The following is a 72,089-nucleotide window of genomic DNA, read 5'->3' on the forward strand; positions in this document are numbered from 1 at the left end:
GCTGCTGTAGGTAATGAGCTGACTGGTTGGGTGTCATGGTTGAACCCGCGAAATTGGTTTTCTGGTTTAGGAGAATGGGCTCAAGGAGTCATAATGGATGTTGGGAAGTTTCTCCTATGTATCTTAGGTGTTGTCATATCAATTGGTTTGATATTTAGATGCGGTCAGGCTTTAACGAAGTGCAAACGAAGTACCAGGGTGATGAGTTTAAGGAGTGAGGAAACTGTAATTCCAATGGATTTGATTTATGACCCAAATGTAGAAACAATGATGTGATGAAAATGCGATTTCTACGGTCCGTTTCTTTCACCTGTTTTTCCGTTTCCTCCAAGGTAAAAAGACCCACTTGGACGGGGAATTTGATGAGCCGATATACAGACAACAGATGGATTAAAGAAGAAGTTTTGACAACCTTATACACAGAGATTTGATGAACTTTGCCATAGATCCCCAGTTTCCCTAGAAATTTTAAAATTACGCTAGCCCAACATTCTTTTGTAAATCTATGGACATTGACAAAGCTTTTGCTCGCACCTTATGGGCAAAAGCACAAAGAAGACTGCATTCAACAGACACCGAACAAGACTTCAACCGACAAATGTTCATTTACCTGACATAGAATACCACTGCATTTACCGTAATTATGTCTTTTCTTCATCTCTACAACCTTCAGGTAATTACACACATAGTATAGGGAATACAGGCACAGATATCAGCAATCACATATTTCCCCATTCATGTATCATCAACTAAAATGTGCTCCCCATTTTGTTACAGCCAAAATCCGAAAAGAGCTCGGTAAAGTTTGACAGCCCATCCACAGACCCGTACCGCGGGATAAGAAGGAATTCAAATGTATACTTCGCAATACCTCGAAGCTTGATTTAAAACATGTACGGCACGATGATACATGACCCCCAAGCACGGATTCATACACACATGCTTCTGCTATCTCACTAGGTCATACCCTTTTCCTACCTTCTCCTCTCCTCCCCTACCCAACCATGTAAATGTATTAACCCCTGACATATATTTTTCTCTTTTTGAAATGTTTTAGGAAGTGGCAGTTATTGTTGACTGCCAAAGGGTGGACTGTCAAAGTCAGAAAAATATCTCTATGCACACTGCCATATTTGCACCTCACACAGGTCTGCGCTGCGCATGCGTGCGCTCTCCCGTGCGTGCGCATACTCGCTGTTGCGGGCACCCGCGGGCGCGCGGTATGTGCATTTACGGTAGAGTTCATGTGTTCGTAGCGTGCGACTCAATCGTTACATATTTTCACTATATAATGTATTTTGTAGACCATGGTCCCTTTGATAGATTCTGAAAGTTTGGTTAATATAGAATGTTCTTGAACAGAGAAATCCCCCTTTGTTTGATACGAAGGGTCAGACAGGAGTAATACAGTGGTGTTTAGTATCCATCGGAAGAGTATCTAATTAGCAATATTCCGGTGTTGGTTTGAAGCGGATTAATCGCTCGTGCGAATAATTATGGACATAAGAAGTTTATGTCCATTTACTATTATTTGCACTTAATTATCCATGCGGCGGGAAACCCAGTTTCCCTCCCACCTGAGCTGTTGGAAATAGTCACAGCCCACCTGTATGAATCAACCTATGACCTTTTGTTATAATGCGAGGAGGAATTCCTGTGTCCAATGAACAATGAGATTGTAGGGACCATTGAATTGTATTGTGTGTGGGGCATAAATAGACAAGCCGATCACATCCAGCTCTCACTCTTCAACGGTTATCATTGCTGAAAATCGGGAGCTGGATGTCCAGAGGCGCATGCGATCGTTTCCTTTGTGCGTAAGTTTTCTCCGCAATCATATTGTCTTTCCTTGTTGTTATGGGCCATATCTCTCTCTCTCTCTCTCTTCTCCTTTTTTCTCTCGTAATCCCTTGAACGTAATAGTATTGTATTGTATTTTATGTATAGTTATCTGGTTAGGTAGTCTATGTTATATTGTAGTGTATGACTTGTATTGTATTAATTCTTTTGCAAGTATAACATTCATAATATATATATTAGGCGTTGGACCCTAAGCACGGTATCTGTGTATTTCTTATAGTGTTAAGTATTCTCAGAGCGTCGGTGACGCTCAAACAGCTTTTAAGTTAATCAGGTTACACTGTGTTGCATCTACACCCTATCTCTACACAAAGGTTTTACAGCATAGTACATTGTTTATGGTTTAGATATAAAGGTTTAACATTGTGAGCGACTGCGCCGCTCGTGATCTCCTCGTGGTCTCGAGCGTCCGCTACGCTGATAGCGTAGCATTACGGTAGTCGCTCACCTATAAGTGTGCCCGATACCAACAGCGTATTCTCGTGAGCGTCTGTATCGCTCGAGCAGCCCGCTCCCGATACAGCGTCCGTTACGCTATAGTGAACCATTACGTTAGTCAGCAGCCAATAGCGTGCCTGCCTGTGATCTCTTGGCCGTGAGCGAACGTGACGCCTGAGCGTCTCGACCACGGCTAAGCGATTGTCACGCAACGAGCGTACCCTTACGGTACTCCATACGTAAATAGCGTACAGTGTTCTTAGACCTCATAAAGGGTTTTATATAAGATAAATATTTAGCTTTATCAGTAGCACTGCACAGCAAAGACGTCAGCATGTTCCCTTCCTTCACAACTCGTTATGGAACTCGGCAGAGGCCACTGCCCAGCCTGGATCTTCTACGGCTACAGGAGTGGTCTGCGACAGCAGGAGAGTTTTGACCAACTGCGAGCTGCTTTTGGGGAGGAAGCGCCGTCCTGAACCAGTGTTTGAGTGATTTGCAGAATTTCGGTGCTAGAGACGGTCCCTGGAAGACGAGGAGCACTGCGGCCGACCTGTGTCCACCATCATAGAGGAAAACACTGCTGCCATGCGAGCCATAATTGAGGTGGATGCCAGGGTGACTGTGGCCCAGTTGAGAAGAAGTAGACAGGCATCTCATCGGCATCCATCCACTTGAGACTCCGTGAAAAGCTAGGCCTGAGCAAGGTTTCTGCACGTTGAGGGCCCCATCAGCTGACCCAACAGCAGAAAGAGGCTTAAGTGGCATAGTGGCGCAACATGCTGGCCAGGTTTGATGGCAGTCGCTCAAACTCTGCCTAGGAAATCATTAGTGGCGATGAATCCTGGATCTACAGTTTCGACCCTCAAGACCAAACAGTCTGCTCCGTGTGGACCCCAGTTGGCGGTGCACTGACACAGAAGTTCCAACGTGAGCGCAGCGTGGCTAAGCAGATGGTGGCTGTTTCGGTGGCCAAGACTGGTTACTGTAGCACTCATTCAGCAGCGCACCGGCATGGAAAACTGGTACGCCAACCAATGCCTGACGCAAGTGCTGGAAGCCATTTCCAAGCGGTCTCTAAGTACTCACGCACATGGTGTCCTTTTCCTTCACGATCATGCACCTGCCCAGAAGTCCAGTATAGTGGTGAATCTTCAGGCCCATTAACGTATTCAGGAGCTTAGTCAACCACCATACAGTCCAGACCTGGGCCCCTGCGACTTTTTGTGTCCCCACAAATCAAGCGCAAGATGCGTGGGATTGGTTTTGAATCACTGGAAGCTGCAGTGGGGACCTCCATCCAGCATGTAGAAGACATATACCTGCTTCGGACTGGTCCAGCTGCTTCACCAAGTGGTTTGAGCGCACGCAACGTTGTACAGACGTCTCTGGCGAATATTTTGAAAAATATCATACTTTTTGTGCATCCGGAAACTTATTGCACACCTCTCGTATGTTGACATTTCTTGTGTCAACATTATAACCATGTAGACATTATGTCAACCATTTGTTGGTAACCTGACTACATCCCTCTCCCCCCCACCCCCACCTACCCCCAGCACTTGTTGCATTCCCCCCTCATGAAGTCCATTGCCTATACTGCATTTCATGGGACGTAGCACCAAAGCGGATTGATCACCAGCAGATTGGGAGTCCTCAACATGAATCCGCCAGTCTAATCCTTGGTCAGTGTGGAACAGATAGAAGCAAATAACACAACAGTTATACTGGGGACATGTGACAACGCACCACACTGGGGGATGTTTATTGTTACTTGGGCGCAGGGAAATAGTGGTTGTACTTTAGATCATTTTTCCCAGAGCAGGTTAGATGATCAGAGCAATGTGCTGCTTTGGAGAACACCAGTTTTATTAACGGGCTTCATATCACTGTGATGTCCCTGAACACTCCACAGGCTTCTATACGCCATGCAATATAGCGAGAGATCTACACGTACAGACCTATAGATCCCGCAAGCACAGATTATCAGTATAGCAGAGATATTGCAGGCAACAGACTCTTCTTCAGGCACTAGTAAAAGGGTCAGGGGTTAGTGTGTGTGGATGGCAAAAGCCGTGGCCCAATCAGTCACTGCAGCCCTGGAAAACCCAAGATCCCTGTAGGTGACCGCTTGGCCACAATGGCGGAAACTAGACGCGGAGCTCTGAACTGACCGCTCAGAACATGAAAGACTGTATTCTGCAATGAAAGGGTGCCCTACTTGTACTGACAGTCTTACATGCCACCTACAGAACATTCACCAGCCTTGCCACCGTAACTACAACACACCTTATAGATCACATGGGGCTTATTCTGGAACGTTATATTATCACTAGAGTGTAAAGCTCCCCCCTCCACCCCTATAAATATGCACAGAAGCAGATCGTGACCCACAACCGCCAATCCCACGTGCGTTATCATTTCCTAACCTGCTACATATTAGGCGTTTTGGCAGTTAGTGGTGCCCGGATCACGAGCGACCTGCACGGTCTGGGCCTCAGTGAGTAAGTGATCCTCAGCTATACAGGGAGCAGACAGCCCGGCCAGATATTTAGAACCAGTTTATTGTTAGTACAGGAAGGCTCATATAGAAGACTTAAAGCTTTACAAAAAATATATATATAACAAAACAAAAAAAGAAAAGAAAAAAAAAATACCCTAAGCATTCCCAGACGTTCACCAAAAAATAAAAATAAAAAACGGGCAAAAGAGTCAGGGACAGAGGGATCCGATAATCAAAATATCAAGTCTTTTCTTCCAATTAAGGACCCATCTAATCTCCGACAGGAGGCAGCCGATGCTGGCGCAGTGGGGGTTAATCAGTATGTGCAGTATAGAAGGGAACACGGGGGGGCCAGGCAGGGGTTCGGGAAGGGGAATGGGTTAGCACAAAAAAGTGAGGCGAGGGCAGGAGGGGGTGATGCTGGAGTAAAAGACCCCCCCCCCCCCCCCCCCCAGACTGTGAAAGATTCAGACAGCTTTATTTAATAGGAGCGGGCCGCGTTGAATGGCTATGTACGTGATGCAGACGGACTTAAACAAAAACAAAAAAGAAATAAAAAAAATGGGGCAATGACCAACAGGGACTGGGGGGGTGAAACCTTGTAAGAAATGAAAAGGGGGTGCGGGATCGGGGAGGGGGGGATAACATCTAACTTTGCTGCTTTCTCTTCAGAGCCTCCACTAAGTCATTCTTCAAAGCCTCCTGTTTTGATTTGTCTGCAAATGTCTGAACGGACCTGGATAGAGAGAAAATGACACAGTGAGCAAGTGTACCACGGGAGACGTGTCCTCCGTGTACCCCATGCCTTGGGGACGTACAGAAAATGGGCTCCATTACACACAAACACAGAGGAAAATAAACCAAAACACTTTATCAGATATGTAAAACATTCTTCCCCTAGGACATGCATGTCCAAACTGCGGCCCTCCAGCTGTTGAGAAACTATACATCCCAGCATGCCCTGAAACAGCCTTAGCATTCTCTGACAGCAAAACGGTGTCAGGGCTTGCTGGGATATGTAGTTTCACAACAGCTGGAGGGCCGCAGTTTGGACATGCCTGTCATAGGAGGACTGCCCCAGTGTCTTGTTTCCACCCTACTGACCTAACATACTACTGCCAGGGCCCAGCCAGAGTCTCCCCACTTCATTCCGGGAGACACTGGCACCCGGAGAGCCCTCTATACAGGTGACCGCCGATCCAAGATGTGATGTCATCGTATGACGCCGTCAGAGATCCACATGAAAAATCCTCCTTCCTTACGACTGGTCGCACAGTATCCGCACTTGCTGGATAGCCGCGGGCACGGCATATAATAGGACAATGTGCAAAAAGGCTTTCCTCCCAGATCTCTGGAATTCCAGAAACCTTGTGACTTTCCTCCACGGATCATCTACTGGCTCCATATTACTGAGGAATTGCAGCAATGTGAGTACACGGAGGAGATAACCACACGTGTGCCTACAGGGGATAATTACCCTCTAGGGGGCCTGGGACTGGGCTGTGTTATCATAATGAGAACCACACTAGTCTCCAGCAGTGCAGACCCCCCCCCCCCCCCCGAGTCCACCGGGATAAATATTGGCTGGTGTGTGATTCGTCCGCATTACAGTGCGGAACCTCCAGCTGATCACCTATGGGGTCCCACGTCATTACTCCCCACCCAATGCGTATTGCAGAGAAGGAGGGTGGTGCAGCGTTACCTGTAACTGGGTATAGGTGGATAATGAAGCCTAGTCATTGTTACTGGTTTAGTATGCAGAGAGACAGCATCGGGATTCAGCGATAAATGGTGGGGCGGGTAATGTCCCTCACTCAGGCATCATGGGATCTCTATAGACTATACAGTGTCAGGTCCCTCAATTCATGTATGTAGCCCAATGCCACACACACACACACACACACACACACACACACACACACACCACCAGAGATCATCTTCTGACTGCTGACACCAACATGTCCGTAAATGATCCAACCAATTTCAGATTATTGGTAGGATTACCATACGGTCCCTTTAAATCAGGAAAGTCATGAATCTCACAGGTTCTGTGGCAGATTAAAACCAGGTGACACGCAGGCTTGAAGTCAGCCAGCCACAGAACCTGTGTAATTCATAAGTGTCCCAGTTTAAAGGGACAGTACGGAAAGCCTAATTATTGGTCATGTTTGGAGACCATATCATTGCAGTGTCTGGGCAGCACGATACCGTACGGAGCTGTATAATACATTCACTGATGCAGCACGGTCGAGATACAAATCTCGGTGATTACATCAAAACTATCTAGTCTCCAATATAGACTACTGCTTGATTATACGAGAGATTTACTTACACAACCACCTGGCACTGCAGGCTGCAAACTCTGGCCCACACTTCTGTCCCTTTCTGTTAGTTGATCTCCCCTTTATATTAATCACAAAACGTGTAATTCTTCCCGTACAAGTGGTTAGATTGCATGCTGTTCAGTAAACTCCACGGTGGGATTAGTCATTCCATGCAGCCATCACCCGAGCCCTCGCACGTTTCCAGTCCATCCAACGCGCCGGCTCTACACCGGCCGAGAAAACAATGCAGGGAGTTTGGGCTATATTTACGAAGCGGCGGTTTATAACTTCTCAGTGGGTTTCGGATGAAAATTTAGAGCGCACTAGTACTAAGTGTAAAGCGCGGCAGTTTTATGCTCCGTGCTGCTTTATATTTTCAGATGAAACCCGCCGTTTCTGGGCAGCTTCCATAGTCCGTCGCTACGTAAATATAGCTCTGTGTGCATCACTTGGCAGGGAGGAGAGCCAGCAGCTGCCGCTGAAAGGCATATAGCAGATCCTGCAAGCTGCAACACTGGGAAGCTGAAAACGGCCTCATAGTGTTTAAAACTTGTGCGGACGAACCCAGGACATTCACCTACCGGCCTAGGACGTGGATAGGTTACCTCTCATTCTTCTAAGTCACGGCTTGCACCTAGCAGCTAGTGATGTGGAAACCGGCATGCACCACACAGAACGCCAGTGCTGCCCGAGCGGTACGGAGCCATGCAGTACGCAGCGCTGGCGTGAGGAGGGGGTGTGTCTCCCACGTGCACACCATGCAGACACCACGAGCCTGCATCAGGAGGGTAGTGGCGGCGAGCTGGCACTCAGTTTAAGTGGGTACCTGGACTAGTTATCTGGCTGCAGGTAGATTTGGCGTTGCGTCAGCACCTGAGACAGCTCCCTCTGGAGTTGCCTAAACTTAACGTTGTCTGGGATTGCGTCTATTGATCTACACAGAGGAGTCCGGAAAGGAGGAGAGAGAGGTGAGAAGAAGCCGGTATCAGACTAGGACAGAAGACAGGACGGGCGGAGGGAGACGCAACAGTGGATACAAGGGGCGAAGGAGACGGAGTACAGGATTCAGTCCAGGGCTTTCCCAGCTTAGACCGCGGACAGCACAGAAAATTACCTGAGTCCGTTGACTATGTCCTTGGTTTTCCCAAAGTAGATCTCATTAAGAGTGCTCCGGATTTTGTTCTCCATGTCCTTAAAAATAAAACAAAATTAATTACGCAGGAAATCAGGGCACGAACGCTGCAGCAACTCATCACAGAAATAATTGACAGAGTTTCATAATATCCGATGGGATTTGGTCCTGGAGAGAAAGACTAGCGCCGGGTAAAGATCAGAGCTACTGACGTTATTGTAGCCCCGTGCATTGTAAAGAAAGCATCTCTGACACCTGATAGGAGGTGTACCAGGTGGCGAGTCCCTACAAAGCGCACTCACCTCTACCAGCCGTCCAATATTTGCTATGTGCGGGGAAGAGTCGCTCACTGTCTCATCCTTCTCCATCTGAAACAGATCCCAATAAGAAGCAGGACTGAGAATGGAGGGGGTAGGAGCACATCGCTACATAACTATGACACTATTACACCAATAACTGCACCCACAGCCACAAGCCTTGGAGAGTAAAGGGGAAGAACATGACGGAGGTACCTGCCGGGTGAGACTTCCCCCTAGGTTCATCGTCCCCGATCCAGTCTTGTTTGTCTGCAGCCACAGCATCACAGTAGAGGTCAGTTTATAATGGGCAGTGCGGCCGCTTGACTTCTCCTGCAAAGAGACGCATGTTACCGGAACAGTGTTCGTTGAACCGTACTTAAAACTCACGTCAAGCACGTGCTAGAAGCTGTCCTCATTGCCTAATTATCCCTACATAATGAAGCATTAAACCACAGGGGTGGAGATGGCTGGACCTGTACTGACTTCATCAATATCCACTAACCTGCACAACCCCTGAGTGGCCAGGTGCTCTTACAGCTTGTAGCCTCAGGGGAGAAACCATTACCTGTACTACAGCTTGTGGCCTCAGGGGGGAGCTGTTACCTGTACTACAGCTTGTGACCTCAGGGGGGAGCCGTTACCTGTACTACAGCTTGTGGCCTCAGGGGGGAAACCATTACCTGTACTACAGCTTGTGACCTGAGGGGAGCCGTTACCTGTACTACAGCTTGTGGCCTCAGGGTAGAAACCATTACCTGTACTACAGCTTGTAGCCTCAGGGGGGAAACCATTACCTGTACTACAGCTTGTGGCCTCAGGAGGGAGCTGTTACCTGTACTACAGCTTGTGGCCTCAGGGGAGAAACCATTACCTGTACTACAGCTTGTAGCCTCAGGGGGGAAACCATTACCTGTACTACAGCTTGTGACCTCAGGGGGGAAACCATTACCTGTACTACAGCTTGTGACCTCAGGGGGAAAACCATTACATGTACTACAGCTTGTGGCCTCAGGGGGGAGCAGTTACCTGTACTACAGCTTGTGGCCTCAGGGGGGAAACCATTACCTGTACTACAGCTTGTGGCCTCAGGAGGGAGCTGTTACCTGTACTACAGCTTGTGGCCTCAGGGGGGAAACCATTACCTGTACTACAGCTTGTAGCCTCAGGGGGGAAACCATTACCTGTACTACAGCTTGTGACCTCAGGGGGGAAACCATTACCTGTACTACAGCTTGTGACCTCAGGGGGAAAACCATTACATGTACTACAGCTTGTGGCCTCAGGGGGGAGCAGTTACCTGTACTACAGCTTGTGGCCTCAGGGGGGAAACCATTACCTGTACTACAGCTTGTAGCCTCAGGGGGGAAACCATTACCTGTACTACAGCTTGTGGCCTCAGGGGAGAAACCATTACCTGTACTACAGCTTGTGACCTCAGGGGGGAGATGTTACCTGTACTACAGCTTGTGGCCTCAGGGGAGAGCAGTTACCTGTACTACAGCTTGTGGCCTCAAGGGGGAAACCATTTACCTTTACTACAGCTTGTGGCCTCAGGGGGGAAACCATTACCTGTACTACAGCTTGTGACCTCAGGGGGGAAACCATTACCAGTACTACAGCTTGTGACCTCAGGGTAGAAACCATTACTTGTACTACAGCTTGTAGCCTCAGGGGGGAAACCATTACCTGTACTACAGCTTGTGGCCTCAGGAGGGAGCTGTTACCTGTACTACAGGTTGTGGCCTCAGGGGGGAAACCATTACCTGTACTACAGCTTGTGGCCTCAGGAGGGAGCTGTTACCTGTACTACAGGTTGTGGCCTCAGGAGGGAAACCATTACCTGTACTACAGCTTGTGACCTCAGGGGGGAAACCATTACCTGTACTACAGCTTGTGACCTCAGGGGAGAAACCATTACCTGTACTACAGCTTGTGGCCTCAGGGGAGAAACCATTACATGTACTACAGCTTGTGGCCTCAGGGGGGAGCTGTTACCTGTACAACAGCTTGTGGCCTCAGGGGGGAGCTGTTACCTGTACTACAGCTTGTGGCCTCAGGGGAGAAACCATTACCTGTACTACAGCTTGTGACCTCAGGGGGGAAACCATTACATGTACTACAGCTTGTGGCCTCAGGGGGGAGCAGTTACCTGTACTACAGCTTGTGGCCTCAGGGGAGAAACCATTACCTGTACTACAGCTTGTGGCCTCAGGGGGGAGCTGTTACCTGTACAACAGCTTGTGGCCTCAGGGGGGAAACCATTACCTGTACTACAGCTTGTAGCCTCAGGGGGGAAACCATTACCTGTACTACAGCTTGTGGCCTCAGGGGAGAAACCATTACCTGTACTACAGCTTGTGACCTCAGGGGGGAAACCATTACATGTACTACAGCTTGTGGCCTCAGGGGGGAGATGTTACCTGTACTACAGCTTGTGGCCTCAGGGGAGAAACCATTACCTGTACTACAGCTTGTGACCTCAGGGGGGAAACCATTACATGTACTACAGCTTGTGGCCTCAGGGGGGAGATGTTACCTGTACTACAGCTTGTGGCCTCAGGGGAGAGCAGTTACCTGTACTACAGCTTGTGGCCTCAAGGGGGAAACCATTACCTTTACTACAGCTTGTGGCCTCAGGGGGGAAACCATTACCTGTACTACAGCTTGTGACCTCAGGGTAGAAACCATTACCTGTACTACAGCTTGTAGCCTCAGGGGGGAAACCATTACCTGTACTACAGCTTGTGGCCTCAGGAGGGAGCTGTTACCTGTACTACAGCTTGTGGCCTCAGGAGGGAGCTGTTACCTGTACTACAGCTTGTGGCCTCAGGAGGGAGCTGTTACCTGTACTACAGCTTGTGACCTCAGGGGGGAAACCATTACCTGTACTACAGCTTGTGGCCTCAGGAGGGAGCTGTTACCTGTACTACAGCTTGTGACCTCAGGGGGGAACCATTACCAGTACTACAGCTTGTGACCTCAGGGTAGAAACCATTACCTGTACTACAGCTTGTAGCCTCAGGGGGGAAACCATTACCTGTACTACAGCTTGTGGCCTCAGGAGGGAGCTGTTACCTGTACTACAGGTTGTGGCCTCAGGGGGGAAACCATTACCTGTACTACAGCTTGTGACCTCAGGGGGGAAACCATTACCTGTACTACAGCTTGTGACCTCAGGGGAGAAACCATTACCTGTACTACAGCTTGTGGCCTCAGGGGAGAAACCATTACATGTACTACAGCTTGTGGCCTCAGGGGGGAGCTGTTACCTGTACAACAGCTTGTGGCCTCAGGGGGGAGCTGTTACCTGTACTACAGCTTGTGGCCTCAGGGGGGAGCTGTTACCTGTACTACAGCTTGTGGCCTCAGGGGGGAGCTGTTACCTGTACTACAGCTTGTGGCCTCAGGGGGGAGCTGTTACCTGTACTACAGCTTGTGGCCTCAGGGGGGAGCTGTTACCTGTACTACAGCTTGTGGCCTCAGGAGGGAGCTGTTACCTGTACTACAGGTTGTGGCCTCAGGGGGGAAACCATTACCTGTACTACAGCTTGTGGCCTCAGGAGGGAGCTGTTACCTGTACTACAGGTTGTGGCCTCAGGGGGGAAACCATTACCTGTACTACAGCTTGTGACCTCAGGGGGGAAACCATTACCTGTACTACAGCTTGTGACCTCAGGGGAGAAACCATTACCTGTACTACAGCTTGTGGCCTCAGGGGAGAAACCATTACATGTATTACAGCTTGTGGCCTCAGGGGGGAGCTGTTACCTGTACAACAGCTTGTGGCCTCAGGGGGGAGCTGTTACCTGTACTACAGCTTGTGGCCTCAGGGGGGAGCTGTTACCTGTACTACAGCTTGTGGCCTCAGGGGGGAGCTGTTACCTGTACTACAGCTTGTGGCCTCAGGGGAGAAACCATTACCTGTACTACAGCTTGTGGCCTCAGGGGAGAAACCATTACCTGTACTACAGCTTGTGGCCTCAGGGGAGAAAAGATTACCTGTACTACAGCTTGTGGCCTCAGGGGGGAGCTGTTACCTGTACAACAGCTTGTGGCCTCAGGGGGGAGCTGTTACCTGTACAACAGCTTGTGGCCTCAGGGGAGAAACCATTACCTGTACTACAGCTTGTGGCCTCAGGGAGGAGCCATTACCTGTACTACAGCTTGTGACCTCAGGGGGGAGCCGTTACCTTTACTACAGCTTGTGGCCTCAGGGGAGAAACCATTACCTGTACAACAGCTTGTGGCCTCAGGGGGGGAGCTATTACCTGTACTACAGCTTGTGGCCTCAGGGGAGAGCCGTTACCTGTACTACAGCTTGTGACCTCAGGGGAGAGCCGTTACCTGTACTACAGCTTGTGGCCTCAGGGGGGAGCCGTTACCTGTACTACAGCTTGTGGCCTCAGGGGGGAGCAGTTACTTGTACTACAGCTTGTGGCCTCAGGGGGGAGCCGTTACCTGTACTACAGCTTGTGACCTCAGGAGGGAGCCGTTACCTGTACTACAGCTTGTGGCCTCAGGGGGGAGCCGTTACCTGTACTACAGCTTGTGGCCTCAGGGGGGAGCAGTTACCTGTACTACAGCTTGTGGCCTCAGGGGGGAGCCGTTACCTGTACTACAGCTTGTGGCCTCAGGGGGGAGCCGTTACCTGTACTACAGCTTGTGGCCTCAGGGGGGAGCCGTTACCTGTACTTCCACTACGTGGATGGAATCCCAGCAGCCTTTAATCTTCTTGGAGCCATCGCCAGCCTTTTTGATAAGGATCACTCCGGCAAAGCCGTGGTCCAGATCCCAGAGGTACACGGAGGACACACCGCCTTCAAAATACCTGGAGGCAAAACAGTTATATATAGTAAAAAATACAGAAATGCCAATCTATGACCACTAATAAGCCAGAAGTAGACTGACAAGTGCTCGGGATCACGGACTTGCTATGATCAGCCCAGCCATCCAATGGGGAGGATATAACGGGGGCTCCGCCCTCATGGACACTGACATACATGAATACTAGTGTGGCTGACCAGGAGCAGCGCCTGGGGTAACGGCGATTCTGAGCCGGGCACAGCAGACTGTCGCGTGGCGGGAAAATTATTTTCTAGCGTTTATGGGGTTGCTGGAAAGTGTATATTTACACATAATGTATACTATAATCGTCACTCAGTACTGCAGGCCCCATGACCATATACTATAATCGTCACTCAGTACTGCAGGCCCCATGACCGTATACTATAATCGTCACTCAGTACTGCAGGCCCCATGACCATATACTATAATCGTCACTCAGTATTGCAGGCCCCATGACCATATACTATAATCGTCACTCAGTATTGCAGGCCCCATGACCATATACTATAATCATCACTCAGTATTGCAGGCCCCATGACCATATACTATAATCGTCACTCAGTACTGCAGCCCCATGACCATATACTATAATCGTCACTCAGTACTGCAGGCCCCATGACCATATACTATAATCGTCACTCAGTACTGCAGGCCCCATTACCATATACTATAATCATCACTCAGTACTGCAGCCCCATGACAGTATACTATAATCGTCACTCAGTACTGCAGGCCCCATGACCATATACTATAATCGTCACTCAGTACTGCAGCCCCATGACCATATACTATAATCATCACTCAGTACTGCAGCCCCATGACAGTATACTATAATCGTCACTCAGTACTGCAGGCCCCATGACCATATACTATAATCGTCACTCAGTACTGCAGCCCCATGACCATATACTATAATCGTCACTCAGTACTGCAGCCCCATGACCATATACTATAATCGTCACTCAGTACTGCAGCCCCATGACAGTATACTATAATCGTCACTCAGTACTGCAGGCCCCATGACCATATACTATAATCGTCACTCAGTACTGCAGGCCCCATGACCATATACTATAATCGTCACTCAGTACTGCAGCCCCATGACAGTATACTATAATCGTCACTCAGTACTGCAGCCCCATGACCATATACTATAATCGTCACTCAGTACTGCAGCCCCATGACCATATACTATAATCGTCACTCAGTATTGCAGCCCCATGACCATATACTATAATCGTCACTCAGTACTGCAGCCCCATGACCATATACTATAATCGTCACTCAGTACTGCAGGCCCCATGATCATATACTATAATCGTCACTCAGTACTGCAGGCCCCATGATCATATACTATAATCGTCACTCAGTACTGCAGGCCCCATGACCATATACTATAATCGTCACTCAGTACTGCAGGCCCCATGACCATATACTATAATCGTCACTCAGTACTGCAGGCCCCATGACCATATACTATAATCGTCACTCAGTACTGCAGGCCCCATGACCATATACTATAATCGTCACTCAGTACTGCAGGCCCCATGACCATATACTATAATCGTCACTCAGTATTGCAGCCCCATGACCATATACTATAATCGTCACTCAGTACTGCAGCCCCATGACCATATACTATAATCGTCACTCAGTACTGCAGCCCCATGACAGTATACTATAATCGTCACTCAGTACTGCAGCCCCATGACCATATACTATAATCGTCACTCAGTACTGCAGCCCCATGACCATATACTATAATCGTCACTCAGTACTGCAGGCCCCATGACCATATACTATAATCATCACTCAGTACTGCAGGCCCCATGACCATATACTATAATCGTCACTCAGTACTGCAGGCCCCATGACCATATACTATAATCGTCACTCAGTACTGCAGCCCCATGACCATATACTATAATCGTCACTCAGTACTGCAGCCCCATGACCATATACTATAATCGTCACTCAGTACTGCAGCTCCATGATCATATACTATAATCGTCACTCAGTACTGCAGCCCCATGACCATATACTATAATCGTCACTCAGTATTGCAGCCCCATGACCATATACTATAATCGTCACTCAGTACTGCAGGCCCCATGACCATATATTATAATCGTCACTCAGTACTGCAGGCCCCATGACCGTATACTATAATCGTCACTCAGTACTGCAGCCCCATGACAGTATACTATAATCGTCACTCAGTACTGCAGGCCCCATGACCATATACTATAATCGTCACTCAGTACTGCAGCCCCATGACCATATACTATAATCGTCACTCAGTACTGCAGCTCCATGATCATATACTATAATCGTCACTCAGTACTGCAGCCCCATGACCATATACTATAATCGTCACTCAGTATTGCAGCCCCATGACCATATACTATAATCGTCACTCAGTACTGCAGGCCCCATGACCATATATTATAATCGTCACTCAGTACTGCAGGCCCCATGACCGTATACTATAATCGTCACTCAGTACTGCAGCCCCATGACAGTATACTATAATCGTCACTCAGTACTGCAGGCCCCATGACCATATACTATAATCGTCACTCAGAACTGCAGGCCCCATGACCGTATACTATAATCGTCACTCAGTACTGCAGCCCCATGATCATATATTATAAAGAGGAAGCACGTTATACACAGGACATGCACCTGAATCCCCTTTGCTGCCCAAAGGACCCACCTGCCATTACCGCTAAACCAACGAGGGATGAACGCACCCCAACGCGTGGGCGCAGGGCAGCCTCTTCCTCTGCCTGCCAGTGGCTGCACTACATGCTGCTCGCGGCAGGAATAGCTGCGGCCCTCGCTCTACCTGCAACAGCTTTTGATCCACTCGGAACATGAAACAAACAGGCTGGGCGCTCGCGGGGGGAGCGGGGACAGCGTCGCAGGTTTGATGTGGTGGAGCCTGATGAGTTTTTACATAACAGCTTTTGTGGGTATTTGAAGAATGTGCTAAAACAATGTTTGAAACCGCACAAAGCCCCTGGAGAGGAACAGGTCTGCCAGACCTAACCGTAACCACATGGCAAGCCTGGCTCGCTGGACCCCTTCAGGGCGGGAGGCTGCACTTCTGGCCCACGCCCAGCAAGGGGTTAATAGCCCAATCACTCTCCTATCAACTCTTTCTACAGCATTCTACAGGCGCATAGTAATTAACCATATCCCCCACAATCAGTAGTACATAATAACGCACTGGTTTGATAATAACACAGGTTATAAAATACCAGGCGGCCTGGCACAGCGCCCTTCCCCCGGTACCTGGTTATCTAACCATCACAGGTATAAAGGTGGAGCAGAGGCTTACAAATGGTGTCGCGTCTCACACATAACCACTAATCCGCTGCCTTTAAAAAAGTGTAACAGCACAAATAACGACTAATTAGACTAACGATGCTTATGTGGGCAGGCGATTGGCCGCTCACCCTACAGTAATTCCCTTTCTCTATTGTCCTGCAAACATTCTATTCTCCCCCCTCCTAGCTGAGCGACGGAACGCTTTGTGAATCCGTCTGAAGCCTGCGTTCAGCTACTGAACCTCACTACATCTGTTACGCATCTAGGAGTCCCGACTCTAACATACAAAGCCCGAGTTACTTGACTTTCTCCTACACAGCCCCCCCACTCACTGTGACCTCACTCAGCCGCAGCAAACGGTCTGTCCAGAATACGTCTGTAAATAGTAATATGACTAATGGTGAGGAATATGAGGATCAGCGCTGAGAGCCGCAGGAGAGGAAAGATTCCGTCACCACGACAAATAAATATCCGCACTAAGAAGCCAGCCCTTGTGAGCAGGTAACCTACTCTGTGTACTGAGCGAACTGTAAGCTCGCCAGTGGCACTAGAAGTCTCAGCATGCCATGCCACAAGCTGTAAAAACGCCATACTCCTAATACAGGCGCTGTGGCACAACAAATCCCAGCATGTTCTGACAGCTTTGGGTAAGCAGTGATTTTTAGTTTGACAGTAAGTGAAGACAGACAGGTTGATCTAGGTTCTGACGTGATCCCCAGCTATTAAATGCTTCCCAAGAGTAACTGGAGCTCCTGGAAGCCCCCCCGCCGCCCCGGGTGATCCAGGCACAGCTGTTACTAACCGAAGCATAGCTGGCACGCCCAAAAGGACGCTAGCCGGCTGCAAACAGGTATTTGGGAGAAACTGTATCCGGGCTGCACAGGTGCAATGTGCCTAAGCAGCATGCCAGGGTTCTCATGTCAGAACGGAGCCCGGGCCAGCTACATCTGCATATCCCAGCAAGGCTGGAAGAGTGAAAGACGAGCAGTATACAGTGACCCTAGCTCACACCCAGCCCAAACCTCGCACATCCCCTGCAATGTCTGCACTTCTTCACTGCCTGGGGAGAGGGGCTACGACACGTCTACCTACAGGTTATATACATCCTCCCGCACCCTCACACCTTCTCTCACTATGGGGCTCCACCCGAGAACCACTCTTACACACTAATGTACACACAGCACCTTCTGTACTGGGATGTCATTGGGGGAGGGGCTGAAAGACAGGACAGCAGTGTGCACCTGATGTCATGGGGGAGGGGCTGACAGAAGGTGCATGTCATCACTGGGGTAGGGGCCAACAGCGGTGTGCACATGATGTCATTGAGGGAGGGGCTGAAAGACAAGACAGCAGTGTGCACCTGATGTCACTGGGGGGAGGGTCTGACAGCAGTGCGCAAGTCATCACTGGGGGAGGGGCCAACAGTGGTATATGCACATGGTGTCACTGGGGGAGGGTCTGAAGACGTGAAAGGTAGCAGTGTGCACATTATGTCACTGGGGGAGGGGCTGTAAGACGGGACAGCAGTGCGCACGTCATCATTGGGGGAGGGGCCAACAGTGGTATATGCACATGTCACTGGGGGAGGGTCTGAAAGACGTGAAAGGTAGCAGTGTGCACATGATGTCATTGTGGGAGGGGCTGAAAGACGAGAAAGCAGTGTGCACATGATGTCACTGGGGGAGGGGCTGATAGATGTGACAGCAGTGTGCACATGATGTCATTGTGGGAGGGGCTGAAAGACGAGACAGCAGTGTGCACATGATGTCACTGTGGGAAGTACTGACAGGTGAGCCTGAGTGAACATGTCATCACTGGGGAGGAGCCAACAGTGGTATGCATTTGATGTCACTGGGGGAGGGGCTGACAGCAATAAGCACGTCACTGGGAGAGCGGCTGAAAGACATGAGCCTGAGTGAGCATGACGCCACTGAGGGAGGGGCCAACAGTGGTATGCACATGATGTCCGTGGGGGGAGGGGCTGACAGTGCCACATTTAAATTTAAACACTTACACGTAAGGCGATGTAAACTTACAAAATGTTTCCGCGTTCATTCCGTCAGAGGAGAGAACCTATTGCTGATTTTTGTTAAGTTAATAAATACTGCAGACCGTGAGATCCCAGTGCATTTTATTCCAAATACATATATTATCTGTCTAAGCCCAGATCTGTTGACTAATTCTACAAATTGTTTTGTTTTTGCAATGTGCATATTCGTGTTTGTAGGTGTCTGGGGGGCTATAGGGGGTCTCTGCAAATGTTAGGCCCCGTAAATGATAGCAGTGTTATTTGCCCTGAGCTGTAAGCAAGACATCTGCTTGTTTCAGCTGCTGTGTAATACAGACCCTGCTCCCGGGATCCCATGTAATGTGAAGCCAGACCTGGTGCGTTCTAAGTTATTACTGGGAATACAAACACGAGGCACCCAAATCTAAATCACAGGCTGACAGCCTATAGCTATTACAGCACTATATTCACCCACGTAACACGTGGAACAGGAGAACAGACAGAGCATGTGGCACCGAGATGGGAGCACATTGGCCGTACACCCTCTGCCCCACACACACGGCTTCATTATCACAGCCCGCCATGTGCGGATTCCTAACAACGGCTTGTGTTCACGTCTCCATAGGAAACAAAGGAAGAAGAAAAAATAGAAGCTGTCCCAAAACCCCCGGCCAGTTCCCTGGGGCTCAACTCTCTGCCCAGGCAGCTGGAGAAACGCTTGTCCAACGTTCAGGGGGATAAAAGGAGAATGATGCAGAAACCGCACTCACTGATGAGAGCCATGACCTCATCATTACATCACACTGTCTGCGCTGCATCCAAAGCCCATCGTTCTAGGTTGCCCTGGTGCAGAGGTCCAAAACAAAAGAATCTGGATTTAATCATCATCCCACACACTGAGATCCGCTTTTATAGAATGCAGACCTTACAGCTGCACTACGAGACCCCTCCTGGCTACAGCCCCTGCCCGAGAGAGAGAGAGAGGAGTATAACTCACAGGTCTCTGTACTGGTCGAAGGCATTGTTGGCTTCCACCTCCAGCTTACGCAGACGAGCTGACGGCATGGCTCCATCTTCCAATGGGGGATCGTACTTATTGCTCCACGGTGACCTGTTGTGATAGGGGGGAGAAGAGAGCAAGTTACTGAGAAATTGAAAGGACCTGGTCTAGCAACATATATCTCACTATGAAGGTCACATTTCCAATGTGTTTTGGCCTTGTCCCTCTTTAGTAAATAACTATCTTGGGAGCCGTTGGTCACTGGCACAATAAAACGGAATGCTATGGCGAATGTTTAATTCTGTAATGCTACGCAGGCGGTAGAACAATGTAAGGAAGTATAGTAACCAATGGTTTACAGGCGTGATTGATTTGTGGCTCACCTGTACGAATCGCCATCTCTGTTATAGTCACACAGCAAGTAGTCTTTCCCCACCACCTTGTCACGAGCGATCTTCAGAGGCTGGTCCACCGAGGACAGAAGGTCTTCACAGAGACTGGGGACCTGGACAAAACGAGACTCCCTCAGTCATACACGACCATTGCAGTGCTTTCCCAAGTGTCTAAAAGACTTTTGGGGGGGATGTATCAAGCCTTGGAGTCTTTGAAATGACCGTTAGTAACGGATAGGCTACTTTTGGGCAACTACTTCAGGCTTGATACATCTCCCCGTAAGACTCGGCAATTTGCAGATTTAGGATACCCAGTGAGAGGTGCCAGTGGTTTTACAGATAGACGATGGTTGGAGGTGCCCTGATAGCTGCAACAGTCCCTTTCCTATATAATAAGCAGATCGTTGTGTGTGATCAGAGAGATCGATCATCGGCATCTGGTTTCTTTACACGTGACACAATGGTGCGACCGGGTGAAAACCTGATCTTCTTCATGCCAACATTATACTAACATTTATACTTGCACACGTGTGTGGAAACAAACTGTCACAGCGCCGAGAAGGGAATGTCACAAGCATTTCCCTATGTGTTTAACCAAATAAACAGAGTAAAAGGGAGCTGGTTTATTTTATTTTGCAGCTAGGTCCGTGAGAAGATGGCCCTTTATAGCCCCTGCAGAAAGACCACCACGCACGCCCCTCTAATTTCCTCCTGCTCCAATAAAAGAGGAATGCTAAGAACTAAGCAAGAGCCCTTGATCACATTCCTCTCTTCTAGATGCCATCAAGGGCAGATACTTCATTAGCAGAGCCTGGAAAAGGAGGGCGGGAGGTTAACCCTTTAATACTAGTACTGCCACCTGTTCTTCATCACTGGGATTTAGAAGGCATGCAACTTAACAGAACTTGTCTTTAAATCTGTGGTTCTCAACCTCAACCCCCAAAAAGTCACCTGTGCATGATTAAAGAAATCCTTAAAACATGTCCTGTTTGTGGCACTTGGGACTGGAGTTGAGAACTCCTGATTTAATCAATCAAAAATGCCCAGAGTTCCGGTACCCAACTACCACACAGAGCACCACTGTGGGGTTTTCAAATATATGGTCTCTGTTTGCAATATTGAACTGTGTTGCCCAGTTACACGTGAAAACCATCAGGCCTCTGATGGAGTAAGTTGATTAAAGTGACCGCTGTGCCACATTGTCAGATCTTTTAGGGTTGACGGTGGTAGACAGGGCTCCCGGCTGCACACCGGACGGTAGCCAGGACTCAATCAGAACATGGTACCAACAGGAAATTCTCACACATCCCCTGACCGAGCAGGGAAAGGAGTGACGTTGGGCTGGCATTAATTCTCAGAGATGCAAAGGGATGATTTATCAGTAAAGGAAAAATTTCAGATGATTGATAAGGGCGTTTAGCTATCTTACACAGAGAGGCCACCATGATGGAGGAGTATTAATGGAGGACAGTGTTCTGGCTGTGATGCGTTGATCTCGTAGACCTCACGCTTGGGTGGGCCGCATGGCATGTATGGTGGGGTGTGTAGGAAGACCAGCTATCAGCACTGAGAGAGGATGGGTGGTAAGAGTACAGAAGTCTCCGGAAGATGTTGGGGAGGGGAGGGAGGGGAGTGGGGGGGATGCAACAATGAAACTTCAGAAAGTCTTTAGGGGACATTGAAGGAGGTTGAGCACAAAGAGAAGACAAATTGAAAGGAGTTAATGAGATTCTGATAAGCGTCTCTGGAACAAGGTTCCTCTTGTCATACCTGGGACCCTAGCCTCACTCAACCTGGTATCTGGACAAACTTAATTAAACTTAACCATTTCCAAACTAACCATACAAGACTGCGGGTCTTTGTCCTACCAGAAATCAGATACCGGCCGTGGTGGCCAGCTGGGCTACAGACCAAGAGGGAAATGAAAGCATCCAGCCCGTCATGGGCTGACAGGTGGGAAGTGGAGAGGAGGTAAAAACATGGCTCCACGTATCGCCTTACACCATAACCCCAGAGATTCCTTTCAATCGCTCTCCTCCTACAACATTTAAGTACAGTATTCGTGTATGAAGAGCACTTGTGAAACCAGATCACCCTCCATCCTATAGGCTCGAAGTGCCAGGCCCGTAAAACAAGCCGGTAATGTTGGTAAGGCCCGTGGAGAAAGCAGGGGAGCGTAGATGGAAAGGCCTGTGGATAAGTGGGGGAGCGTAGATGGAAAGGCCTGTGGATAAGCAGGAGACCGTAGATAGAAAGGCCCATGGATAAAGCAGAGGAACATAGATGGAAAGGCCCGTTGATAAGCAGGGGAGCGTAGATGGAAAGGCCTGTGGATAAGCAGGGGAGCGTAGATGGAAAGGCCTGTGGATAAAGCAGAGGAACGTAGATGGAAAGGCCTGTGGATAAGCAGGGGAGCGTAGATGGAAAGGCCTGTGGATAAGCGGGGGAGCGTAGATGGAAAGGCCTGTGGATTAGCAGGGGAGCGTAGATGGAAAGGCCTCTGGAGCAAGCAGGAGAGTGTAGATGGAAAGGCCTGTGGATAAGCAGGAAGCGTAGATGGAAAGGCCTGTGGATAAGCAGGAAGCGTAGATGGAAAGGCCTGTGGATAAGCGGGGGAGCGTAGATGGAAAGACCTGTGGATAAGCGGGGGAGCGTAGATGGAAAGGCCTGTGGATAAGCGGGGGAGCGTAGATGGAAAGGCCTGTGGATAAGCGGGGGAGTGTAGATGGAAAGGCCTGTGGATAAGCGGGGGAGCGTAGATGGAAAGGCCTGTGGATAAGCAGGGGAGCGTAGATGGAAAGGCCTGTGGATAAGCAGGGGAGCGTAGATGGAAAGGCCTGTGGAGCAAGCAGGAGAGCGTAGATGGAAAGGCCTGTGGATAAGCAGGGAGCGTAGATGGAAAGGCCTGTGGATAAGCAGGGAGCGTAGATGGAAAGGCCTGTGGATAAGCAGGGAGCGTAGATGGAAAGGCCTGTGGATAAGCAGGAAGCGTAGATGGAAAGGCCTGTGGAGCAAGCAGGGAGCGTAGATGGAAAGGCCTGTGGATAAGCGGGGGAGCGTAGATGGTAAGGCCTGTGGATAAGCGGGAGAGCATAGATGGAAAGGCCTGTGGATAAGCAGGGGAGCGTAGATGGAAAGGCCTGTGGAGCAAGCAGGAGAGCGTAGATGGAAAGGCCTGTGGAGCAAGCAGGGAGCGTAGATGGAAAGGCCTGTGGATAAGCAGGGGAGCATAGATGGAAAGGACTGTGGAGAAAGCAGGGGAGCGTAGATGGAAAGGCCTGTGGATAAGCAGGGGAGCGTAGATGGAAAGGCCTGTGGAGAAAGCAGGGGAGCGTAGATGGAAAGGCCTGTGGAGAAAGCAGGGGAGCGTAGATGGAAAGGCCTGTGGATAAGCAGGGGAGCATAGATGGAAAGGCCTGTGGATAAGCAGGGAGCGTAGATGGAAAGGCCTGTGGATAAGCAGGGAGCGTAGATGGAAAGGCCTGTGGATAAGCAGGAAGCGTAGATGGAAAGGCCTGTGGAGCAAGCAGGGAGCGTAGATGGAAAGGCCTGTGGATAAGCGGGGGAGCGTAGATGGAAAGGCCTGTGGATAAGCGGGGGAGCGTAGATGGTAAGGCCTGTGGATAAGCGGGAGAGCGTAGATGGAAAGGCCTGTGGATAAGCAGGGGAGCGTAGATGGAAAGGCCTGTGGAGCAAGCAGGAGAGCGTAGATGGAAAGACCTGTGGAGCAAGCAGGGAGCGTAGATGGAAAGGCCTGTGGATAAGCAGGGAGTGTAGATGGAAAGGCCTGTGGATAAGCAGGGGAGCATAGATGGAAAGGCCCATGGATAAAGCAGAGGAACATAGATGGAAAGGCCTGTGGAGAAAGCAGGAGGTATAATCTCCAAAGTAGACCTCCAAGGACTCTACTGAGCTCCAGGTGTAAATGTAATAATCCCCTTTATGTATGGACAATAAAACTGACCAGCTTGATCACATCAAAGACTACAGGGAAATTCGCTTCTAGCTCCCCAATCACGGGCAGTTCCTATTACAGGATAATACCAGGTGATGAGGATCACACTCTCTGCACTGCAGCGGGCAGGGACAACACTTGCTGCTACATGTAAGGGCCGGACTTGGCGTAAGAAGAAAACAAGAGCCCTGTATCAGCCCCCCTCTCCTGACCAATTACCAGACCACAGACACAATGGTGTCTGATTTGTGCTCTGGCTTAGTACATCAGCGGCTGTGAGGCAGTGACGGGAACAGGAGGCGGAACCAACATAGGTCTCCGTTCAAGAACTACTCCAAAATCAGGCCCCCATATCTACCGGATCGCTGCAACCTACAGCAAGTACTTCTCTAAAGAGGGACCCTCTGCTGTAACCCCTGGCTCTCATGGCTTACGTGGTTATTACAGGTTAGACTAGAAAGCAGCCCCGTATACTAGGACAAGCCCATCCCCCCACACTCACCCACTGGGATTAATGCCACAATCCCCAGCATCATTAATAAGATATGAATGTGAGAGCTGGGATTAGTTTCTGTCTCCGCTGCAGATCACAGGACGCCGGACTGACAGCTCTGCTAATGCGATCTAATTATCAGTATGGGGGCCACAGCAGCCGCCACGGGAGAGCGGAGGCCAGGAGGCCCTGCTAATGAGGGTCAACAGGATGGAGCAGCATGCCACCCCTCCCCACCATGTCCGGCATTGTGTAACTGCACAATAGCCGCACCTACAAGCCCCCGCCTTGTGGGGGCAGCACAGACAATATCTGGGCACTGCAAGTACTCAGTGGCACTTGGAATATTGGGCACGCCGCACAGAATGCCACTCACTGGGCAAACAGCGGAGAAGGGAGGTTCTTACCAGGTCAATGAGGTCGCTGAGGTTCTTCTCGATCTGTTGGGGAGGGAGACGCCTCATTAAATCCAAGGCACAATCCAGCTGCTGGTCACTCTGTAACAGACAATGGGACACAAAAAGAATCAGTCACCTGATCATCAAATAAACCACACCAGCCCCCACTTCCCAGCAACGTATGGTTACGCCTGTGTTTCTTCCCAGGAGATCCTGAAAACATGCAACAAGAGAAGCACTTATAATGCACTGCTATTCCATCCTGAGTCATATATAGCATACATAGGGGTCGATTCAATTCGGCAATTTATGAATAGCGCCGGGAATTAGCTCCCGACGCTATTCAATTCAGCTCCAGATAAGCCGGCGATGGCCCGTTCTCGCCGACTAAACAGGTTGAATTGTCAGGAGAACGGGCATTCTCCGACTAAACTCCCCGGCGCGAGGCTGATTCCCGACAGAACCAGCCTCGCGCCGGCAGCACTTTTGTCGGGTTTCTTCTCTCATCCCCCGGGGATGAGAGAAGAATTCCTGACAATTGCGGGTAACTAGCAGCTGAATTGAATAGCGTCGGGAGCTAATTCCCGGCGCTATTCATAAGTTGCCGAATTGAATCGACCCCATAGTATACTCTCTATAAACCCAAACTGTCACCCCACCCCTCCCCACAGTCTTCCTCTCCTGTTTCTATTATATATAATCCCTTAGGATTGTATCTTGGTTTGCAAAGCTTATAAAACTTGCCCTCAAGCTTCCTCTACATAAAGTGCACCTGCTGTCATTACATTGTCCAGCAGGGGGAGCTAGCTTCCTCCCAGTGGCCTGTACAGATAAGATGGGGACATTTCCTGCAGATCAGCACGTGTGAGACCTGCCAAAATCACACCCTGATGTATTTGCACACTACGGTTGGCTGGCAATACTCGCGCAGTTTAATGGAGTATCAATACTTGGCTGCTTTCACGTTCTTTGTCCGAATTTTCCTCCTCTAACAAAAGCCGCCATTATTAATATATGGATTAGTGAGAGAACTTTACAGCGGAACCAGCGTATGATCTCATTGCTTGGACCGCACAGCGCATGCAGTTCCCGCAATCAGTACACACACAGCAGACTGCATCCCCAGCACCTAACGTTATACACCACCTCCGTGTGCAGGTAATGCGACACAATGCGGAATGGTGCAACCCAGCACTGTGCAGGGACAATATTAATTACAATACAGACCATCAATTTCCTAGAGTCACCACTGAGGCACGAGGCACGCTCCTTATGATGCAATCTGTATATTTTTCTGTGCAGCTTTTTGAATCTGTGACATTTGTGCAATTAGGACTTCCCAACTATTACCTTTCATAATCCCCGATCAATCACATATCACGCCCTTATAGGAGGAGACGTACAATGTAGATATCAGAGGATACGAGAAACAGGACAGGACTTTGGGGGCCATTCCGAGCTGATCGCGCGCTATTTTTTGCAGCGCTACGATCAGATAGTCGCCGCCTATAGGGGAGTGTATTTTTGATTTGCAAGTGTGCGATCGCATGTGTAGCCGAGCGGTACAAAAAAGTTTTGAGCAGTTTTTGAGTAGCTCAGAACTTACTCAGCCGCTGCGATCACTTCAGCCGGTCCGCTCCCGGAACTGATGTCAGACACCCGCCCTGAATACGCTTGGACACGCCTGCATTTTTCCAACCACTCCCAGAAAATGGTCAGTTGCCACCCACAAACCCCTTCTTCCTGTCAATCCGTTACTGCGATCGGCTGTGCGAATGGATGCTTTGTAAAATCCATCGCTCAGCAACGATCCGCTTTGTACCCGTATGACGCGCCTGCGCATTGCGGTGCATACGCAGTTCTGACCTGATCGCAGCGCAGTGAAAAATCCTAGCGTGCGATCAGATCGGAATGACCCCCTTTGTGCATGAATGTGTGTCCCATACCAAGGGGACCAATATAATGATAAAAATAAAACTTTTATTTGTCACCAATGACAGAGTACAGTAATACAGTGGGTCGGGCTTTGGGGTAATCAGCCCCACAAAATCCCAAAACTAAAATTTAGGGTCCAAGATTAGATTAATTGGTGATGAAGACAAAATGTAACGTCTTAACTTTGGACGTTAATTCTTGCATATTTTTGGCTGCCCCTCTTTACATCTGTGATAGATATTAATGGGGTCTGGGACTCCAGGTCGGCAACAAATAGGTCGACACACCTTAGGTCGACGCCAACTGGTCGACACACCTTAGGTCAACATGTAGAAAAGGTCAACATGGACAAAAGGTCGACAGGAACAAGGTCGACATGAGTTTTTTAGGGGTTTTTTGGTGTCGTTTTCTTCGTAGTGTGTCCGGGAACCCCAATTAGTGCACCGCGTCCCCTCGCATGGCGAACGAACTTCGGGCATGGTGCCTTCGCTCCGCTACCGCTTTGCTCGGCACAGATTACTATTCCAATCGTAGTCCACGTAGATCGTTAATTATGAAAAGGTTCCAAAAAAGAAAAAAAAAATCGCGAAAAACTCATGTCGACCTTGTTCCTGTCGACCTTTAGTCCTTGTCAACCTTTAGTTCATGTCGACCTAAGGTGTGTCGACCAATTGGCGACGACCTAAGGTGTGTCGACCTTTTTGTTGTCGACCTGGAGTCCGGATGCCATATTAATGAGGATTGAATAGAAGTTATATAATAATAATAATGATGATAACAACAATAATATACACATCTCCTTCATACATTCACATGTCCCATACATGTCCCGGTTTTACGTTCAGGGCCTAGAGCAGATCAGGAATAACATAACAGGGGCCCAAACTGGGACAAGTCCTAATACAGCTGCAAGAAAATTATTGTTGGATCCCGGGGGCCCCGACCAGACCCTGTGAAGCTGGAAGTGGCCCTGATAGGAGAGCGTGGGAAAGCCAGGAGCTTAGGAACGGGTTTGCACACAGGAACCTCCTCCTCAGATACACGGGTGTACGGGATGGGGTGACTATTACAGGGCGAATCAACTCCCGCAGAGTCCCTAAATGCGCAGACTGCTGAGAATCACAGCAGAGCAACGGCGGAATCTGCGCATCTCTATGGGCTGTCAAGGTCAATCTACGGTCTGTGGCTGCGAGTTAATGGAACACCTGAATTGCCCTGTGAAGCCCAGGATGACCCCATCATCAATCTGCGAGTACAGATGTAATGTTCTCAGCAGGCACCAAATTCACTACCACATTCTGCCTGGGCTGCCAGGTGCTACAAGTACAGGTAACGCTGAACGCACGCCAGGTTTCAGGAGATCCGTCGCTACGGTCACAGGCTGCCAAGCAAGCATTGCAAATACAAAGCTAAGAGCTATTGCTGCAAAGCTGAAGCCAATACATACCATGGTTCTGCCAGCCGGTATGTGTCCTCATACAGACAGGCTTGCTCCTACAAGACTAAGATATGCAGTAACGCCTGTGGCCTAGTGAGTGCAGCTCCATCTGATAATAATCCCTTACCAGACGCAGAATGCGCCAAACCTGCAATGCATCAGCACGACGCCCGTATGCAGAGGCCACGTCACGGTAGTGCAAACCAGGATTATCCAGGGTGGAATAGTCTACCTCTAGAAGAGAGGACACAAAATGGGAGTACTGAGCCTCCCAAATGTACTACTACCACATTATCAACACATCAGCAGCAGCTCTGAACAGAACGCAGAGACTTTAACAAACCTGCACAAAAGGAAATCAAGAGTCGCGGTTACATCAACGGACGGAATCTGCACAAATCTGGCAAAATGGTGCAGCGTGAATATTTTGAGTATATGATCATAGATTGGGGTGGGGGGGGGTTCACCCATGTGGAGTAACCCAGCACAGAGACGTTACCACCGCTACAGGGAGTAACTCAGCACAGAGACACTACCGCCGCTACAGGGAGTAACCCAGCACAGAGACGTTACCACCGCTACAGGGAGTAACCCAGCACAGAGATATTACCACCGCTACAGGGAGTAACCCAGCACAGAGACGTTACCACCGCTACAGGGAGTAACCCAGCACAGAGATATTACCACCGTTACAGGGAGTAACCCAGCACAGAGATATTACCACCGCTACAGGGAGTAACCCAGCACAGAGACACTACCACCGCTACAGGGAGTAACCCAGCACAGAGACGTTACCACCGCTACAGGGAGTAACCCAGCACAGAGACACTACCACCGCTACAGGGAGTAACCCAGCACAGAGACAATACCACCGCTACAGGGAGTAACCCAGCACAGAGATATTACCACCGCTACAGGGAGTAACCCAGCACAGAGACACTACCACCGCTACAGGGAGTAACCCAGCACAGAGACACTACCACCGCTACAGGGAGTAACCCAGCACAGAGACAATACCACAGCTACAGGGAGTAACCCAGCACAGAGACACTACCACCGCTACAGGGAGTAACCCAGCACAGAGACGTTACCACCGCTACAGGGAGTAACCCAGCACAGAGACACTACCACCGCTACAGGGAGTAACCCAGCACAGAGACAATACCACCGCTACAGGGAGTAACCCAGCACAGAGATATTACCACCGCTACAGGGAGTAACCCAGCACAGAGACACTACCACCGCTACAGGGAGTAACCCAGCACAGAGACACTACCACCGCTACAGGGAGTAACCCAGCACAGGCACATTACCACCGCTACAGGGAGTAACCCAGCACAGAGACACTACCACCGCTACAGGGAGTAACCCAGCACAGATACATTACCACCGCTACAGGGAGTAACCCAGCACAGAGACGTTACCACCACTACAGGGAGTAACCCAGCACAGATACATTACCACCGCTACAGGGAGTAACCCAGCACAGAGACGTTACCACCACTACAGGGAGTAACCCAGCACAGAGACGTTATCACCGCTACAGGGAGTAACCCAGCACAGAGACATTATCACCGCTACAGGGAGTAACCCAGCACAGATACATTACCACCGCCACAGGGAGTAACCCAGCACAGAGACAATACCACCGCTACAGGGAGTAACCCAGCACAGATACATTACCACCGCCACAGGGAGTAACCCAGCACAGACACACTACCACCGCTACAGGAAGTAACCCAGCACAGATACATTACCACCGCCACAGGGAGTAACCCAGCACAGAGACAATACCACCGCTACAGGGAGTAACCCAGCACAGAGATATTACCACCGCTACAGGGAGTAACCCAGCACAGAGACACTACCACCGCTACAGGGAGTAACCCAGCACAGAGACACTACCACCGCTACAGGGAGTAACCCAGCACAGAGACATTACCACCGCTACAGGGAGTAACCCAGCACAGAGACACTACCACCGCTACAGGGAGTAACCCAGCACAGAGACATTACCACCGCTACAGGGAGTAACCCAGCACAGAGACACTACCACCGCTACAGGGAGTAACCCAGCACAGAGACACTACCACCGCTACAGGGAGTAACCCAGCACAGAGACACTACCACCGCTACAGGGAGTAACCCAGCACAGAGACACTACCACCACTACAGGGAGTAACCCAGCACAGAGATATTACCACCGCTACAGGGAGTAACCCAGCACAGAGACATTACCACCACTACAGGGAGTAACCCAGCACAGAGACACTACCACCGCTACAGGGAGAAACCCAGCACAGATACATTACCACCGCTACAGGGAGTAACCCAGTACAGAGACGTTACCACCACTACAGGGAGTAACCCAGCACAGATACATTATCACCGCTACAGGGAGTAACCCAGCACAGAGACATTATCACCACTACAGGGAGTAACCCAGCACAGAGTCATTACCACCGCTACAGGGAGTAACCCAGCACAGAGTCATTACCACCGCTACAGGGAGTAACCCAGCACAGAGACACTACCACCGCTACAGGGAGTAACCCAGCACAGAGACACTACCACCGCTACAGGAAGTAACCCAGCACAGATACATTACCACCGCTACAGGGAGTAACCCAGTACAGAGACGTTACCACCACTACAGGGAGTAACCCAGCACAGATACATTATCACCGCTACAGGGAGTAACCCAGCACAGAGACATTATCACCACTACAGGGAGTAACCCAGCACAGAGTCATTACCACCGCTACAGGGAGTAACCCAGCACAGAGTCATTACCACCGCTACAGGGAGTAACCCAGCACAGAGACACTACCACCGCTACAGGGAGTAACCCAGCACAGAGACACTACCACCGCTACAGGAAGTAACCCAGCACAGATACATTACCACCGCTACAGGGAGTAACCCAGCACAGAGACACTACCACCGCTACAGGGAGTAACCCAGCACAGAGTCATTACCACCGCTACAGGGAGTAACCCAGCACAGAGACACTACCACCGCTACAGGAAGTAACCCAGCACAGATACATTACCACCGCTACAGGGAGTAACCCAGCACAGAGACAATACCACCGCTACAGGGAGTAACCCAGCACAGAGACACTACCACCGCTACAGGGAGTAACCCAGCACAGAGACATTACCACCGCTACAGGGAGTAACCCAGCACAGAGATATTACCACCGCTACAGGGAGTAACCCAGCACAGATACATTACCACCGCTACAGGAGTAACCCAGCACAGATACATTACCACCGCTACAGGGAGTAACCCAGCACAGAGACAATACCACCGCTACAGGGAGTAACCCAGCACAGATACATTACCACCGCTACAGGGAGTAACCCAGCACAGAGACAATACCACCGCTACAGGGAGTAACCCAGCACAGATACATTACCACCGCTACAGGGAGTAACCCAGCACAGAGACAATACCACCGCTACAGGGAGTAACCCAGCACAGAGACATTACCACCGCTACAGGGAGTAACCCAGCACAGATACATTACCACCGCTACAGGGAGTAACCCAGCACAGAGTCACTACCACCACTACAGGGAGTAACCCAGCACAGAGACATTACCACCGCTACAGGGAGTAACCCAGCACAGATACATTACCACCGCTACAGGGAGTAACCCAGCACAGAGTCACTACCACCACTACAGGGAGTAACCCAGCACAGAGTCATTACCACCGCTACAGGGAGTAACCCAGCACAGAGACATTACCACCGCTACAGGGAGTAACCCAGCACAGAGACACTACCACCGCTACAGGGAGTAACCCAGCACAGAGACACTACCACCGCTACAGGGAGTAACCCAGCACAGAGACATTACCACCGCTACAGGGAGTAACCCAGCACAGATACATTACCACCGCTACAGGGAGTAACCCAGCACAGATACATTACCACCGCTACAGGGAGTAACCCAGCACAGAGTCACTACCACCACTACAGGGAGTAACCCAGCACAGAGTCATTACCACCGCTACAGGGAGTAACCCAGCACAGATACATTACCACCGCTACAGGGAGTAACCCAGCACAGATACACTACCACCGCTACAGGGAGTAACCCAGCACAGAGACACTACCACCGCTACAGGGAGTAACCCAGCACAGAGACACTACCACCGCTACAGGGAGTAACCCAGCACAGAGACATTACCACCGCTACAGGGAGTAACCCAGCACAGATACATTACCACCGCTACAGGGAGTAACCCAGCACAGAGTCACTACCACCACTACAGGGAGTAACCCAGCAGAGTCATTACCACCGCTACAGGGAGTAACCCAGCACAGATACATTACCACCGCTACAGGGAGTAACCCAGCACAGAGACACTACCACCGCTACAGGGAGTAACCCAGCACAGAGACACTACCACCGCTACAGGGAGTAACCCAGCACAGAGACGTTACCACCGCTAAAGGAAGTAACCCAGCAGAGTCACTTCCACCGCTACAGGGAGTAACCCAGCACAGAGACACTACCACCGCTACAGGGAGTAACCCAGCACAGAGACATTACCACCGCTACAGGGAGTAACCCAGCACAGAGACATTACCACCGCTACAGGGAGTAACCCAGCACAGAGATATTACCACCGCTACAGGGAGTAACCCAGCACAGATACATTACCACCGCTACAGGGAGTAACCCAGCACAGAGTCACTACCACCACTACAGGGAGTAACCCAGCACAGAGTCATTACCACCGCTACAGGGAGTAACCCAGCACAGAGACATTACCACCGCTACAGGGAGTAACCCAGCACAGATACACTACCACCGCTACAGGGAGTAACCCAGCACAGAGACACTACCACCGCTACAGGGAGTAACCCAGCACAGAGACACTACCACCGCTACAGGGAGTAACCCAGCACAGAGACATTACCACCGCTACAGGGAGTAACCCAGCACAGATACATTACCACCGCTACAGGGAGTAACCCAGCGCAGAGTCACTACCACCACTACAGGGAGTAACCCAGCACAGAGTCATTACCACCGCTACAGGGAGTAACCCAGCACAGATACATTACCACCGCTACAGGGAGTAACCCAGCACAGAGACACTACCACCGCTACAGGGAGTAACCCAGCACAGAGACACTACCACCGCTACAGGGAGTAACCCAGCACAGAGACGTTACCACCGCTAAAGGAAGTAACCCAGCACAGTCACTACCACCGCTACAGGGAGTAACCCAGCACAGAGACACTACCACCGCTGCAGGGAGTAACCCAGCACAGAGACATTACCACCGCTACAGGGAGTAACCCAGCACAGAGACATTACCACCGCTACAGGGAGTAACCCAGCACAGAGACGTTACCACCGCTACAGGGAGTAACCCAGCACAGAGACACTACCACCGCTACAGGGAGTAACCAAGCACAGAGACACTACCACCGCTACAGGGAGTAACCCAGCACAGAGACACTACCACCGCTACAGGGAGTAACCCAGCACAGACACATTACCACCGCTACAGGGAGTAACCCAGCACAGAGACAATACCACCGCTACAGGGAGTAACCCAGCACAGAGACATTACCACCGCTACAGGGAGTAACCCAGCACAGAGACATTACCACCGCTACAGGGAGTAACCCAGCACAGAGACATTACCACCGCTACAGGGAGTAACCCAGCACAGAGACAATACCACCGCTACAGGGAGTAACCCAGCACAGAGACATTACCACCGCTACAGGGAGTAACCCAGCACAGATACATTACCACCGCTACAGGGAGTAACCCAGCACAGAGTCACTACCACCACTACAGGGAGTAACCCAGCACAGAGTCACTACCACCACTACAGGGAGTAACCCAGCACAGAGACATTACCACCGCTACAGGGAGTAACCCAGCACAGAGACACTACCACCGCTGCAGGGAGTAACCCAGCACAGAGACATTACCACCGCTACAGGGAGTAACCCAGCACAGAGACATTACCACCGCTACAGGGAGTAACCCAGCACAGAGACGTTACCACCGCTACAGGGAGTAACCCAGCACAGAGACACTACCACCGCTACAGGGAGTAACCAAGCACAGAGACACTACCACCGCTACAGGGAGTAACCCAGCACAGAGACACTACCACCGCTACAGGGAGTAACCCAGCACAGACACATTACCACCGCTACAGGGAGTAACCCAGCACAGAGACAATACCACCGCTACAGGGAGTAACCCAGCACAGAGACATTACCACCGCTACAGGGAGTAACCCAGCACAGAGACATTACCACCGCTACAGGGAGTAACCCAGCACAGAGACATTACCACCGCTACAGGGAGTAACCCAGCACAGAGACAATACCACCGCTACAGGGAGTAACCCAGCACAGAGACATTACCACCGCTACAGGGAGTAACCCAGCACAGATACATTACCACCGCTACAGGGAGTAACCCAGCACAGAGTCACTACCACCACTACAGGGAGTAACCCAGCACAGAGTCACTACCACCACTACAGGGAGTAACCCAGCACAGAGACATTACCACCGCTACAGGAAGTAACCCAGCACAGATACATTACCACCGCTACAGGGAGTAACCCAGCACAGAGTCACTACCACCACTACAGGGAGTAACCCAGCACAGAGACACTACCACCGCTACAGGGAGTAACCCAGCACAGAGACACTACCACCGCTACAGGGAGTAACCCAGCACAGATACATTACCACCGCTACAGGGAGTAACCCAGCACAGAGTCACTACCACCACTACAGGGAGTAACCCAGCACAGAGACACTACCACCGCTACAGGGAGTAACCCAGCACAGACACATTACCACCGCTACGGGGAGTAACCCAACACAGAGACACTACCACCGTTACGTACCACTACAGGGAGTAATTCATTACTACTACATACAGCCAATACATATAAACACAGCACTGCACACACATACTACCACAACAAGAATACACTAATATACATCACTGGAAAATACCACAAGTAACACAATACATTTCCATGACAGTACTGCCACATACAATGACGCGTACATGCCATTACCTCTGCAGGACATTGCACAAATCTGAATGTAGAGCTTGCACAGATATACAGTAACGTCAGTGAGCGTGCGCGCATACACGAAGTAACGCAAGAGCAACTAGCAGTGGTGTAATGGAGGTGGGCTCGATGCCTCGTTTATGTCCAACCACACATTGCAGACACCTGAATGACCCCCAATAACGCGTGGAACTAGTCTAATATTCCCGCTGAAAAGAGCATGCCCAGATCATTGTGAATGAGCCCCAGAATCCGGTGCCAGCTGGTAAGTACATCACGCCGCAGGAATGTAAATACGCCGGGCTGTTTATTCCACGTATCACTAGTGCACGGTACTGCTCATTTTTAATGCTAAGTGACAAGTGCAGAGAGTGAGACTCCCCATGCACCGTCTGTATATAGAGGGATGAACTTTCATAAACAAGCATTGAAGATGGTGGAGAGTGCGCAGCTGGTCGGCGGTACCTGCAGGTTGTGTCAGAGCACCAGGGGGAACCGAGTGATTACAGCACCACTGTTTATCTTACGGACGGGATGTTTACGTCTCCAGAGATCTCCGCTGTTCTCCCCTTGTTGAAGGAAAAGAGGAAATCTGATTTCCTTTTATCTGCTGCCAAAAATCCCATCCGTGATGAGGTCTGCTGGACGGCTCGCTGCGAGCAATGTGCGGCCTTGGATGTCTTCTGCATCCTGGCTGGCTGCACTCTCCTCTGTCAGCAGCTGGGAACCATTTGACAGTGACGCCAACAGTTCTCCCCTTGTCACGTTTAAAGACAGCACCAGCACCCCCATACATAACTGGAGAGGAGAGCCTGCATCCTAGCATTACAAGGAAATCCTTACCCTGCGTTAGGGTCTCCAATCACATCAACCTCAACAGAAAGACCATACGTCAGCAGGACGCGCTTCATTGTCCGGCGTCCGACCCCCATCTGCTCAATAATCCGCTTACAGTTGTGCGACAGCGTCGTGCTGACAGGCAGACATCGGGAATCCCCATTCAATACGTATTAACATGTGTATAGTGCCAGCAAACAGTGGTGTGCACATCAGTAATAAAACAAGATGGTGGTCATTCCGAGTTGATCGCTAGCTGCATTCGTTCGCTGTGCAGCGATGAGGGGGGAAAAAATCGGCACTTCTGCGCATGCGGCGCAATGCACATGCGCGACGTACTATTACAATGAACAATGTAGTTTCACACAAGGTCTAGCGATGCCGCAGAGTGATTGACAGGAAGAGGGCGTTTATGGGTGTCAACTCACCGTTTTCAGGGAGTGTTCGAAAAAACGCAGGCGTGCCAGCGCTAGGGACCCCAAATATACAGAGACGCCTTGATGCGGCTTTGGGGCTTAACCACACATTTGCGCAAATATGTGTAACGAAGATCTCTGAATTCTGTTATGTGGAATTTATATCTGGTTACGGTTATCATTCAGGGTGCTGGGGGAAACAAATGCCTTTTGAGCACCTGAATGATATCACTAAGCTAATTGAGCATCTACCATTATATATGTTTGTTGTGAGAGGCAGAGAGGTTCCTGCATTAGGAGGAGGTGCAGGCCCTGACATGCCACATGGAGCATTATGGGGTTGCTCCAAGGTAGGTAGCTCTTAGCTTAGACATATTGTAGTAAGGAGCCATCATCATGTGGCTCCTTGCTGGTTAATCTTAGACCCAGATTGGGGTAATGGAGGTGTGAGGTGTGGTGCCTCTGGACTGGCTGAGCTGGATGGCCTTAGTGTGGCATACCTTTACATTCTATTAACACTTTTCACTTATTAATTTTTTAACACTATTTCTCTATTTTAATTACATTTCATGTTTGTATCACCCTCTCTATAGCTTCGGCTTCTTAAATACTCATTTATTAACACTATAGTTTTTTCACTGGTATGCTACGCTGGGCTTTCTGGCTTATGCTGGTGTTTTGGGGTGTCACACCCTGCACCTAGATATAGCGCTAGGGACCCCAAATATACAGAGACGCCTTGATGCGGCTTTGGGGCTTAACAACACATTTGCGCAAATATGTGTAACGAAGATCTCTGAATTCTGTTATGTGGAATTTATATCTGGTTACGGTTATCATTCAGGGTGCTGGGGGAAACAAATGCCTTTTGAGCACCTGAATGATATCACTAAGCTAATTGAGCATCTACCATTATATATGTTTGTTGTGAGAGGCAGAGAGGTTCCTGCATTAGGAGGAGGTGCAGGCCCTGACATGCCACATGGAGCATTATGGGGTTGCTCCAAGGTAGGTAGCTCTTAGCTTAGACATATTGTAGTAAGGAGCCATTATCATGTGGCTCCTTGCTGGTTAATCTTAGACCCAGATTGGGGTAATGGAGGTGTGAGGTGTGGTGCCTCTGGACTGGCTGAGCTGGATGGCCTTAGTGTGGCATACCTTTACATTCTATTAACACTTTTCACTTATTAATTTTTTAACACTATTTCTCTATTTTAATTACATTTCATGTTTGTATCACCCTCTCTATAGCTTCGGCTTCTTAAATACTCATTTATTAACACTATAGTTTTTTCACTGGTATGCTACGCTGGGCTTTCTGGCTTATGCTGGTGTTTTGGGGTGTCACACCCTGCACCTAGATATAGCGCTAGGGACCCCAAATATACAGAGACGCCTTGATGCGGCTTTGGGGCTTAACAACACATTTGCGCAAATATGTGTAACGAAGATCTCTGAATTCTATTATGTGGGATTTACATCTAGTTACTGTTATCATTCAGGGTGCTGGGGGAAACAAATGTTTTTTTTCTATGCCAGGAAAAACGCAGGCGTGGCTGGGCGAACGCAGGGCTTGTTCGTGACGTCAAAACAGGAACTGAACAGTCTGAAGTGATCGCAAGCGCTGAGCTACTTTAAAACTGCACAAAAAAAACTTTATAGCCGCTCTTCGATCCTTTCGTTCGCACTTCTGCTAAGCTAAAATACACTCCCAGTGGGCGGCGGCATAGCGTTTGCACGGCTGCTAAAAACTGCTAGCGTGCAATCAACTCGGAATGACCACCCATAAGAGGGCGCTGCACACGAGCTTGCAATCTATAGGACAAGCAGCACTGGGTATATTGAGATCAGCACCATGAATTGTATACTGCAATGGAAAGGGATTACTGTACTGCCGGACACACATCAGTGTTCGTTTGGGGTAAAGTTGGTTGTGTAAGTATAAACAGAAGTTTTGCAGCCATAGAGGGGGTTAGTTATGGAAAGTAGGAAGGGGTTAACAAGCTGCCTGAAAGAGTGAGTTTTCTAGGAATGCTTGGGTGTTTAGGGGTGGTTGCAGCCTGAGGAGCCCTGTAACTATGAATGGGAGCAGGTAACACGCGTGTTAGGACGACGCAGGTGTCGGCAGAGCGGAGGCGATCAGCAGGGAGACATTAAAACAGTTTTACTATGTTTTCTGAATAGTAGAAACATTTGGTAAAGGCAAAAAAGCAAAACCGTAAGTCCAGACCGAGCAAAACAGCGGGCGGCGTTATGTCAGATGCAGAGCTAAACGTGCGCCTGTGTGAATATCGCGCCTTGCCGTGTTTCTGCCGTGTCTTTGCTCAGTTCAGCTCCATCCCATAGCTTGTAAGCTTGCCAGCAGGGCCTCCTACCTCTGACTGTCTGTTATTACCCAGTTTTGTCGTATCAATGTGTCCGGTTGTAAAGCGCAACGGAATTTGCTGCGCTATATAAGAAACTGTTAATAAATAAATAAGCGCACAGTCTGGCATATGAACGCTTAAACGAATTTCCAGAAGCGCGTACTTCGCGCTATTTGCATCTAACTCTTTGGGGTCAATTCAATTTGCAGACAGTTGAATAGCGCCAGGAATTAGCTCCCGGCGCTATTCAAAACAGCGCCATGTGACACTTAATTGTCAGGATTCCTTCTCGTACCCCCGGGCGGGTGAGAGCAGAAATTCAACAAAAGTGCTGGCAAGCGGTCGGCGCGAGGCTGATTCTGTCGGGAATCAGCATCGCGCCATGCAGTTAAATCGGAGAATGCCCGTTCTCCCGACAAATCAACCGGGAGAACGGACATTCGCCGACTTAACATTGAGCAGAATTGAATAGCGCCAGGAGCTAATTCCCGGCACTATTTAACTGTCGGCAAATTGAACTGACCCCTAAGTGAGAGAAAGGAGACTAACTGGTGCAGTCAGGACAAGTTCTGATGAAGATGTTCCCCAGATGTACGCAACAGGATTTGGATACAGACTGGGTGTGGGGAACAAAGGGCAGATTTGAGCAGCGAGCTAGAGCGGAAGCGCGCATCATCTCAGATCTACAGATGTCCAGTAGCGCTCGTTGTCGCTTGTGACGGAAACAGATGTCAGGTAGGCAGCTTGTGTCGGCTGTGAGTAGAATGAATAGCTCAGTTTGTGGAAGCTTGAGTTTGAGGTGACGAGAGGACATCCCAGATGAAGGGTCAGACAGGCAGTAACGCAGTGATCACAGATGGCCAACGCTTGGGTACGGCACATAAATCTGGGTGTTGTACACACGATATTAAAATCCCAAACTGGCTTATCAGTTTCCCCATAGACGCGGTGTATAGAGAGGTCAGAGGACACGGAGAGAGCAGAGGGAGCCAGGGACACGCTAACACCTCTTCCTGGGGATTGGTTCCATTACCGCACGGTAACACACGCAGGTTCCTACACGTTACCTACATGGAACCTTCGCTGAGTCACAATCAGTAACTGCGCCACTGATTGGCACCTGGTTTACAGAACATGTACATGAGTGGGCATTAGGAGCCAGGGATGGGCACAGAAGCAGAGAACAGCGATCTAGGCCTCACGGCTACTTGGTGCCCGGTGCAGGAGTATAGCTCTGTATAATGCAGATTGATGGCGCTCAGCTGGTTCCTGAGTAACACTGCGAAGACGGACAGACGTAGTCAGGAATTCAGCCTCCTACCTTTCACTGTTTCATGAATAGACCCCTAAGTCACAATCTCTCTACCTTCACCGGCCACTCGTCAAGAGGCCAATACAAGTGTATGAATCCTCCCCGCGCCGCTCACGCGCAAAACGTGATAGAAGGATCTAATATACTCCGGGTGGAACTACGCTTTATAATCTGCGATCCTGCGGCTATAGATATATATAGATATATATACTGCGCGCAGCAGTGCTAAAAACCAGACACAGCCCGGAAGGTGCAAAAGGTCACTTAGACCTCACCATGGAAGATGTGGACTTCATGGCATGAAATTAACCTTGTATTACGGGGAGGTTACTAGAACGCATCTCTTTATGCCGGTGTAACTGCCATACGCTGTTGCAACGTACAAAGTTTGCAAAGCAGCCAATGTAGAATCCACAATGGTCACTGATAATACAACCTCACAGGCGCCGATGTAACCCCTGCGCATTCTGCAGGAAACCCCGCCTCCGACCAACGATCGGTCAGCGGCTGACGTTGAGCTGCCCATAACCGCTACATTATAAACAGCCAGTATGCTCTCATATTTAGACAAATGCGGCCACAAACGGCAGCAATACCGGTAATTATCAGATTGCAGTCAGTCAGATGGCAGGTACGATGGAGAGGAAGCAGCCTGGAGAGGACAGTGGTCAAGGTAGAGTCTGCTACCAGCTTACCGAGTAGGTCAACATTCCAAATGCCGACATAAGTCTACATACCCATAGAGCAAGTAGGCCTCAGATCCGATCCCAGTGGCGTGCAGTTATAATAGCCCCTCTGGGTGTCACAGTGCCGACAAGCTTACCCTACCAACGCTAACGACGATTAAGTCTTAAGCTAAGTAGGAGGGAATCCCAACAGGCAGGCATTGGATGATGACGACGACAAGTTCATAAAAATGATTCTCTTATCTGCAGATATATGGTAGCGCAATTCTTGTAACGCTGTTATAAAGCTAATAAACTATACAGCTACCACACGGATCACGTGTATCACCTTTTGTTACATACTTGTTTTATGACCGCGTTTGTTCCAAGTAATAAAGGGGGTAATTCAGACCTGATCGCAGCAGCAAATTTGTTAACATGTGCACTGCAGGTGGGGCAGATGTAACATGTGCAGAGAGAGGTAGATTTGGGAGGGTTATATTGTTTCTGTGCAGGGTAAATACTGGCTGCTTTATTTTTACACTGCAAATTAGATTTCAGTTTGAACACACCCCACCCAAATCTAACTCTCTCTGCACATGTTACATCTGCCCCACCTGCAGTGCACATGGTTTTGCCCATTATAGAAAAATGTTGCTGTTGCGATCAGATCTGAATTAGGCCCAAAGTGCGTCAGAGTTTGCTGGCGCTACAGGAATACACAGTTACACAACAGTCAGGGTAACGTATCAGACACTTAGCAGGACAGAAAGCGACTTCACGCTAACCACGGAGCAGAAAGTGCGTTTACATCGCCAGCCCTGCCGGCAGCAGAAAGTGCGTTTACATCGCCAGCCCAGCCGGCAGCAGAAAGTGCGTTTACATCGCCAGCCCTGCCGGCAGCAGAAAGTGCGTTTACATCGCCAGCCCTGCCGGCAGGAACCCTGACTTCTGTGAAATGAAGTAGAAGGCTACAGGAATCCTAGAATAAGCGTTTGCTTAAAGACGGCACTAGACAGGGAATCCATGCGGCACTGGAATGCGCTGACGCAGGGAATGCCAGGCACAGAGCCGGGTGTCAGGTTGTCGCTCCATGCTCTGGTAAGCAGTGAAAGCTGAGAGGCGACAGGTCCCTGGTATGTGGAGACCTGGCCTGAGTGTCTCTTACCCGGGACGGCACACCGCCAGAGTCTACTCTCCCCTGCACACGTATGCCAGGTCTGTATAACTCAGGCTGCCCAGGCCCAGTGCAGGACCAGCCACACACAAACCAATGCAACAGACAGAAAGCAGGACATTAAGCACCAACGTCGTGAGCACATTCCAACGCACAATATAGGGAGCTTATTAAAGGGCGAGCACTGGAAAGAGACAACACGGTTGCCGCTAAGAGTCAGGCATATAAATGTATTATTCATTTAGGCTGCGCAGCTCCCTCCGCTGGGAATAATAGGATAAATAGGACCATCATTTGATGCCTCGTGATATATGCAGCCTCAGATCTCTCCGGCAAGCCAGAAAGGCCATGTGCTATTACACACCGCAGCACTCTGTGTGTTCATGTGATGCTGGAGCTTACTGTACATTCCTGGGACTCAGTGGTCGGAGGGACAGGCAACGCACTGCAGAGTCACATCACAAAGCCAGACACTGGCTCAGGATACCCGGACCTGTGCAGAGAACACCCGGTCTCCACACCTGCACAAACACTTACCCTCTCCCACTCAGCGGGCAGGGGCCGATACTGATTATATCCTCTCTCTCAGCGGCCTGTGATCACTGAGATAACAATAACCTATGTCTCATCGGAAGCCGGTACAGGTTCCAGGAGACCCGAGATGCTGTCACCTCTAGGAGTGGAGGAAAAGGTTGTCCTCTGCAGTACTGGGTTCTCCGACAGGCGGCTGCTCACTGACAATACCAGCCTATGGGATATTACCCGCTGCCCTGTCTGGGCAAGCAGAAGCAGACTGCGCACGAGGCTGCCGTCTTCCCGCTCACTGGACCCTGCGCGTGGGCACACAGGGAGCAGGCCACCCTATTGACGCTCGGCTGCTCCCCAGGGGCACCCCACACTCACAACGCTTCTCCTGACTCCCCACACGAACGGTGTAAGGTCTTGTGTCATAATAAATGTTTTTCCCGTAGGAAAACCAGAGACTGAAAAACGCTTACATGACAATACATTCCCCCAAACCCATCCTGTTGCCCATTGTCACCCTCCTACAATACAGTAGTTTATCTTTACCCAGAGCCCCCGTGTCAGTCTTGTGGTGGGTACACACTAGGTCAGTGTTTCCCAACCTCGGTCAAGTACCCCCAACAGTTCATGTTTTCCAGGTCTCCTCACAGGATTGCAAGTGAAATAATTTGCTCTACCTGTGGGTCTTTTAAAATGTGTCAGTGAGTAATAAATACACCTGTTCAACTGCTAGGTGACCTGGAAAACATGACCTGTTGAGGGTACTTGAGGACAGAGGTTGGGAACCACTGCACTAGGTGATACGTTCCATGAGCCACATCACCTAGTGTTTTCCCTTGACTCACGGGCAGATAATATAGTGCGTGCACACTGAACGATATTAGTGTTCACGCTAGGCTGTTTTAGCAGGGCGCCGCGCCCTGCCCGATTTTTTAAGGGCAAAATCCGCCCTGCCCTTTCTGCGGCGCCCTGCTAGAACAGCCGCCCGCTTCCTGCCGTCCCAGCGTGTAAAGATGCCGTGCGCATGCGCGGCATCCATTCACGCTGTGAGAGAGCTTGGGGGAAGCCCAGCACCTCCGTAGGTGCTAGGCACGCCCCCAACAGTGACGCCGCCGGCCGCCCACGCCCCGTTTTAACATCTGTGGGCTGAACCGCCCATTTTTATGTTGAAAAATGACCACGCCCCCTATTTTGCGTGGTCACACCCCCTTTTCACCCCGCGCGCACATGCTTGTGCCCCTCACAGTCCAGTGCCCTGCCCAAAGTCTAGAGCATAGGTTCTCAAACTCGGCCCTCAGGACCCCATACGGTGCATGTTTTGCAGGTCTCTTCACAGCATCACAATTTAAATAATTAACTCAACCTGTGAACCTTTTAAAACATGTCAGTGAGTAATTAATACACCTGTGCACCCCTGCTGGGTTACCTGCAAAACATGCACTGTGTGGGGTCCTGAGGACCAAGTTTGAGAACCTGTGGTCTAGAGTGAACACTAGATATCGTCATCCTGCCGCAGGCCCGAACATGCCGTTTTGGACGATATAACCCAAATTAAGCAGCATACACAGACGACGGCGATATCGTTAATGACCCGTGGGAGCGTGCATCGTTTAACGATATAGTGCATACACACAGGGCGATACAGTATTACAAACAATATGCTCAGAAGGGTGAAAGTGAGCGATATCGTTTGTAATATCACCCGGTGTGTAAGCACCATTACCAAGCACACACACACACACTGTGAAACCAGTTACCGCACAGTAAGTCTCACACATTCTGCTGGAGGGAACGGCCTAACCTATAGCTGGGAGAACCTCTGGTGACATTATCAGAAACTGTCACCAAAGGGATTAGAACTCTACAGTACATTTCATCAAAGAGAAAGTGGACAGAACACAACCCTGCCACCGACACGTGCAAAACCTCACAACTGACGCAGGCAGAGTCTTTAATACTCTGTAATAATAAAAAATGAGTTCCCCGTACATCAGGCATGGCCAACCTGTGGCTCGCCAGCTGTAGTGAAACTACACATCCCAGCATGCCCTGCCACAGCTTTAGCATTCCCTAGCAGCAAAACTGTGGCAGGGCATGCTGGGATGTGTAGTTTCACAGCAGCTGGAGAGCCATAGGTTAGCCAGGTCTACCGTACATAAATAAGTGACTATTGGTCAATCCGTACTCTGCACGACATTATATACTGCAGAGTCCCTAGGTGGGGATGGAGCCTTGCACTTTGCAGGGACTCTGCTCAGAATATAAATAATAATAAATTACAAAGCAAGCACTGCTGCGTCTTATTATTCAGCTATAGGGAGGGGGTTCAGGATTTAAGGGTTTAAGTATAAAAGGAATAAGGATGAGATGACACAAAAGGTGCGTATGGGGGGGGTTGTAGAAACAAGTCATGACCAGCAGCCATTGTTGAGTGAGTATTCTCTGGTTGTCGGTCCTTAAAGCCAAATCACGGGTTCCGCAGGATAAGAGGGGCGGGGCAGCGGGGGGGGGGGGGGGGGAATGGGGGTATGGAACCTGCTCCCTTTACACAGTAATAGGCAATGACACATTTACTACTAGTATTTTCATTATGGTCGACTGTGTCGGCAGACAGAAGGATTGTAACTACCAATTTTGAGGGCTTGTCACAAGCAGCCATAACACCTCCCAAATCCCTTGTCAGGAGCGGAGGACTCGCCCCGTTACACGTGTGGCAGATGGGTCACACAGATGCATTTTTATTAAAGGTCTCTCTTACAGTAAGGCGGCGAGATGTATGGTACAAGGAAAGCAAGCAACGCTAAGTCTACCTCAGCACGACAACAGCATGCAGCCGCAAGAGCGCCACGTGTCCCCGAGGGGTCGTCCTGAAACCCCAGGTAAGAGCAGCTTATGTCACACCATGGAGAAAGAAACTGCGCAAGATGCAATGGTAATGAGCTTCTATACGGCATTTATGCAACGCGCTATGGCGTCTGTGCGATATACGGTAGGCGGCACGCAAGGCAGGCCCTGCGCTCTGATCTTCACCAACACAACTATTTAGGTAAGTTTTCTATTTAGAGGCCGTGTCAGAACGAGCGCACCAGGAGAGTCACTGACAGGAGACACACGGGTATAGAGTTACCACATATGTAAAAGTACTAATGCGGGAGAATGTGCAGCTTCCGTGAATCCCCAGCCAGGTCCGTCGCATTGATCTGACTGATCCATGTAACGCATGGGACTCAGCGAGGGACGCCAGGCCAGAGGGAGCCTCAAAACTGCAAATATTAAATATGGGGCAGTGATCAGAAGTATTACCCAGTGTTATTCACAAACATTACGCTCCAGAACATCTACTCAGACATGAAGAGGATTATTAGAAAGGAAACCATCAGAACTCAGTCTGAGACAGGGTCAGCTTTAAGCTCTATGGGGTGAATCAATTGTTTTGGGTGCCTGTAGCAACCATCTACAGTGATGGGAGCTATTCAATTGTGCGAAGTGCACGGATCACTTGCATACACAGCAGATTCTCCCATTCCAAAATCCCTCCTTTGGATGAATTACTGTTTGCACATCAGGGCGCCCAATACACTCGGACAAATTAGATGGGAGCTACAGGTGCCCAAAGCAATTGAATCCCCCCCCCCTCCCGCTGTGTACTAAACAAAATGGCTGCTCTAAGGACAACATTGCCTCACACAAGTACATTCAACCTCCTGCCAGGCCAAGTCAATGGTTCATAATTAACACAATGCCGTCCTGTTCTCCAGGCAGTGAACGCTACACGTGGGCAAGCACAGGGTATAAACCACTTACCAAATGGTAAGGTAAAAACGCCAAGTTACCAGATCTAACAGCGATCAGTTATGGTGGCGCAGCCGTTTCTGGTAGGTCGTTGATATTGCAGCAGGTTGTCAGTATCTACCAATAGTTTTATTAAACCAAGAACCAAGTATAGGATTGGTGATATTACAGCTTAATGCAGGGAAGTGGCGCAATAGCGCAGACCGTGTGGCCCCCAAAGCAACAGTCGACCTCAGCTTGTCCGTTTTCCAACCGCCCTAACAAGGCACAACCAGTTCAGGGGGAATCTCATCCAGTGTGACCACCTACATTCAGTGGTGACCCGTGAGGATCCTGTTTCCCTGGCCTTTGGCGAAGAGGCCGGGTCAGCGCGTGTGTGGCAGGGGGGGGCGAGGCTATACCCTGCAAGTGTCATTCATTCTCAATATAGCTAACTGAAGAAGTTACAGGGGTAAGAGGATGGCAGAATCACATGACTATTGCAGAACTCTGCCCTCCCTTATAACTACATATAGGGGCTTATCTAATAGGCTGCGAGATGCAAACGCGGGTGCGTTTCCAGAGAGTCTGCCCACATCTTTAAAGTTGCAATCATTTAAAAGGCAACGCCAACCTGGTGGTCCCATAGTCGTTTGCACAGACATTCATACTTTAATGTACTGGACCCAAACATAGAAACGTAATTTAATTCAAATCACAGGCACGGTTGGTCGCCTTGGACAGATGCAGCAGTTCAGCGCCCCGGGTCAGGTCACAGAATTACATGGGCAAAGTTATGCCCTTATTTATCAATGGGGTCAATTCTATTCGGCAACTAAAGAATAGCGCCGGGAATTAGCTCCCAACGCTATTCAATTCTGCTACTAGTTGCCCGCAATTGTCGGGAATTCTTCTCTCATCCCCGGGGGATGAGAGAAGAAACCCGACAAAAGTGCTGCCTCGCGGCCGGCGCGAGGCTGATTCTGTCGGGAATCAGCCTCGCGCCGGGTAGTTAAGTCGGAGAATGCCCGTTCTCCCGACAAAACTACCTGTTAAGTCGGCGAGAACGGGACATCGCCGACTTAACTTTCGCTGAATTGAATAGCGTCGGGAGCTAATTCCCGGCGCTATTCTTTAGTTGCCGAATAGAATTGACCCCAATGAGTGATATATTTCACTGTGAGTGATAAATTGCACCAGCCAATCAGATCCTAACTTCCGTGTCACAGGCTGGGTTTGAAAAATGACAGTTAGGAGCTGATTGGCTGGTGTAATTTATCACTCACAGTGAAATGTATCACTCATTGATAAATAAAAGCATTAGTGTATAGCAGTTATCCCACGACAGGGCTGTAATGGAATCTAATTATACCTGGGCACACAGTCATTAAAAAGCAATATAACAAAGGGCCAATATGGAGGAATGTGGAACGTATAAGTATCTCTGTAACATATTTTTTTATTTTTAGGTTTATTTCGCTTTTGTTAGGGTAAGAAATGTGTCACTTGTCAATGTGTGACTTGTACAGGATGCTGTATTCAGTGATCTTCTGCCACTAAAATACTGTAACAGATTATCCTGCAGCCAAACCTCAAACCACAGAACACCCTACCTGTGGCTCTCCGGCTGCTGTGGAACTACACATCCCAGCATGCCCTGCCAGAGTTTCAACGTTCCCTAATAGCAAAACTGTGGCAAGGCACGCTGAGATATTTCGCTGCCGTTTGTGGAACATGCGGCATAAACGCCACAAACAACTGGTAATAAATAATAAACGCCACTCAAGATCCACTTGAGCCATAAACCTATTGCATCACTGCCAAGCTGTGCGGTTTAGGGGCCTAATTCAGTAAGGATTGCAAGCTGGGGGGCCGCCCATCACAGGGCAAGGCCGGGCCAGCATGCTGACCGCCGCCCCCCCCTTCAACAAGCCGAAATTGCGAACGCATCACAATTTCTGCTCAACTGCACCTGCAGGAGGCCCACCGCCAGGTTCTCGATCGCGGCGGCTGCATGCGACATCACGCAGCCGCCACGATCACGCCCCCTGATTGACAGGCAGAGGCGATTCACTTTTCTGCGGGAAGCCCGTAGAAAGTGCGGGCGCACACGCAGGACGGCAACGGCGCATGCGCCCACTGGGCAAACGCAATAATTCCAAATGGATTGCGATTCAACTTGAATTAGCGCCTATATACACACAAACTGCGTTGTGTCATAACGTTATTTACTTACATCTTATACATACACTTCTGCAGATCTACACAAAGGGGAAATCTCTCTAACGCACAGAACGACAAAGCCCTGACCTAATTAGAAGAGACGATAACAATTACTTGGAAGTCCCTGCGATTTCTTCACGTTGACCCAGATTAGACCCAGGTCACAAATGAAACTGATATTTACAAGTGAAACACTTCAAGGCAACCAGACACAAAATTACACACCCTGTGTATAGACACCACTTTACTCAATCATTTTTTCCGCCTGCCTGTAAAGCACATGTATGGGCCGGAGTCACTTCTGTTACCTGTCACTTCAATCACATTCAGGAGCACTTTATAAACTGAGAAGATCTGTGCGCCCCCCAAACCAGTAACCCCAAAATCCATTTCACCAGGGTGGGAATTCAATTTACTCCAATAGACGTAATGTGTGTCGCAGAAACCGCACATTGTGTATATCCACAGAGCGCATGTTTCCCATTACACTCCGCTGAGGAGAGCTGGAAAACATGTCATGTCATGTACTGCAAATGGCTGCTACGTGCGCTTAGAATGGAGTTCCTCCCATTAATCTTCAGACTGAGCAGAATTTGGTTTTATTCTGATAAAATCACCATTACACCAAAGTGATGAAATAGGCAGGGGGGTATAATTTTGCAGGTCGGGAGTATGAATGAAAAATGATTTCAGCCCTCCTGGAACTCACCCAAATTCATGGGCTGGTATGCACTGTGCACCCTGGGTAGAGGCCCCGCCAGTGGTCAAACCACCACAGGGAGGAAGAGGAACCTAGATGTGGTTTTCTTTCGTGATCATGCAAATGAGATTATGAAACAATATAGGATGATTCAGTAAACTTCCTGCAACCTTTACCAACTACTGAGAGACAAAACGGTACAGGAGAGGAACAGAAACAGCAAGAAAGGGACAATTCTAACAATTCCCACCAGCTGGGGGAACTAAAACGCCCCCCTAGAGGCAAGCGCCGACACTCTATACATGGCAAATGCAATTTTTAAAGTATATGTGGAAATGACGCCGTCACGCCTTTATCACCCATTGGACGAACCAAACAAAAATAAGAATTTACTTACCGATAATTCTATTTCTCGTAGTCCGTAGTGGATGCTGGGGACTCCGTAAGGACCATGGGGAATAGCGGCTCCGCAGGAGACTGGGCACAAAAGTAAAGCTTTAGAACTACCTGGTGTGCACTGGCTCCACCCCCTATGACCCTCCTCCAAGCCTCAGTTAGGATACTGTGCCCGGACGAGCGTACACAATAAGGAAGGATTTTGAATCCCGGGTAAGACTCATACCAGCCACACCAATCACACCGTACAACTCGTGATCTAAACCCAGTTAACAGCATGATAACAGAGGAGCCTCTAGAAAAGATGGCTCACTACAGCAATAACCCGATTTTTTGGTAACAATAACTATGTACCAGTATTGCAGACAATCCGCACTTGGGATGGGCGCCCAGCATCCACTACGGACTACGAGAAATAGAATTATCGGTAAGTAAATTCTTATTTTCTCTAACGTCCTAAGTGGATGCTGGGGACTCCGTAAGGACCATGGGGATTATACCAAAGCTCCCAAACGGGCGGGAGAGTGCGGATGACTCTGCAGCACCAAATGAGAGAACTCCAGGTCCTCCTCAGCCAGGGTATCAATTTTGTAGAATTTTACAAACGTATTTGCTCCTGACCAAGTAGCTGCTCGGCAAAGTTGTAAAGCCGAGACCCCTCGGGCAGCCGCCCAAGATGAGCCCATCTTCCTTGTGGAGTGGGCATTTACAGATTTTTGGCTGTGGCAGGCCTGCCACAGAATGTGCAAGCTGAATTGTACTACAAATCCAACGAGCAATAGTCTGCTTAGAAGCAGGAGCACCCAGCTTGTTGGGTGCATACAGGATAAACAGCGAGTCAGATTTTCTGACTCCAGCCGTCCTGGAAACATATATTTTCAGGGCCCTGACAACGTCTAGCAACTTGGAGTCCTCCAAGTCCCTAGTAGCCGCAGGCACCACAATAGGTTGGTTCAGGTGAAACGCTGAAACCACCTTAGGGAGAAACTGAGGACGAGTCCTCAATTCCGCCCTGTCCGAATGGAAAATCAGATAAGGCTTTTACAGGATAAAGCCGCCAATTCTGACACGCGCCTGGCCCAAGCCAGGGCCAACAGCATGACCACTTTCCATGTGAGATATTTTAACTCCACAGATTTAAGTGGTTCAAACCAATGTGACTTTTGGAACCCAAAAACTACATTGAGATCCCAAAGTGCCACTGGAGGCACAAAAGGAGGCTGTATATGCAGTACCCCTTTTACAAACGTCTGAACTTCAGGGACTGAAGCTAGTTCTTTTTGGAAGAAAATTGACAGGGCCGAAATTTGAACCTTAATGGACCCCAATTTCAGGCCCATAGACACTCCTGTTTGCAGGAAATGTAGGAATCGACCCAGTTGAATTTCCTCCGTCGGGCCTTACTGGCCTCGCACCACGCAACATATTTTCGCCAAATGCGGTGATAATGTTTTGCGGTTACATCCTTCCTGGCTTTGATCAGGATAGGGATGACTTCATCCGGAATGCCTTTTTTTTTTTTTTCCTTCAGGATCCGGCGTTCAACCGCCATACCGTCAAACGCAGCCGCGGTAAGTCTTGGAACAGACAGGGTCCTTGCTGGAGCAGGTCCCTTCTTAGAGGTAGAGGCCACGGATCCTCCGTGAGCATCTCTTGAAGTTCCGGTTACCAAGTCCTTCTTGGCCAATCCGGAGCCACGAATATAGTGCTTACTCCTCTCCATCTTATCAATCTCAGTACCTTGGGTATGAGAGGCAGATGAGGGAACACATACACTGACTGGTACACCCACGGTGTTACCAGAGCGTCTACAGCTATTGCCTGAGGGTCCCTTGACCTGGCGCAATACCTGTCGAGTTTTTCCCAACGGTTTATAATCATGTGGAAGACTTTTGGGTGAAGTCCCCACTCTCCCGGGTGGAGGTCGTGTCTGCTGAGGAAGTCTGCTTCCCAGTTGTCCACTCCCGGAATTGCTGACAGTGCTATCACATGATTTTCCGCCCAGCGAAGAATCCTTGCAGCTTCTGCCATTGCCCTCCTGCTTCTTGTGCCACCCTGTCTGTTTACGTGGGTGACTGCCGTGATGTTGTCCGACTGGATCAACACCGGCTGACCTTGAAGCAGAGGTCTTGCTAAGCTTAGAGCCTTGTAAATGGCCCTTAGCTTCAGGATATTTATGTGAAGTGATGTCTCCAGGCTTGACCATAAGCCCTGGAAATTGCTTCCCTGTGTGACTGCTCCCCAGCCTCGCAGGCTGGCATCCGTGGTCACCAGGACCCAGTCCTGAATGCCGAATCTGCGGCCCTCTAGAAGATGAGCACTCTGCAACCACCACAGGAGGGACACCCTTGTTCTTTGTGACAGGGTTATCCGCTGATGCATCTGAAGATGCGACCCGGACCATTTGTCCAGCAGGTCCCACTGGAAAGTTCTTGCGTGGAATCTGCCGAATGGGATTGCTTCGTAGGAAGCCACCATTTTACCCAGAACCCTTGTGCATTGATGCACTGAGACTTGGCTCGGTTTTAGGAGGTTCCCGACTAGCTCGGATAACTCCCTGGCTTTCTCCTCCGGGAGAAACACCTTTTTCTGGACTGTGTCCAGGATCATCCCTAGGAACAGAAGACGAGTCGTCGGAACCAGCTGCGATTTTGGAATATTGAGAATCCAATCGTGCTGCCGCAACACTACCTGAGATAGTGCTACACCGACCTCCAACTGTTCCCTGGATCTTACCCTTATCAGGGAATCGTCCAAGTAAGTAATAACTAAAATTCCCTTCCTTCGAAGGAATATCATCATTTTGGCCATTACCTTGGTAAAGACCCGGGGTGCCGTGGACCATCCATACGGCAGTGTCTGAACTGATAGTGACAGTTCTGTACCATAAACCTGAGGTACCCTTGGTGAGAAGGGTAAGCATCCTTGATGTCCCGAGACATCATGTAGTCCCCTTCTTCCAGGTTCGCAATCACTGCTCTGAGTGACTCAATCTTGAATTTGAACCTCTGTATGTAAGTGTTCAAAGATTTTAGATTTAGAATCGGTCTCACCGAGCCGTCCGGCTTCGGTACCACAACAGTGTGGAATAATACCCCGTTCCCTGTTGCAGGAGGGGTACCTTGATTATCACCTGCTGGGAATACAGCTTGTGAATGGCTTCCAAAACTGTCTCCCTGTCAGAAGGAGACATCGGTAAAGCCGACTTTAGGAAACGGCGAGGGGGAGACGTCTCGAATTCCAATTTGTACCCCTGAGATATCACCTGAAGGATCCAGGGGTCTACTTGCGAGTGAGCCCACTGCGCGCTGAAATTCATTGAGACGGGCCCCCCACCGTGCCTAATTCTGCTTGTAAAGCCCCAGCGTCATACTGAGGGCTTGGCAGAGGCGGGAGAGGGTTTCTGTTCCTGGGAACTGGCTGATTTCTGCAGAAATGAGGAACCTTTTGCCCGCTTGTCCACGAAAAGACTGCGCCTGATAATACGGCGTCTTCTCATGTTGAGAGGCGACCTGGGGTACAAACGTGGATTTCCCAGCTGTTGCCGTGGCCACCAGGTCTGAAAGACCGACCCCAAATAACTCCTCCCCTTAATAAGGCAATACTTCCAAATGCCGTTTGAAATCCGCATCACCTGACCACTGTCGTGTCCATAACCCTCTACTGGTAGAAATGGACAACGCACTTAGACTTGATGCCAGTCGGCAAATATTCCGCTGTGCATCACGCATATATAGAAATGCATCTTTTAAATGCTCTATAGGCAAAAATATACTGTCCCTATCTAGGGTATCAATATTTTCAGTCAGGGAATCCGACCACTCCAACCCAGCACTGCACATCCAGGCTGAGGCGATTGCTGGTCGCAGTATAACACCAGTATGTATGTAAATACATTTCAGGATACCCTCCTGCTTTCTATCAGCAGGATCCTTAAGGGCGGCCATCTCAGGAGAGGGTAGAGCCCTTACAAGCGTGTGAGCGCTTTATCCACCCTAGGGGGTGTTTCCCAACGCACCCTAACCTCTGGCGGGAAAGGATATAATGCCAATAACATTTTAGAAATTATCAGTTGTTATCGGGGGAAACCCACGCATCATCACACACCTCATTTAATTTCTCAGATTCAGGAAAACTACAGGTAGTTTTTCCTCACCGAACATAATACCCCTTTTTGGTGGTACTCGTATTATCAGAAATGTGTAAAACATTTTTCATTGCCTCAATCATGTAACGTGTGGCCCTACTGGAAGTCACATTTGTCTCTTCACCGTCGACACTGGAGTCAGTATCCGTGTCGGCGTCTATATCTGCCATCTGAGGTAACGGGCGCTTTAGAGCCCCTGACGGCCTATGAGACGTCTGGACAGGCACAAGCTGAGTAGCCGGCTGTCTCATGTCAACCACTGTCTTTTATACAGAGCTGACACTGTCACGTAATTCCTTCCAACAGTTCATCCACTCAGGTGTCGACCCCCTAGGGGGTGACATCACTATTACAGGCAATCTGCTCCGTCTCCACATCATTTTTCTCCTCATACATGTCGACACAAACGTACCGACATACAGCACACACACAGGGAATGCTCTGATAGAGGACAGGACCCCACTAGCCCTTTGGGGAGACAGAGGGAGAGTTTGCCAGCACACACCAGAGCGCTATATATATATATATATATATATATATATATATACAGGGATAACCTTATATAAGTGTTTTTCCCCTTATAGCTGCTGTATAGTTAATACTGCGCGTAATTAGTGCCCCCCCCCTCTCTTTTTTAACCCTTTGTGTAGTGTAGTGACTGCAGGGGAGAGCCAGGGAGCTTCCCTCCAACGGAGCTGTGAGGGAAAATGGCGCCAGTGTGCTGAGGAGATAGGCTCCGCCCCCTTATCGGCGGCCTTATCTCCCGTTTTTCTATGTATTCTGGCAGGGGTTAAATTCATCCATATAGCCCAGGAGCTATATGTGATGCATTTTTTTTGCCATCCAAGGTGTTTTTATTGCGTCTCAGGGCGCCCCCCCCCAGCGCCCTGCACCCTCAGTGACCGGAGTGTGAAGTGTGCTGAGAGCAATAGCGCACAGCTGCAGTGCTGTGCGCTACCTTGTTGAAGACAGGATGTCTTCTGCCGCCGATTTTCCGGACCTCTTCTGTCTTCTGGCTCTGTAAGGGAGCCGGCTGCGCGGCTCTGGGACCCATCCATGGCTGGGCCTGTGATCGTCCCTCTGGAGCTAATGTCCAGTAGCCTAAGAAGCCCAATCCACTCTGCACGCAGGTGAGTTCGCTTCTTCTCCCCTTAGTCCCTCGATGCAGTGAACCTGTTGCCAGCAGGTCTCACTGAAAATAAAAAACCTAAAACTAAACTTTTCACTAAGCAGCTCAGGAGAGCCCCTAGTGTGCACCCTTCTCGTTCGGGCACAAAAATCTAACTGAGGCTTGGAGGAGGGTCATAGGGGGAGGAGCCAGTGCACACCAGGTAGTTCTAAAGCTTTACTTTTGTGCCCAGTCTCCTGCGGAGCCGCTATTCCCCATGGTCCTTACGGAGTCCCCAGCATCCACTTACGACGTTAGAGAAATGTAAATATCAGCTGCTCGGTTCAGGCCCAGCTAGGACTTTTCCAGCATAGAGCACTGGTCGGATGAGATCCAGGAGCCCCCAGCGAGTGAAAGCTGGCTCCGTTTCCGCCCGTCCACATTTAGCAGGCGGTGAATGCAAGGCATGTGGACACAGTTCTGGAGATGGAACTATATTGATCTATATTGTAAATGCAAACTGCCAATTCTCCAAGATGTCGGACCCCGCCCCAACAGAACACAGCTGTGAGCACGCCCTGTGAACTCTGCCGGTCGCAGGGCGAGTCTTAGCGCTCTCCGCTACAGGAGCTCCGGTATGTGGAGGAGGAAGCAATCAATTCAAGGTCTGAGTATCTACTACTCACAGGATCCCAAATACACAGAATAAAACAAATAAAAGGATTTGAGCTCTGCATAAGAAGCATTGTGCAATCCCAGGATCTACCTGGAGTAACTTCCCAGGCCTGGCTGCACTCACAAAGCATTGCCTCTATACACAAGGAGCTGCACCCAGCACTGCAGCTCACTGCGAGGGTGGGTGGCAGTGTACAGAACGCATCTACAGTGACGGACTGATACTATTATGTTACACAAAGCCGTACTCTCTATACAAGCAGCCTGCAGGATATACAGAGATAGTGTGACAGGGCAGAATACACCTGGACACAATCCCAGGCTCTCAGGACGCACAGCTCCACCCAGGATGACCGCGGAGGGGAGAAGGGACTACACAAACACACTTATTACAGGCTCATCACATGTAACATTAGATCACACCATTGTGTCCCTGAATAGCCACAATTTCCTGAGTGTCAGCTCACCAGGCCACTGTTGCCACGCCTGAACAGTGGCTAAAGTTACACAGGGAAACTTACGTCTCAGCGGGCTAGGCCGGCACCATAACGGTGCCAGGAAAGGTGGCTCCGCAGGGACACTCTACACTCCCTGACGTTCTAGCAATGGCACAATACGGTCATTATATCCAGCTGCACACAGGGACCGGCTACGGCTGCTGAGAGATTACAGAGGGAGTAACAGATGAGAAGGGAGGGATGCAGGGGTACTGGGCAGAAAGTAACAGGTAGTGGACAGGACATTCAAAAATCTCTTGTCGACCGTTTGTCATATAGACCTATGGAACATGTCAACCTAGAAACCCTGTCGACAAATAGTGATCGTCCCAATGAGGGGGGAGGGGGGAGGACAGGCACAGAACACAGCGTTATACAGGGGTAGAGGCTGGGAATAGGGCAGTATATAGAGGTACACAGGGTGTTATACAGAGGTAGACAATAAATAGGGTGTTATACAAAGGGAGAGGCAGCTAGTTGGGTGTTATACAGAGGTAGAGGCTGGGAGTAGGGCGTTATATAGAAGTAGGGTGTTATACAGAGGGAGAGGCAGCAAGTAGGGTGTTATACAGGGGTAGAGGTTGGGAGTAGGGTGTTATACAGAGGCGGGATGGAAGCAGGGCGTTATATAGAAGTAGGGTGTTATAAAGAGGGAGAGGCAGCGAGTAGGGTGTTATACAGGGGTAGAGGCTGGGAGTAGGGCGTTATATGAAGGTAGGGTGTTATAAAGAGGGAGAGGCTGGGAACAGGGCGTTACATGGAGGTAGGGTGTTATACAGAGGGAGAGGCTGCTATTAGGGTGTTATACAGAGGTAGAGGCTGGGAGTAGGGCGTTATATAGAAGTAGGGTGTTATACAGAGGGAGAGGCAGCGAGTAGGGTGTTATACAGGGGTAGAGGCTGGGAGTAGGGCGTTATATGAAGGTAGGGTGTTATACAGATGGAGAGGCTGGGAACAGGGCGTTACATGGAGGTAGGGTGTTATACAGAGGGAGAAGCAGCTATTAGGGTGTTGTACAGAGGTAGAGGCTAGGAGTAGGGCGTTATATAGAAGTAGGGTGTTATACAGAGGGAGAGGCAGCGAGTAGGGCATTATACAGGGGTAGAGGCTGGGAGTAGGGTGTTATATGAAGGTAGGGTGTTATACCGAGGTAGAGGCTGGGAGTAGGGCGTTATATAGAAGTAGGGTGTTATACAGAGGGAGAGGCAGCGAGTAGGGCGTTATACAGGGGTAGAGGCTGGGAGTAGGGCGTTATATGAAGGTAGGGTGTTATACAGAGGTAGAGGCTGGGAGTAGGGTGTTATACGAAGGTAGGGTGTTATACAGAGGGAGAGGCTGGGAGTAGGGCGTTATATGAAGGTAGGGCGTTATACAGAGGGAGAGGCTGGGAGTAGGGCATTATATGAAGGTAGGGTGTTATACAGAGGGAGAGGCTGGGAGAAGGGCGTTATATGAAGGTAGGGTGTTTTAAAGAGGGAGAGGCTGGGAGTAGGGCGTTATATAGAAGTAGGGTGTTATGCAGAGGGAGAGGCAGCGAGTAGGGTGTTATACAGAGGGAGAGGCAGCGAGTAGGGTGTTATACAGAGGGAGAGGCAGCGAGTAGGGTGTTATACAGAGGGAGAGGCTGGGAGTAGGGCGTTATATGAAGGTAGGGTGTTATATAGAGGGAGAGGCTGGGAGTAGGGCGTTATATAGAAGTAGCGTGTTATACAGAGGGAGAGACAGCGACTAGGGTGTTATACAGGGGTAGAGGCTGGGAACAGGGCGTTATATAGAAGTAGTGTGTTATACAGAGGTAGAGGCTGGGAACAGGGCGTTATATAGAAGTAGGTAGTTATACCGGGGTAGAGGCTGGGAGTAGGGTGTTATAAAGGGGTAGAGGCTGGGAGTAGGGTGTTATACAGGGGTAGAGGCTGGGAGTAGGGTGTTATACAGGGGTAGAGGCTGGGAGTAGGGAGTTATACAGAGGCGGGTTGGGAGCAGGGCGTTATATGAAGGTAGGGTGTTATACAGAGGGAGAGGCTGGGAGTAGGGTGTTATGCAGAGGGAGAGGCAGCGAGTAGGGTGTTATACAGGGGGAGAGGCTGGGAGCAGGGCGTTATATGAAGGTAGGGTGTTATACAGGGGTAGAGGCTGGGAGCAGGGCGTTATACAGAGGGAGAGGCTGGGAGTAGGGTGTTATACAGGGGTAGAGGCTGGGAGTAGGGTGTTATACAGGGGTAGAGGCTGGGAGTAGGGTGTTATACAGAGGCGGGCTGGGAGCAGGGCGTTATATGAAGGTAGGGTGTTATACAGAGGGAGAGGCTGGGAGTAGGGTGTTATGCAGAGGGAGAGGCAGCGAGTAGGGTGTTATACAGGGGGAGAGGCTGGGAGCAGGGCGTTATATGAAGGTAGGGTGTTATACAGGGGTAGAGGCTGGGAGCAGGGCGTTATACAGAGGGAGAGGCTGGGAGTAGGGTGTTATACAGGGGTAGAGGCTGGGAGTAGGGTGTTATACAGGGGTAGAGGCTGGGAGTAGGGTGTTATACAGAGGCGGGCTGGGAGCAGGGCGTTATATGAAGGTAGGGTGTTATACAGAGGGAGAGGCTGGGAGTAGGGTGTTATGCAGAGGGAGAGGCAGCGAGTAGGGTGTTATACAGAGGCGGGCTGGGAGCAGGGCGTTATATGAAGGTAGGGTGTTATACAGAGGGAGAGGCTGGGAGTAGGGTGTTATACAGGGGTAGAGGCTGGGAGTAGGGTGTTATACAGGGGTAGAGGCTGGGAGCAGGGTGTTATACAGGGGTAGAGGCTGGGAGCAGGGTGTTATACAGGGGTAGAGGCTGGGAGCAGGGTGTTATACAGGGGTAGAGGCTGGGAGCAGGGTGTTATACAGGGGGAGAGGCTGGGAGCAGGGCGTTATATGAAGTTAGGGTGTTATACAGGGGTAGAGGCTGGGAGCAGGGTGTTATACAGGGGTAGAGGCTGGGAGCAGGGTGTTATACAGGGAGAGAGGCTGGGAGCAGGGCGTTATATGAAGTTAGGGTGTTATATGAAGTTAGGGTGTTATACAGGGGTAGAGGCTGGGAGCAGGGTGTTATACAGGGGTAGAGGCTGGGAGCAGGGTGTTATACAGGAGGAGAGGCTGGGAGCAGGGCGTTATATGAAGTTAGGGTGTTATACAGGGGTAGAGGCTGGGAGTAGGGTGTTATACAGGGGTAGAGGCTGGGAGTAGGGTGTTATACAGGGGTAGAGGCTGGGAGCAGGGTGTTATACAGGGGTAGAGGCTGGGAGCAGGGTGTTATACAGGAGGAGAGGCTGGGAGCAGGGCGTTATATGAAGTTAGGGTGTTATACAGGGGTAGAGGCTGGGAGTAGGGTGTTATACAGGGGTAGAGGCTGGGAGTAGGGTGTTATACAGGGGTAGAGGCTGGGAGTAGGGTGTTATACAGGGGTAGAGGCTGGGAGTAGGGTGTTATACAGGGGTAGAGGCTGGGAGCAGGGTGTTATACAGGGGTAGAGGCTGGGAGCAGGGTGTTATACAGGGGTAGAGGCTGGGAGCAGGGTGTTATACAGGAGGAGAGGCTGGGAGCAGGGCGTTATATGAAGTTAGGGTGTTATACAGGGGTAGAGGCTGGGAGTAGGGTGTTATACAGGGGTAGAGGCTGGGAGTAGGGTGTTATACAGGGGTAGAGGCTGGGAGCAGGGTGTTATACAGGGGTAGAGACTGGGAGCAGGGTGTTATACAGGGGGAGAGGCTGGGAGCAGGGCGTTATATGAAGTTAGGGTTTTATACAGGGGTAGAGGCTGGGAGTAGGGTGTTATACAGGGGTAGAGGCTGGGAGTAGGGTGTTATACAGGGGTAGAGGCTGGGAGCAGGGTGTTATACAGGGGTAGAGGCTGGGAGCAGGGTGTTATACAGGGGTAGAGACTGGGAGCAGGGTGTTATACAGGGGGAGAGGCTGGGAGCAGGGCGTTATATGAAGTTAGGGTTTTATACAGGGGTAGAGGCTGGGAGCAGGGTGTTATACAGGGGGAGAGGCTGGGAGCAGGGCGTTATATGAAGTTAGGGTTTTATACAGGGGTAGAGGCTGGGAGCAGGGTGTTATACAGGGGGAGAGGCTGGGAGCAGGGCGTTATATGAAGTTAGGGTGTTATACAGAGGGAGAGGCTGGGAGTAGGGTGTTATACAGGGGTAGAGGCTGGGAGTAGGGCGTTACACGGGGGCACAGGCACACAGCACGTTATACAGGGGTGCGGGTCTCCGGGACGGGTTACGTCACGGGCGCACGCGTATCTCCCCCCCTCCCCCGGTGGGGTGTCCCCTGCCGTTACCATGGCTGCGGTGGGTGAGGGCCGGTGGGCGGGGCTGCTCTCCGGTGCGGTGACGGTACGATGTCGCTGTGCCCCGTAGGCCCGGCGGCGCCTCCACTTCCTCAGGACCTAGGAGTGAACATCCGGGTCAGCGTCTCCCTGAGCACGCCCACCGCACGGCCGCGTCCGCCAATCAGAGCGCTGCCTCCCAGCCATCACCAAGTATGGAGAGCGTGACGTCGCTGACAGCGGGGCGGGCCCGGGAGCCTAGAGGGAGAGGGGCGGGGCCAGTTACATTAATATTCATGAGAGGAGAATGTGTGAGCGGCACTGGTGCAGTGATGATGATAACATAACAGTATGGTTATAACAACAGTGCAGTGGTTACACGTGACCACAGGCCAACAGTGCAGGGGCTACACGTGACCACAGACCAACAGTGCAGCGCCTACACGTGACCACAGACCAACAGTGCAGGGGCTACCTGTGACCACAGGCCAACAGTGCAGGGCTACATGTGACCACAGGCCAACAGTGCATGGGCTACCTGTGACCACAAGCCAACAGTGCAGGGGCTACATGTGACCACAGGCCAACAGTGCAGGGGCTACATGTGACCACAGGCCAACAGTGCAGGGGCTACATGTGACCACAGGCCAACAGTGCAGGGGCTACCTGTGACCACAGGCCAACAGTGCAGGGGCTACCTGTGACCACAGGCCAACAGTGCAGGGGCTACACGTGACCACAGGCCAACAGTGCAGGGGCTACACGTGACCACAGGCCAACAGTGCAGGGCTACACGTGACCACAGGCCAACAGTGCAGGGGCTACACGTGACCACAGGCCAACAGTGCAGGGCTACACGTGACCACAGGCCAACAGTGCAGGGCTACACGTGACCACAGGCCAACAGTGCAGGGGTTACACGTGACCACAGGCCAACAGTGCAGGGGCTACACGTGACCACAGGCCAACAGTGCAGGGGCTACACGTGACCACAGGCCAACAGTGCAGGGGCTACACGTGACCACAGGCCAACAGTGCAGGGGCTACACGTGACCACAGGCCAACAGTGCAGGGCTACACGTGACCACAGGCCAACAGTGCAGGGCTACACGTGACCACAAGCCAACAGTGCGCCCTGTGACCGCAGGCCAACAGTGCAGGGGCTACCTGTGACCGCAGGCCAACAGTGCATGGGCTACACGTGACCGCAGGCCAACAGTGCAGGGGCTACCTGTGACCGCAGGCCAACAGTGCAGGGGCTACACGTGACCGCAGGCCAACAGTGCAGGGGCTACACGTGACCGCAGGTCAACAGTGCAGGGGTTACACGTGACCACAGGCCAACAGTGCATGGGCTACACGTGACCGCAGGCCAACAGTGCAGGGGCTACCTGTAACCGCAGGCCAACAGTGCAGGGGCTACACGTGACCGCAGGCAAACAGTGCAGGGGCTACACGTGACCGCAGGTCAACAGTGCAGGGGTTACACGTGACCGCAGGCCAACAGTGCAGGGGCTACACGTGACCGCAGGCCAACAGTGCAGGGGCTACATGTGACCGCAGGCCAACAGTGCAGGGGTCACACAGTGCAGGGGCTACACGTGACCACAGGCCAACAGTGCAGGGGCTACACGTGACCACAGGTCAACAGTGCAGGGGTTACACGTGACCACAGGCCAACAGTGCAGGGGCTACACGTGACCACAGGTCAACAGTGCAGGGGCTACCTGTGACCACAGGCCAACAGTGCAGGGGCTACACGTGACCACAGGCCAACAGTGCAGGGGCTACATGTGACCACAGGCCTATAGGTGATTCTCTGTGATACCAACAGTGCATGGGCTACATGTGAGTATAGGTGACGAAATGTGTTTGGGTCATACGGGACCTGACCAATTAGGGGTGTCAAAGTCGAAAAATATAGCGACCTATGATGCCTTGTACTAACCCCAATGCACGTGCTCGCTGCTCGCGCACCGACTCCCCCGTGCGTACGCATCCCCTCAGGTTGCGTAGGGGACGCTCTGACATCGCCTGCGCATGGAGATGGGTATTTACGGCGGTGTTTGTGTGCGACTAGCGAGCGACTCGATCGCTACATATTTAACCAATATAATGCGTTTTATAGTTAATATTCCCCTTCATAATGTCAGCAAGTATGGTAAGTTTAAAACCTCTTAGACAGAGAGATTCCTCTTTGCATGCTGGGAGGGCTCAGACAAAGGTTGGAGGGTAGTGTATGGTGTCCAGCTGTGGGGTATTGAAGAGGTGTTGTGTCTATGACAGTTGGGAGGGATTCGCATAGTTCCTGCTCATGGTTATGCACAGAAGTAGAACATAAGATTAATTGCATTCAGAATAAATTACACATAAATGCAGGGTGGGTGACTGGAATTCAGTCACCTCTTTCCCACAGACTGAAAACAAATAGCCTTATTTACACTAAGCTTTGAAATTCTATGAAGAGGGCTTACACCTTTGTTTATGAATAGGTCCAGGTTTCTCTCCAGAATAATGAGTGCTGAGATGTCATTGTCTCAACTGAAAGAGGTGACCGTGGGGTAAACAAAGCCCAGAGACCGAGGTTGTTTGGAAGATCCAAACAATAGGTTTCCACAATACAACCAGAGAGGAATTTAGAAAACTAAAAAGTCCTAGCCAGCGCCCACTTCTTGAACTAACCAATGATCCCAGGTGCAGTACATGTCCCACCCCCTAACCAATGGAAAGAGGGCACAACAGTATCTATTGTAGTATGTCTTGAGCTAGTACATAAATATAGTTTGCAATAGGCTTGGGGACACAAGACTCTACTCTCCACAAGGTTTTCATCATTGACTAACCAGGAGCTGGTAACCAGATTGCGCCTGCGAATCATTCCCCAGTGTGTAAGTACTCTCTGTAACCAACTTATTCTCTGTTTGTATTTGCCATACTATCTCCCTCTCTCTGTTATTGTTAAACTGTTGTATATTGTATATGTGTAGTTATTATGTTTAGATATTGATGTTAGCCTGTAGTGTATGAACTGTTAACTGTTTTTAACTTTTACATAGCTAGATATTGTTAGTAAAGGTGTTGGAACCTTAGCAAGGTATTGTGTGTTTATTACATTGCTGAGAGTATTCAGAGCGTCTCAATCGCTCAAGAGGCTTTCATACAATAGAGGTAAATTAGCATTGCATTGTGCTCACATTACAAAAACAAGGTTTACAGTATAGGCTCAGCCTTTCATTGTGTTGCATACAAGGTTTACTGAGTGTCATCCCGTGAGCGTCTGCGCCGCTCGTGTTCCCCTCGTGGTCACGAGCGTCCGCTACGCTGGTAGCGTAGCATTACGGTAGTCGGCCGCCTATAGCGTGCTCGACACCAAGCGTTAAGCTGTGAGCGAGTGTGCCGCATGTGCGTCTCGACCACGGCTAAGCATCTGCTACGCTAATTGCGTACCCTTACGGTACCCCATATGCCAATTGCGTACTGAGTCTCTTACCCACATATAGTGAATGTTATAAGGTAATTAATCAGCTTTATCAATTGAGGGCTCGTCCTTCCTCCACATATCCGCACTAGCGAAACTAAGCAGACTTTATCTGTCAGCAAAGGGCGGGAAAGTAGTATCCCTTCGTATCCGTATTGGTGGTGAGGGATACAGTAGTGCTGACTAGATAAGCGTCTGCATCGCTACGTTGTAGGAGTGCTGGTGGAATCCGGGAACCGAAGAAGGTAAGAACATTAAGCTATTGTCTTTGTAAATCTGGTTTTATTTCTATTTGGTGCCAACTGCACACGCAGATTGGATGGCTTCTCTGTTTGAATAGGTTTAAAAGTATTTTTAATCGCTCTGCATAGCGTGATAGTTTTTACCCAGGCTTAAAAATAACTTCAGGGGCTGGCATGATGATTTTCTTTGTGACAAAAGGAGCCGCATGGCCTGTCCTCCATTTTGTGTAACCCTCATGGATGTGGAAGGGGGAGGAGCAGCGGCCATTTTGGGAAGGTCAAAAAAAAAATTTCTAAGTGGCTGATTTTCAGTTGACTCAGGAAATAATCAGCCATCCATTGTCAAAAAGAAATCATCATTTAATGAGTTTTTAATGCATTTGTTTAGTCCATGTCATGGTCAATCATGAGTGGTTCAGATAGAGTTTGCTATAAGTTAATAGTGGAATGAGTATTTGATTTAAGAACGATACACAGATAAAACAAAGTTTTGGGGTTTTTGTTTTTTTTTGGTTTCTTTACCTCCCTATTCTAGGATTCTCTGCTTGGTGTAGGATAGCCATTGAAGTGCAAATTAACCTGTATAACTGGGTTTTGGATTTTTTTTTTTCCTCTCCCAGCAGTGAAAGAAATCGCACATTCATATGCAAATTAGAAGCACTGAATAGGGTCTCATATATGTAATAGTGATTAGTACATATATGTAATATCTATATGTGCGTGCTTACATCAATGTATGTTATTAGATTAATTTAGAATTGCATTTTCATTTGTGTATTTTCACACCTCACTTTCCTGTTTGCCATTTATCATTGATAACGTGCTGAGAAAGATTTGTTGCTATTGGTAGTTAAAAGTAATATTAATACGTTAAGGAGTAAATTGTAAAACACGCACACGGCTTTGCCTAAAGATACAAGGAAAGATCTGTGTGGTGCTTGGTAGATGATTACAGTTAAAGATCATCTACATTGATATAAACGTGTTAATTGTATTTCTGTGGATAGACCTGGCTTGCGTACATGTGTCTCTAACAAAGGGCGGGACTAGCGTACGCGACGCAAGGGCCGACGCACGGAGCGTATATTACGCAACGGAGCGTCTGGGTACGCCCACATAATACAAATCACACGATAGTATTGTTTTAGTAGGCGATAAGGAGGCAACGCGATAATAGTGCAAATCAATCTCAGTGTCCAAAATTTTAAGCTAATAGATCCTTCTCTAGTTGCAACTCCTCGGGATTAGCCTGCGATACTGAATGAAAGGGATTTCTGCGCAGAAACGAAAGTAAAGAGTATATGAGGTGAAAGAGTGTGTATATATATATAAGTTTCTAAATTTTGGGGTTGAACCACAGGAAATCATCGAGTTCTCGTGAGGTACATACGTGTAAGTGACGGCACGGTGGCTTGGAAGGCATCCCTTGTTAAACATTTAAAATAAGAGCATTAGAGTATAGCAGACCAGGAGGTCTACTGTAGCACAGACCAGGAGGTTCAGACAGACCAGGAGGTCTAGGTACAGCAGACTAGGAAGTCCGCTATAGATAAAGAGTAAAGGAGCACAACACCAGGAAGGGTTGGTGCGGTACCCATATAGGCCATTAAGCTCTGGCTGAAGGAATTCGCAGCCACAATTTTCGATTCCACTGGTCGCTCCGCACATAAGATTAGTTGCTTATGTGCAGAACGATTGTACCGCACGAAATTGTGTGCATTAGTTAGTAACTTGACCCAGTACCATTTGCGTACGTTAGAGGGGTCATAAACGCTATTTGTACATTCTAACGTGATTTGTGTAATTTTTTTTATTTTAAGGGAGGTTCGCTGGTCACTCTGGAATTCTCTAACAACCAATAGTTACTGGGAAGGGTTAAGTGCTCTTCGGATCACACCCACATGTTCCAGTAAATAGAGGTTCAGGTCGCAGGGGCCCTAGGTTGAGTACGCCAGCGCTAAGGCAGTGTGTGGGCGTATTGGTCGACGTGGGCGAGTGAGTGGAGGTACTCAGTAAACTTCCGCCGCCGGCCTACCCCGGACATCTTGGTTTTTGTAAGGGTTCGCTAAAGACCCTGATTTGAAGGTCAGAGGTAGTGAAAGCAACACCTGCAAAGATGGGGGCCAGTTGTTCAGGTAGGGGGCGATCAACCTCGGTTCGGGTTGACTTAGTAAACCGACCAATCGGGTCGGCAAGGTATGTCATGTGTGAGAAATACGGTTCACACACAGAGGTTTTGTGCGATGAATAGGAAAGAATGAATGTGCGTGATGGGGAAAAGTTCCCACGGGTAGGCAGTTTTAGTCCCGAGGTGTTACAAAATCTAAGAGAAGGATATGTCTCATTAAATCTGCAAAGAGACGGATCAAACATTATGATTATTTACAGTCATGGCAACGGGAAAGTGAGCTACAAAGGGAATTAGCTTACACAGCTGACTCTCACTTTGGTAAGAAAAATATGGCAACAAGAGAGAAGGTGGTTACAGAGAATGGCACACTGGGGTGTGATAAACATGCACTTAGTAACTGTATAGATGATAAGAATAATTGTAACGAATGTAACAATGATAAAAGTAAAACTGTTAAATGTACTACTGTTAACCTGTGCAAGTTGCACTCCATGTTAAACTTCCCTCAGGATTACAAGCAAGAAAGTGAGCCCAGCACGAGGTCGGCACCATTTCCAGCAGCCATCATACAAGACATCCAGGTGGACGCGACCAAATCGGTAAAGGCAATAATCAAACCCCCTTACGGAGGGTCAGGTGAGGTCGTGTCCACAGGTACGTACAGTGTTATATATCACGCACAAACAAATGTATCTCATATTGTAGAACCAACACAAGATGATGTAGTTGAATTTGATCCTGTCAGGGTGGGAATCATTCCCGTCAAGGACAGTGCAATGCGCTGTCCCTGGTCCCGGATGGAATTGAGAGCAATTATGTCTGAATTCCCTGATCCTAGGAAAGATCTAGTTGCATGTCAGAGGTTTATTAAAGAACTAGGAAACTCAGCCGAACCCACCAACAAAGATTGGCGGACAGTGCTGAGGGCATGTTTGCCCTCCAGTGTTGATCCTGCGAAATTTATTACTGATTGTAAATTAGACACAGAAGTACCTCAAACGGAGGAACACAATCGGGAATGTATTAAGCATCAGTGACTGCATTAAGAAAGTCCACTGTTGGGCATGAGCAAAACATCAGCAAGCACAGGGAAGCACAGGGAGGTAAGAAGCCTCAGATCCCTGTGGGTAAGTCAAAGGTGATAAGGTGTTATAATTGCCAGAAGGAAGGTCATTTTGCACAAAGTTGTAGGTTTAAAGATCTACAGAAGATATATCAACCCCCTAGACAAGAACACGAGCAGAGTTATAACACACGAAATTGTAATCAGGAATCACCTAGGAAGAATTTTGGTCCGCACCTGTAATATGCAGTCAGGAAAGTTGATCATTAGGACTGGTAGTAAACCTGAGGTTACAGTTAATGATATTGGGAGGTCAGTTCCTTGTAGACACAGGAACGGCCGGGTAAACGTTGTAATTTATCTGTAAATGTTTCTTTTTCCCCATCTCTGACGTTCATCGGCAGAACTCAAACATCACATAGCTACTTGGTCTTTGCAGAAGTCTATCTAACCCCAGTGTGACCTACCGACATCGGTGTGTCCTGGCCAGGCACAAAAGGGTGGAGTGTGGAAATACTGGTGGGGGAGACTTCGCAAGGATACCAGTGGATGTGTTGGTGTGACAGCCTGATGGTGAACGGAAGATCTGACAATGGTTTTTTGTTTGTTGTTTAATGTAAAATGTGATGAATTGTTCTCTCTCTCGTTTGTTTTTTTTTCTCTCTTCTCTCTCATGTTCTTATGTTTTAAAGATGGTATGTCACACATCAGTTAGACAAATGGTAATGCAAGATTTTTGCTCCTTACAGAAAGATCGCAGATTTGGAAGGAATATTGTATCACCGGAATGTTCGTTTGGAAGACTGAGAGACAGCACCTTTGAGATGACAGCAGAGCAAGAGGAACAACAAGACTAGAGGACATAAGACATCGTAACATTTTTCTTTCCCCTCAAAGTATTTTTTGTACCCCCATTACAAATTTCTCTTTCTCCTCCTGTAAGATGGACTCGCCCCAAGAGACTGCAGTCCGTGTTTTCCTGTTGACCATGATGTTGACCAGAGCAGTCTGTTTCGGTGAGAGTACCAGTGAGGTCGAGAAAGGATCCGGAATGGGTTCTGATGACTGAGACGGAGGCGTAAATTTCCAATAGTAACACAATCACCGAGAAAAGGCGAGTACCGGAAAACGATCTAGCAGCCATGTTATTTATAGACATTGTGAAGGATTGTTAGCTGAAGAGAACTGCATCTGTAGGCATTGCGACAACATAGTTGAGGATGGGTGCATCAAGAGATGTCAGTCCAGTTTTAATATCCACGTGGACCGGCATCCATTGAGTGACTATCACTCATTAGTGGGTAAAGTGTTAGATCAGACAGACTGTTGGGTATGCTCCCAAGTACCTCAAGGTCATAGCAAATCACGACTAGTACCATTCCCTTTAACGATAGGAGAGGTACTTGAGTTAAGTGGTGGGAGGCCGGTGGACAAGAGGTTTAATATCTCTAGTCCTCCTAGTTTGAAGCTCCACCAATATCATGTGGATAGGTCCTTAGTATGCTTTAACATTTCCAATCCCCGAAAGCCGGGAAATTGGGAAGTGTCATGGAGTACTCAAACCATGACATTCTCACATAGAGCCGATAGAATGCCCATAGACACAGAACTTATACGCCAGATAGCCGACCATGGAAAATATTTCCGGTATAGGTACACTCTAGGAAGTAGGACCATGTGAGTTGGAGAAGTATCATCAGGATACTGTGCACATATCGTACAACCCGATACGTGTACTAAACAGATGGGAGAATTAGGGTTAGGAGATTTCACATGGAAAATTTGTAACATGATAATGTCATACTCCGTCCCATATGTTCTCCCCGATGATGCATATTTCATATGCGGGAGGAAGGCGTATAAGTGGCTTGCCCCAAACTCAGAGGGATTGTGCTATATTGGAAAAGTACTGCCTGAAGTAATGACTGTGTCCCATATCAAGATGAAAGACATTCACCGTGGTGCCCAAGCTCCTTATACTCACACTCATTACGAGCACGTCGTTAAACGGCACCTCATAGAAAGAACAGAGCATCCGGCCTCTGATCTGATCCATGAATCCACCGGGATTCAATTCCTACTCGCGTTAGATATCACTCGTACCGCCAGAGGAGTGATAAATTATAAATATATATCTGCGCTTGCAAATTTATTAGACAATATCACCGAAATGTATGACGACACATTCAGGTATACTGGGAAAGAGTTACAAGCCTACAAAACAGAACTGGTTCAGCATAGGATGATTCTCAATTATCTCACAGCAGTGACAGGCGGGTATTGTGTTACCATGGCAACTCAATATGGAATAAAGTGCTGCACGTACATTACAAACAGCACGGAGGACCCAGCCGAGGTCATAGACCAAAAGATGGATGACATTTTGCAATTGAAGTGGGAGTTTCGAAGGAAACACAATCTCACACTCGCTGCTGTGGGTAATGAGCTGACCAGTTGGGTGTCATGGTTGAACCCACGAAATTGGTTCTCTGGTTTAGGAGAATGGACCCAAGGTATTATAATGGACGTAGGGAAATTTATCTTGTGTATTCTGGGAGTCGTCATATTGGTTGGCCTGATATTTAGATGCGTTCGGGCTTTAACAAAGTGTAAAGGTAGTACCAGAGTGATGAGTCTGAGGAGCGAGGACACTGTAATAACAACAACTAATTTGATTTATGACCCAACGATAGAGACAATGTTGTGATGAAAATGTGATTTCACGGTCCGTTTCTTTCACCCGTTTCTCCTTTGTTTTCCTCCAAGGTACAAAGACATCCGCTTGGAAGAAGAATTTGACAACCTCTTTTATACAGACCATTGATGAACTATGCTACAAGCCCCCAATATCCCTAGTGACTTTAAATTTTTACGATAGCCCAAATACTTCAGAGACTGTAACTTTATGGACAATGTAACAACTTTTGCTCGCTATTTATAGCAAAAGCCCCGAGAGACATCAGACAACATGTACATCAAGACAAGACATCAGACAAGACCTCAATCGGCAAATGCATATTAAACTCACATAGTTTATGACTGCATTTATAATAATTGCTTCTTACCTTAATTTCTACAACCTTCAGGTAATGACACACATAGTCGATAGGGAATATAGACACAGATATCAGCACTCACATACCCCCCCATTCATGTATCATCAACTAAATGTGCTCCCCATTTGTTGCAACCAAAAGCCGAAAAAAGCTCGGTAAAGTTTGACAGCCCATCCACAGACCCTTAATACGGGATAAGAAGGAATTCAAATGTATACTTCGCAATACCTCGAAGCTTGATTTAAAACACGTACGGCACGATGATACATGACCCCTCAAACATGGATCCGTACACACATGCTTCTACTATCTCACTAGGTCATACCTTTCCCACCTTCTCCTCTCCTCCCTCTACCCAATCATAAAAAGGTATTCCATGATGACATATATTTTTCTGTTTGAATTGTTAAGTGGCAGTTATTGATGACTGCCAAAGGGTCGACTGTCAAAGTCGAAAAATATAGCGACCTATGATGCCTTGTACTAACCCCAATGCACGTGCCCGCTGCTCGCGCACCGACTCCCCCTGTGCGTACGCATCCCCTCAGGTTGCGTAGGGGACGCTCTGACGTCGCCTGCGCATGGAGATGGGTATTTACGGCGGTGTTTGTGTGCGACTAGCGAGCGACTCGATCGCTACATATTTAACCAATATAATGCGTTTTATAGTTAATATTCCCCTTCATAATGTCAGCAAGTATGGTAAGTTTAAAACCTCTTAGACAGAGAGATTCCTCTTTGCATGCTGGGAGGGCTCAGACAAAGGTTGGAGGGTAGTGTATGGTGTCCAGCTGTGGGGTATTGAAGAGGTGTTGTGTCTATGACAGTTGGGAGGGATTCGCATAGTTCCTGCTCATGGTTATGCACAGAAGTAGAACATAAGATTAATTGCATTCAGAATAAATTACACATAAATGCAGGGTGGGTGACTGGAATTCAGTCACCTCTTTCCCACAGACTGAAAACAAATAGCCTTATTTACACTAAGCTTTGAGATTCTATGAAGAGGGCTTACACCTTTGTTTATGAATAGGTCCAGGTTTCTCTCCAGAATAATGAGTGCTGAGATGTCATTGTCTCAACTGAAAGAGGTGACCGTGGGGTAAACAAAGCCCAGAGACAGAGGTTGTTTGGAAGATCCAAACAATAGGTTTCCACAATACAACCAGAGAGGAATTTAGAATACTAAAAAGTCCTAGCCAGCGCCCACTTCTTGAACTAACCAATGATACCAGGTGCAGTACATGTCCCATCCCCTAACCAATGGAAAGAGGGCACAACAGTATCTATTGTAGTATGTCTTGAGCTAGTACATAAATATAGTTTGCAATAGGCTTGGGGACACAAGACTCTACTCTCCACAAGGTTTTCATCATTGACTAACCAGGAGCTGGTAACCAGATTGCGCCTGCGAATCATTCCCCAGTGTGTAAGTACTCTCTGTAACCAACTTATTCTCTGTTTGTATTTGCCATACTATCTCCCTCTCTCTGTTATTGTTAAACTGTTGTATATTGTATATGTGTAGTTATTATGTTTAGATATTGATGTTAGCCTGTAGTGTATGAACTGT

The 72,089-nt window shown here is 49.3% G+C and overlaps 1 protein-coding gene across 2 annotated transcripts; it reads right to left on the bottom strand.

Moving 5' to 3' along the window:
- Window positions 1–4,846: 4,846 nt before the first annotated feature.
- Window positions 4,847–60,698, bottom strand: CAPZB (capping actin protein of muscle Z-line subunit beta). 2 transcript variants are annotated; one of them, XM_063942137.1, is made up of 10 exons: window positions 60,559–60,698; window positions 24,990–25,079; window positions 20,126–20,247; window positions 19,740–19,853; window positions 13,243–13,384; window positions 8,770–8,886; window positions 8,560–8,625; window positions 8,240–8,316; window positions 7,952–8,059; window positions 5,450–5,537 (listed from the first exon to the last, which is right to left on the bottom strand). In XM_063942137.1, exons 1-9 carry the CDS (start codon window positions 60,559–60,561, stop codon window positions 7,957–7,959), a joined length of 834 nt encoding a protein of 277 aa, XP_063798207.1. In that variant the 5' UTR covers window positions 60,562–60,698; the 3' UTR covers window positions 5,450–5,537; window positions 7,952–7,956. The 2 variants fall into 2 exon arrangements, with proteins under 2 accessions (XP_063798208.1, XP_063798207.1); XM_063942138.1 differs by lacking the exon at window positions 7,952–8,059 and having other exon boundaries at window positions 4,847–5,537.
- Window positions 60,699–72,089: the final 11,391 nt, after the last annotated feature.

The sequence above is a fragment of the Pseudophryne corroboree genome, chromosome 10 (genome assembly GCF_028390025.1).
Source record: "Pseudophryne corroboree isolate aPseCor3 chromosome 10, aPseCor3.hap2, whole genome shotgun sequence".
NCBI lineage: Eukaryota > Metazoa > Chordata > Amphibia > Anura > Myobatrachidae > Pseudophryne > Pseudophryne corroboree.

Bases quoted from the DNA above. Each gene is read 5' to 3' on its own strand.
- CAPZB (XM_063942137.1), bottom strand. The intron at 20,248-24,989 runs GTAAGAACCTCC...CGTTTTGTCCAG, and splicing joins TCAGCGACCTCATTGACCTG to GTCCCCAGTCTCTGTGAAGA. The intron at 8,060-8,239 runs GTAATTTTCTGT...TCCTCTGTGTAG, and splicing joins GACATAGTCAACGGACTCAG to ATCAATAGACGCAATCCCAG.